Here is a 72,089-nt window from a genome sequence, read left to right as displayed (position 1 = left end):
ATGATTTTACTGGTTCCCAACTTCTACCTCACATAAGCAAGGTTTCTAATAGTCTCACACATCCCAACATTTCTCATTGTTGTTTTATGGGTCAAGTTCCTGCAGATATTTTACACCTTCATAAATTGGTGTCCCTTGATCTGTCTTATTTACATTCCGAACCTCATGTTTTCTACAATATTCTTCAAAATTTAACAGTTTTGAAAGAACTTTCGCTTGAATATACTGAAATATTTTCAGTGTTACCTACTAATATTAACATATCTTCTTCTTTAGTATCACTAAATCTTCGCTCCACTGGATTGCATGGAAACCTACCTCATAGCATATTCAATCTTCAATCTTTGGAAGAAGTTGACTTGTCATATAACAGTTTCACAAGGCATATCCCTTCAGAGATCACACTTCTTCCAAAACTGGTTTCACTTGATCTCTCTTGGAATGGGATTGATAATTTGCATATTCAACCTCGTATTTTCATTATTCTCTTTAAGAATTTCACTTTTTTGAGCGACCTTCAGCTTGATGAAGTTAATATAGGTTTTGTCTTACCCACTTATCTTAATATCTCTTCTTCTCTAAGATCACTCAGTCTTCGCTTCACCAACCTACAAGGAAAACTACCTGATAACATCTTAAGTCTTAAATATATGGAAGAACTTGACTTGTCATGAAACAATAATCTCTGTGGTCCACTTCCCAAGGTTAACACAAGCACTAACAACCCTCTCACTTGGTTAGATATGTCAAACACAAGCTTATCGGGAGAGATACCCACTTCAATTGGTCATCTCACATCTTTAACCCACTTATATATGTATCTTATAAGCTTATCGGGAGAGATACCCACTTCAATTGGCCATCTCAAATCCTTAGTTTCCTTACAGCTCTCGGGTTGTGGTTTAAATGGGTCCCTTCCCTGTGGTTTGAATGGGTCCCTTCCCAAATCCATAGGTAACCTTAAATACCTTGAATATCTAGGTTTATCATATAACATGCTTTCTGGAACATTGCCTTCTTCATTGTCTACTCTTCTTTCTTTAACAATATTAACCCTTTCTAACTGTCGAAACATGAAATGAATCTGACCTGATCCGTGACGATGTTTCCACGGATGTCGAGATGAACGAACCACGTCTGATCTTCTTCTCCGGTTGCTTGAGATCTGCAATGGCCTTTTGGGGGTGTGGAGGTGACTGCTAAGAAATCTCAAGAATCTCTTGTTTACAGACACAAAAATATGGTGGTGGCTCTTATTGAGCATGACCCTTAATAAGGAGGTGGAGACCTCCTTATATAGAGAGCCTCATGGCCACCATCATGGTACCCTAATGGGCCTAGCCCAGTTAGGTTTACCTCCACAAAACCCCCTCAGCCCAATAACATTGTATTAGTCCATATAATAAAATAAGCCAAACATAATAAATTTAGGGTCGTAAAACCAGGTTTAGTACTTACGAGCTAGAAATAGCTCGTAAGTCGCTTCGCGCGCAGGCTTTATTATTCTCGCAGGCTCATAGCTCGTAAGTCGCCTCGCGCGCAGGCTTTATTATTCTCATAGCTCGTAAGTCGCCTCGCGCGCAGGCTTTATTATTCTCATAGCTCGTAAGTCGCCTCGCGCGCAAGCTTTATTATTTTTATTGCTCGTAAGCTGCCTCGTGCGCAAGTTATGTTACATTATTATCGAGACGCGCACTCTATCTTTTATCAGGCCCCGCGCCACTATTGTTATGATGCGTGCTATATCTTATTCATGCTAGTGCACCATCATTATCATAAGGACCACAACATGTCACCATCATGAAGAAAACCTCCCAAGACTCAAAGACAATAAAGACAAGGCCGAAGAAAAGGGAAAAAACCGCCTCATGTCCTAACACACCTCATAAAGTCCAGCGCTCCACCTAAACGCTTGCGCGCCTAGGAGCAACACTGGACTTGGGGGGCTTGTAGAGGTATGGTACTAAACCCGGTTTTACGACCCTAAATTTATTATGTTTGGCTTATTTTATTATATGGACTAATACAATGTTATTGGGCTGAGGGGGTTTTGTGGAGGTAATCCTAACTGGGCTAGGCCCATTAGGGTACCATGATGGTGGCCATGAGGCTCTCTATATAAGGAGGTCTCGCAGGCTCGCGAGGCGACTTACGAGCTATGAGAATAATAAAGCCTGCGCGCGATGCGACTTACGAGCTATGAGCCTGCGGGATTCGGCCAAATGATTTTCCTGCGCGAGGCGACTTACGGCCAAATTATTATATGAAAGGTCTAGATAAGTGAGGTTGGTAAGCCGTTGAAGTGTTTGTTGGATCGGGCCATTATCAAGCACATCAATCTGGCCAGTTAATTGATTGTTAGTGTCGAAACATGAAATGAATCTGACCTGATCCGTGACGATGTTTCCACGGATGTCGAGATGAACGAACCACGTCTGATCTTCTTCTCCGGTTGCTTGAGATCTGCAATGGCCTTTTGGGGGTGTGGAGGTGACTGCTAAGAAATCTCAAGGATCTCTTGTTTACAGACACAAAAATATGGTGGTGGCTCTTATTGAGCATGACCCTTAATAAGAAGGTGGAGACCTCCTTATATAGAGAGCCTCATGGCCACCATCATGGTACCCTAATGGGCCTAGCCCAGTTAGGGTTACCTCCACAAAACCCCCTCAGCCCAATAACATTGTATTAGTCCATATAATAAAATAAGCCAAACATAATAAATTTAGGGTCGTAAAACCGAGTTTAGTACCATACCTCTACACACAACAACCTAACGGGCCGAATCCCGCAGGCTCTTGGAAATATTTTAGAAATTGAATCGTTAGACTTGTCATGGAACCAACTCATAGGAGAGATCCCACAAAGCCTTGCTGCCTTAACGTCTCTTGAGTTCTTAAATCTGTCCCAAAACCATCTCATGGGCCACATTCCACAAGGAAAACAATTCAATACATTTGAAGGAAAATCATTTGGAGGGAACCCAAAACTTTGTGGGCAACAATTGCCTAACAAATGCAGTGAGCGTATGCATGAACCACAACTTGAAGATGATAGAGATGGAGATGAAGAGGATATTGCATTTACATGGAAAGTGGTGATGATGGGATATGGATGTGGAACCTTACTTGGGTTCGTGTTGGGTTCTCTAATGTTATCAACAGGAAGTCCAAAATGGATCAATGCAATTGCTGATGCTGACCATATGATTTTAAAGAGGCCAAATAAGAGAAGATGATAAAATTAGCTCATGAATGGTACGTGTTTCGTATGTTATTCAATTCTCCAAAGTTGTGCAAAAATCCTAACTCTGTTTTCTTTCATTGTTTTTTCTTAATATGATGCAGCTAAAGAAGTTCATGGTGCAGCTGGCCCTTTTGAATCATGCAGTTGTAGAGATCCTTCTGATCAAATTATGCTATAATTTGAGTATTTGTTTTAATTTTGTATTAATGTCTCAAGATTACGCCCTGTTGTCAAATATCTCTTTCCTAATAGTAATTGATAACTTTTTATAGCTGTTATTCATAAATTTAACATGAAATTAACATAGTTTCATGTGTATTTTTGCATTAGATCTGTTGCGGGTGTGACTAATTGCTGATTTGTTATGAAATTAGCAGTATTTCATGTGTATTTATTGTGTTTTTAAAACAAAAGTGGTTCAACGCGATTGCTTATGTTGAATAGCACATGATTCAGACATGTACATTAGAAAATAAATATTTTTCTTTAAAGTTTGCATTTCACCGTTTTCATAAGTTTACTAAATCAAACAAAAATAATTGGGGAAAGTTATACATTTGTAATAACCATTCGGGTCCTTAGTTTTACACTCCCTCTCAATACCAACTTTCATTATTCCTTTAAGGCCTTTCACACCTAGTAACGCTCGCACTTCCTTGAGCTTAATTCTTGGATTCGACTTCATCACATTACCTGCAGGTTTCTTTTTCCTGGTAGGCTAGTTTTGAGATTGCCACTGTTTAGAACTGCATCACTCGGTTTCAGATGGGAAACAACTTTTGCCTTTTCAACTTCATGACCAACTATCACGGTACTCACAGCAATTCTTCCATCTACACCTGATGCACGCTCCCCTCAAACTTAACTCATTCATTAGTTCATTTATTTGAAGCTCCTGAACTTTGCATGAACTTCATACAAACTCTAACGTCAACTTTGTTGGTGTTTTGATCTTCATTCTTTTCCATTATATCATGACAGCACGTAACATGAGACGGGACTATCTCCTCGTGCACTTCATCTAACATTGTTTCTTTCTCGTCTTGTTCGGTTACTGTCACGGTTACGTCTTGATCAACCATACTTTCTTCTTCAACCACAATTTTCTCAACATCTATATTCAAAATAACAGGAGATGATTCCAAGGTTACCTTCAACTGATTCGACTTTGGCACTACTTCCAGACTTGTCCACCAACAGGAGCCTGCTTCAAACCATTCGTCTAACGGGTTTAGTTTGAATTCGATGACGGCTATGAATTTTTCCTGCCATATTAACCTCCATATGGGCCAGAGCGTATACTCAATACACTTGATAATTTTACCGATATCACTCCATACTGGAGTTCACAAATTTCTATTACTTTTTAAAAAGTTATTTTATTTATAAAAATAAATTTTATGAAAGTGTTTTATTTATTCTCAAAACAGTAGTGCCGCGCGTGCCAACCACTACTTTCAAATCTACAATGATCAAATCATCAAACAACAATAACTTATGTTGTGGGTTTTTGACTTTTGAGTAATGTTATTTTACTCAAAAACTTATCTTTTTAAACAATTAAAAAAAAGTCATTTGAATACATGATTAAACATTTTTAAGTCTCAATGTTCATAGTTTAGGGATTATTTAAATTTTTCTTATTTATCTGAATCTTCATTTCTAATTCTCCATCTTTATCTCCAAAATATAAAGATTCTGTATTTAAAGATTCACTTTCAAACATTTTGGCCTGTATCCCAATTCTCAAACTTGAAAGAAAGAGAGAGAAATAATAAACTAAAAATATAAAGATGAATATGATGTATGAGATGTGAAAAGTTAAAACAAAATTAGAGATAAATTTAGAAAAATATGACATTCTATTAATAAGGTTGGAGATTTCAAGGGAAATTCTCAAATATACCCTATCTTTTAAATCATATTTTAGAACAATATTTTCTTTTAGGCCTAATGACAACAAAATTTGGTTTTATTATTTAACTAATAAAAATATGTTAATAGCAAAAAAATATAGTGTCTACAAGATTGTTTAATAATCCATTAAAATGTGTTAAATAATCCATTTTCTTTTAATTTATAGACCTTATGTATTTGGTTTGCGCCGAATCGTGCAAGTAAAGTTTGTTTGAAAGCATTATGCATAAGTGATAAAATTAACATGACAAGTCGGTGTCACAAAAGTAAAACTCAAGGGTGATCGGGTCACGTGGCAGGTTGATACCTAAAGCACAAGATTATGAGTTAATGGTTACATAAAACTAAACAATTTTTTTCACAAGTTATAATGTTAAGTCTGAATCACATAAATGTGTCCTTCATAAAAGGGCAGTGACTGGAATTATGTGGCACGACTTCATCAAGGAAAGCTACATAGGTGTGTCCATTGTCACCAACAAATTAATCCAGTTTGTCATTAACACTGCCGTGTGGTCTATTGTGATATAATTGTGGCCTTGGATGTGCCAAAATAAGATTTTTATGGCATTAATATGTGCGCCGTGTCTCCCACTCAACTCATGAAATGTGTTGTGTTTTCCAAATCTTTTGATCAAACAAACATAATTTAAGTGATGGTAAGTCATAAAATCAAGAGATTGATGCATATACACAGTTTCATGAATAAAGTCAAGATGAAAATGTTCTTCACATAAAACTCTGTGAGTAGGTAAAGAGCGCGTGTACTACAAGTTAAGAATGATGGTCGGTTTGATAAACGTGCTAAAACTCTTATCATAATCAATGTCAGGCCATTTAATTTTGTGATTAATGTTGGGTAGAGATCCATTAGTATTTGTTAAATATATATTAGACGAGTATTAGGGTTTAATTATTGTTAGCTAACATGACCGAGTTAAGTTTATGTAGGGCTTATTTCTGGTTTCGTATGTAATTACACTATTAAGTTAAGCCTAAGAAGATGTTTGATACTATGTTGATAACAAATGTGTGATCCAGCCATGTAGTTTTTGGACCATTGTTAATTTTCTTTTAGCTCCTGGCCCATGATGCTACGTTGATAACAAATGTACGATTAAATATCGAATTTTATTATCCATAGATTAAGAAATAAGAGCATATGTGATTGAGCTCAACTTTCCAACAAAGTCTAATTCTTGAACACGTATGACAATGATAAAATTGAATTGTATGGATCCAATAATTCAATTAATAGGTTGCTAAGTTGTTTGTGGTGGACGAGACAAGAAGTCACAATGTACCTATGTTAAAGTAATTGAAACGATAGAGGAATGCAACATGTGGTTATTGTACTTCTCTAAATTATATTAATACGATTTTATTAAACAGGTTAATCATATTAATACGAAGTTTTATAGCAATAAACTACTTATTAATGTAAAATAAAAAAACAAAAATTGCTAATGTTTTAAGATATTAAGTATGTAAACTTGATTTTTATATAGTTAAACCGATAAGTTTGTTTGACTGTCAAAGGGTAATTCAACAATTTTAAACACAAGATTCTCTTTAATTAACCAAAATACGTGCTTAGCTCCCCCCCCCCCCACCATACACACACACACACACAAACAACAGTGCGTAGATGTTACATAGACGTTTTTGTTAACCCACACGCGTCTCTAGCATTCTTTTATTACAAAAACGAACTTTTTTCCAAGATAAACATTTAAAAGAAGATATTATGTTTAAACTATTTGTGTTGTAATCAAATACGGAGTAAATATCTTTTAATGTGATAAACTTATAAATAATTAAAGTAACCATGCTTACTAATGTCTAATAGATTTGATTTAGAATTTATCTCACAAACTTAGTGAAATAATGTCCAAGACTTGTAGTGGGTTTACTTGATTGTAGTCTAAGCAAGTTTCACATTTTCGGCTGCATACATATTTATAGTTTCTTGATTTCTTACGTTCTCACCATGTGGATTCAAGTTTAAACATTAATTTTTTAATTGTGTTCAACATACAATGTATTTAATAAATTGGCATGATTAAACGTATTAAACCATCAACTATGAGTTTAAGCCTCGTCATGAGTAAACATGTGTATCTAATTTTAGATATATTAATCATTTATTTGATAATCTTTGACTCTTTGAGCATATGATTAACTACATTTTTATTAATAAAGGTATTAAAAGTTCCTATTTTTATGTAATTTTATCTTTTAATTTGTTGTATGTGGAATAATTAGGGATGTAATTTTTATTTACCGTAACCACTGAATTTGAACTTTACAGTTCTACCACTACACTTATTTAGTGAAGTTATATAGCCTTTGTTTACGAAACAAAATCTGAGTTTTAGAGACTTAGAAATTATATCGTTAATAAATATAACAAATATTATTCATAGTTTTTAGATATATATAGTTATTATTAATACATAATTGTTAAACATGTGGTTGTGCCGTTGTGGTATTTTAAGTCGGTATTTACGATGACTTTAAGATCATTTTCAGATAATAAGAATATCAACATACATTTTTTACTCACAGACTGTAATCATGTTCATGCATCAAAGACTAATGGGAATGGTTCATGCACTGGGTTGATATGGCTTGTTTGGCCTCATGTGAACAATACACCCCTACCCCTCACATCACCATGACGGGGTTCAATTGAGCATGCTTGCTACCCAATCATGTCTTTTTTAATTTCTTTTTCATTTCTTTTTGTTTTTAAATCATATAATAAATGGAATGGTGAAAAATGAAGTATAACATGAGTTGAGTGATAAGGTTGAATTATAGAGAAAAGTCTGAGGTGTTGCAGATGTGTCAAATGATCCATAATGATGGAGACTTGGAAAGTGACTCATAACACATAGCCTAATTACTTTTGTATAATCCACGAATGTACGAATTAAAAAATAACGATTAACGGGTACCAAACAGAAATAAGACCGATTATACAATTTATTTGCAATTGAATTTTAGACTTAAAGTACCAAATCCTCCGTGACGGGCCACTTCCATCACTTACTAAAATAATATCTCTGGATTTTTGTGTTGAACCATTCATGTGTAGATTAGTTGACATATAAGATAGAATAATGGTATGTGTGCAAACTGCAAAGAGTCAACTACACACCACACAACATTACAAACCTTTTTTAGGTGAATTACAGTTTCATCCCTAGAGTATTATCAAGCTATAAGATGTAATATTCGTCATTTTCGATCTTTTTTGTATTTGTATTTGTATCAAAACCCGACCTGATTTGTAAACCAAATCTTTCACTAATATAAAATGTTGGATTTTTATGTTTCATAATCATCTCTTACCTTTTGGATTTGTTACTAGATTGTATTATTTAAACCTTTTTTTTAAAAAAAACACATGCAAGTATTGATATAAAACAAGGAAAACAAGTTTGACTCCTTCCCTATATAAACAACCCCATCCTCTTCATTTTTCTTTGCTCATTCATCTTCTTTCTCTCCCAAATAAAGTTCATATCTCTAACCTCTAAGGTTCTTAATAATCAAGCAATAACCTTCTTTAATTCTTGTTTGTTACTTATTAATTCATATCTTGTGGCACAACATATATATAATATGCACCCCTTGTTTCCTTCGGCTTTCATCTTCTTCAGGAGGTGATATGCTACAAGGCAATGCTACATGGAGAACTCTTTGTAGTTCTTGTTTATACTATTTTCCTTTAATGCTTTCCTAGTCTTGTTTATATTGTAAGTAGTTTAGCTTTTAATTCATGTTTAAAGAGTTTCATGGTATTGGTTATGAAGTCACTAGTCTCGGTTTTATCCCGAATCAAGACCGAACCAAGATCAAACTCTTGTTTACTAGTCTTGTTTATACTATTTCCCTTTAATGCTTTTGTTTATATTGTAAGTAGTTTAGTTTTAATTCATGTTTAAAGAGTTCCGTGGTGTTGGGTATGAAGTCACTAGTCTCGGTTTCATCCCGAGATTAGACCCGAATCAAGACCGAACCAAGACCGAACTCTTGTTTACTAGCTTTTGTTTTAAATAGTTTTGTTTACTAGTTTTGTTTAAAATAGTTAAATAAACATGTTTATGAAAGATTTGAACCTTGTAACTTCTAAAACCATTTTGATAGTTCTATGGTATTTGGGTATGTGGCAACCATCCTCGGTATCATTCCGAGTCAAGGACCAAACCAAAACCGAACTAAACCGAGTTCACTTGCCTAAGACACACAAGTGTGTTTTTGGCCATCGAAACTCATCTTTTCTTCAAGAATGTATTTTAAACTAATTTTAAGTATTTTATCAACTTACTTGGTGTGTCGATTTCCAACTTGATCTTATAACAAGCTTGGACCGGTGATACCAAATACACACTTAACGGACGTTAAGGTTTATATACTTGGTTAAGTCTTTCGATTTTATTGAGTTATCTCAAAACATTTTGGAAAGTTAACTTTGAGTTTAGTTAATTATCTAGACCCAAGTTAACAAATCCGAACACTCGATTAAAACCTTGTTTTGGTGTTCATATACCCAAAGGGTCTTGAATTAGTGCATTATAACCCACATAAGTTACTAACATAGGTTGAGTAATAATTATGAATGAAATACCAAGACCCGGTTTCGAGTAAACTTACTTTTTAGAACATGTCTTTAATTTCCCAAGTATTTACATTTTTAAACCATAAACTTCATTTATTTACTTTACTTGTCATATTTTATTTTAAACCCTTCCAAGACTACCTACTAACTTAAGACCCGTTTAATCTAGGTCTTGCTCGTTAAACCCGATCTCCGATTATTCACGAATCAATCTTTCAAGTTACTTAGTTAACGTGAGTACATTTCATCTCCCGTTTTCACTTTTATCTTTTGGGGGTAACATGCATACTTATTCAAACAAAAATGATTTATATTATACTCATTTCTCAAACCACAAACTTTAGGGTATATGATGCTATAATACTTACTCTATTGTGTGTTATATGTCTCATATGCTTTACGTGCGCGAGTGTTTATTTTTATGTTGTTGTTGAGCCTCATTAAGTATGATCATACGCTCCCCTGACTACTTAGCCTTGTGCTAGTAGAATAGGGCCTCATTATCCAAGTATGTCGGTTGTTACCGTTCAGAAAGGATCCTCATTTACATATGTTTTATATACCGCGATTGATGCTTTATTTATAGTCTCATATACGTTTGTGGATTTCGCTCATATTATATATACTCAAAACTATGAAATTGCTCACCAACATACGTGTTGACAAATGTTATTTTATGCATGTTACAGGTTTGATTATTACTTGAGTTGGAGTTCGAAGACGTCATTCTATTTTGATACCGCTAGGTTATTAGAAGAATGAACAATATTTATTTCTTATGTTTCGGTGTTATTTGTATGAACAATATGTGTTACTTTGGTGATTGAATGGAATTAATGAGTTGATTAAATATTATCACTTTAATAGTGTCTTGTGTTCTTGGGCAATCCGTTTCACCCCGACATGTTCCGCCTTTGGTCGGGGTGTTACATAAGAGTTCTTTTTTTCTCTTCTCAAGCGTAGTAACTTTATAGTGACTCAAAGGATCATACAATCTAATAAATGTCGAACTCATGATAAAGATCTATGGGGGTCATCTTTTTCTGGTGGTCAGATTTTTCACAACTAGACGTTATACTTTGTAGGCCGAGTCGGGTTGTGGGTTTGGTCGAATAACATAACAAAATACAATATCAACACGTTAAAAATACAATGTCAGTTTTTGTGAATCCTTACAATACCTCGATGAATTTATATATCTCTCACGTGCTTTGATCACAAATACTCAATTGTGAAGTATTTTCAAAGTTTGCTATTAGGAATTTTGGGGATTGAGAATTATAGCGAAAAGCGACTAGCAAGTTGTTGAAAGTTCAGTAATTGATAAAAGTCATGATTATAGTTCAAGAACTCTTTTGCTTGATTTATTTCTAAGTTAAACAAGCTTTATTCGTGATATTGTTGTGATATTATCTTGATATTAGGATTTAGGTAAGAATCGACAGCTTAGAAGTACTAGAGGTCAGCTATGGTAATTATCTTAAGCATTACAACTCCTCATCATCCCCTTGTAATAGTTTCTGACTGTAACTTAAAACTTTATTTAAAATTTGGATATTAACAAGCAATTGTGATTGTATTAAGTTAACTGTTGAAGCCAAAGGATTTGGAGAAGATAACCAAAGGCAAATATTCAAATAAGTTGGACATTTTGTTTGTATAGCAAGCTATATCTACTATTATAATAAACAAAAATATATTTATGCTACTTGGCACCTAATTGCACTATATTTGTGACACTTGTAAGTTTTATCATTCATTAAAACCTTTATTTTCTTTATTCAAATAAAAGGATAATCAATTTTGGTAAATGGTTTGTAACACCCTTTCTTTAAATATGACCTCTTTATTATGAATTAAGTATTTAGTAATTAATAATAATAACTAAAAATAATGGTATAGCATTGTAAGGTAATGTTATTGTAATTTTTGAGACCCCAAGAATGAAAGTATCTCCATAGGGAATGACTCATATTAGTGGATATTATTCTTCCATGAATTATCATCATCGTTATTATTTAAAAAAATAAAGGACTTAGCTTAAAGAATCAGTGCTCGGATTTTATCATTTCAGTATTACTGTAATCTTTATAATTAATCATATTATACATACAAGTGTCCAGTTCAAAATTAATTAGAAGTAGAAAACTGTGAGAATCGCATAAACACTTATACATCATGCATTAAAAATATAATCATATGTAGTGAAGGAGAGTGTGTGTACATATATATATATATATATATATATATATATATATATATATATATGGTGGGGTTAGAATAAGAAGTGAGTTATTTGTAAGAAGTGTGAGAAGTAATATCAGGCGTTCGATGTGATCATCTGATGGTGGATATTGTTAGTGTGTTTTTAGTTCGGTGTGTTTTATTTTGTTAGTTCGGTGTGTTTTATTTTTTTAAGGGTAAAAACCACTTCTTGCACTTCTTAAAATAGTTTTACTTCTTATTTTAACATTGCTCTCTCTCTCTCTATATATATATATATATGTATATGTATATGTGTATCAATATTTGTGTCATTTTGCAAGTTATCATTTTCAATCATTAAAACTTTTTTTCCTTAAAACAAATAACCAAAGCTGGTAAATGGGTATCCTATAACCAACTCTTTGTTATTAAAAAATTGCATTAATTTCCATATAATTTATAACACACATGTTGACTTTCGTGTCTTCCTAAATCATATCTGACGCAATTGAATTTCTCCCTAAATGATATCAGACACAAAAAATTACAGTTTGAAATCTAACAGAGAGAATCAGAAATCAATTATATAATCCCAAACTATTTCATCTATCAAATCTCAATTATGTCGCTTTATTTGTAAACACTTTCATGATTTCTCCAAAACTCTATAATAAACCTCTAAGGTTTACTATTTGTGTACCTGTTTGATTTTGGTTGAATTTATGATAATCTAGGTTAACGGCTAAATTTTTTTACAATACTATTGAATTTGTTAAAAAGTTGATTAGACTTTACAAACTTATTAAATTTAATGTAAATGTTATGCTTATGATTAATTTTGAGAACCGATAATGATGCATTTACTGTGTAATAATTTGTCATTTATATATCATAAACAAAACGGTGTTATAAATCTATAAGTTATTTCTTATTTGTGTAACTAACTTATCTTCAAAGTTAACATACATTATTTCTTGTGAATAGTATATAACTTTTTTGTTAAGATTATATTGGGTTGTCCATTTGTCATAATCATCTGATCATCTTTTTGGTAGTTTCTCATATTTTGTTTGTAAATCAAGCATATATGAGTTAATGTTACTAGCATAAGCAGATACACCTCTACAAATTTTTCAATAAGACCAAATTTCTTTTGGGTTGTGATGTGTCCTTAAAACTTTATATGGAAAACATGTTAATACATTTGTTTTTCTATGCTATTTTTGAATCAAAATATTTGATTAATGATATTCTTTTCTTATATAATTTAGTTGTTACCAGCTAGGCACGAACAGTCATATATAAACAATTTTTTTAAATTTATGATAAACTCATCATAATTCTTTTTTTCTTCTATAATTTGTAATTTATTCAACTTTATAAAAGGAGACCCTTTTATAAATATTTATATTCATTTATTAAAATCAAAATATTATCTATTCAACCCGTGTATCACACGGGATACTAACCTAGTGTTCTAACATATAAACAAGAAAGTTGTTTTTACATTAGAAAACAATCAAACTGAAAAAAGAAAAAGAAGTTTCAAAATCAAGCATTAGAAGACTTGAGCCCATGCCCTCTTAATTGAAACCCAAGCCTTACCACCAACACAATCTTTGATTCGTTAACAAAGCATCGCTTAAATTTTTACTTATATCTACTAAATTTTCAAAATTCTATGGGATCTCGTGACCTGATGTCTATTGTGTGGGTTCACCCTAAATCTATTCCAACATTAATCTAAAAATGTTTAAAACGTTTACTTTTAAAGTGTTATTAAATTTCTATTTGTCGTAGTTTTCAATTTATTTAAATTTTCTAATAATTTTGTTATATCTTTGAGAGAACTCTTATTTGGGTCTATGTGGTTTGTTAATTTTAACTGTTTTGGTCCAATTAACAAACCTTTAACAATTTGAGTCATTAAAGTATTAACGAAGTCGTACTTCTCCATTAAACCTCATACATATGAGGGGTATTTTCATCAATTCATGATTCTTTTAAATCCCTTTTTATCTATCCCCCTTCCTTTTAAACTTGATATAAACTATAATAATTGTTAATTAGTATTAATGTTATATATTGTTAACAAATAATGTCGAGTCGAACCCAAGTCTTGAGTTTGAAAAACTATTCATGAGTCGAGCTCGAGTTCTAGAAATAAAGATATAAAATGACGTTAGTTGAATTGCCAGTATGGATTGTTATGTTGTAATTTGAATTCTGAAAGATCAAAGCATTATTAAGGAATTAATAAATAGAATAATTTGAAATTAGCCTGAATTTGAAAAAAAAAACAAAAACTCAAGACTCGTATAGAGCAACGTGAAAAAGAAATATTCTTGCCCACATTGTTATAAAAATATTCTGCTGGCCCTCAACTCTCACCTTCTCACCAACTTCCCAATCTCCACCCGCCAAAACACTCCACATTTACTCGTTTTTTTATAATTATCATTATTATTAATATTAATATTAATATTATTATTACGAAACATGTCCACATTTTCCACGACCCCACCCATGACATGACCCCGTCGTTAACTTTTACTCTACTCTTGGTCAATCACCACACTCTCACAAATCCATAGATTCATATCATCATATACTTCGTAATAATAATAATATTAATAATAATAACCACCGGAGCCTTTCATAATTATCGTGGTGTTATTCAGTTGTTTTGTATAAGTCAAAAAATATAAATTTCAGTTTTGGTAGTAACTAAAACGCGTTTTCGGCTTTTATTTTATTTCTGTAAGTTAATTCGGTCCATATTAGTTCACGAACAACTGTAATATCATTTGATTCCATTTTTTTAATATTCCTTTATCTTAAACTTCGATTCTGCTATTCCGAGTTTTGTTTTTTTTTGGTTTATGAGATTGAATATTTCGTTCGTTTGCTCTACAGAGGTTCTTAGTTAATATCGAGTCAACTCAACTCGTTGATTGATTGGAGTAACAACAATATTGTGGCTGGTTTAAAATTAAGGTTGTTTGTGTACACATGATGGGGGTTGTTAGATTAGACCGGCCTCAGCTGCTGGTTTTGACGTTGATCATATGTTTGTTGTATTCGGATTCGAGTTTCGGCTTCTTTCTCAATGACGAAGGTAACTTAAAGATGATTTTGATTAGTTGAAACAAACTATAGTTTTTCAAATTAGTTTAGTTAGAAGATATGAATTTTAATTATTAGATTTTATATGTAATTATCGTTATTGATTATTGTATCTGTATATATAGTTTATCAATAATACACGATAATATTATTGCAGGATTTAATTTGTTAAGATTTAGAGATAGAGTGGAGAATGATCCATTTGGTGTTTTGTCGAATTGGAAGGATGATATCGGAGTACCTAATCCATGTTCGTGGTTCGGTGTAGAATGCTCCAACGGCCACGTTGTATCTTTGTAAGTATTTCGTTTAAGATTCAACTCGTTCCAACTTTTTCGTGGTGAATGAATGTTAATTATTTTTTGAACTTTATGTTTATATTCATAGGAACTTGAGAAATATGCGCCTTGGCGGTACACTTGCTTCAGAACTTGGGAATCTTGCTCACATTAAGTCTATGTATGAACAATGAAAATTATTCTTTCAATTGCGATATATTGTTTCGTGTATCAACTAATCGAGTTTATAAAAATTTGATGTATGCAGAATTCTACGGAACAATTCGTTCTACGGTATGATTCCTAAGAAGATCAGAAAGTTGAACAAGTTGAAGTTGTTGGATTTGGGGTACAATAAATTTGGTGGTGCAGTTACATCTGACCTTGAAAATAGTCAATCCCCAAAGATTATGTAAGTTTTAACTTTAACAAAGTCTACCTTATTATTCATTATTTCAACAAGTTACAATCATTTAAGGCATATCTTAATATCAATTTCATCTAACATATGTAGATTACTAGACAACAACCCGCGTCTTGATGACAAATCTCCTGAAGCGCAACAACTTACCTTGTTACCCGAAGCAAATATCAAGTCCCACCGAAAACTGCTACAAAATATTCCTGTATTGGCACCAGGATCACTGATTCCGTCATCATCACCAACACCATCACCGTCGCCAACACCAACACCATCGCCATCACCAACACCAACACCGTCACCATCACCTTCTCCTACAGAACGACCCTTAGCCATTCCAACTCCACTCCCGGCTCCTACTCCGCCCACAACTACTTGGCCGCCACCTTCCCCTAGTCCACCATCATCCACTAGCGATAATCGAAACTCAAATAATCATCTTGGTTTAATTTTACCAGTTGCCATTGGTAGTTCTGCCTTGATTGGTCTTGCAGCATTAATATTATGGCGCTGCAATAAAGTGGCAACTGTAAGACCTTGGGCCACAGGACTAAGTGGACAATTACAAAAAGCATTTGTCACTGGTAAACATTTCTTAACAACCTTTAAAATACAAGTATAGTTTCAGAATTCAGACTAAACTTATTGAAACATTAACATAATTGCAGGGGTTCCAAAGCTAAAAAGATCTGAACTCGAGGCAGCTTGTGAAGACTTCAGCAATGTAATCGGTTCAACACCATTCGGGACTGTATATAAAGGGACATTATCAAGCGGTGTTGAAATAGCTGTTGCATCCGTGGCTGCACCTTCAGCTAAAGATTGGTCTAAGCATCTTGAGAGCCTTTTCAGAAAGAAGGTATGCTTTATTTTATATTTTTGGAACAAATTTTAGTTTCTTGTTTGCTAAATTGTTTTAGTATTGATATGATCTCAGATTGACATGTTATCGAAAGTGAACCACAAGAACTTTGTCAACCTTCTTGGATTTTGCGAGGAAGATGAGCCTTTTACGAGAATGATAGCGTTTGAATACGCGCCTAATGGAACACTCTTTGAACATTTACATAGTGAGTGTCTTCTTTCTTTTAATCAATATGAATTAATAATCAAATATAATAAACACACGTACCCAGTATAATCTCACTCATAGCAGAATGCTGACTCCAAAAACTATTTTTTATAGTAAAGTAATCCAAAGCTTCAAATAGTATTATATCAAATATGAGTATCTTCTTTTTTATGAAACTTATGCAACAGGTTTTAAATTTTGCAGTACAAGAATCAGAGCATTTGGACTGGGGAATGAGGATGAGAATTGCAATGGGAATGGCATACTGTCTTGACCACATGCACCAACTAACTCCACCCATATCCCACCAAAACCTAAACTCGTCATCCGTTAACTTAACCGAAGACTACGCAGCCAAAATATCCGATCTTGGCCTATGCAACGACTCCTCGACCACACCCACCGAACAAACACCTGAAAACAACGTTTACAGTTTCGCTATCATCTTATTCGAGATGATAACCGGTCGAATCCCTTATGCAGGAAGTGATGCAGTTGATGACTGGGTGCTAGACTTCTTAAAGAGCGAAAAGCCCTTGATCGAAATGGTAGACCCCACTTTGGATTCATTCGACGCGGATCAACTTGAAGCAGTTGACAATGTGATAAGATCTTGTGTATGTTCTGACCCGAGCAGACGGCCCAAAATGAGAGATGTTACCTCTAGACTAAAAGAGATAACAAGAATAGCACAAGATGAAGCTATACCGAAAATATCACCTCTTTGGTGGGCAGAGCTTGAAATATTATCAACCGAAGCAACATAATCGGCGTGTGTAAGTGTTTACTCGTCGTCTTTTCTGTCTTATAAACTAATTCGAGTGGGAGAACATATATATACTACATACATACATACATACATATATATAATTTATATATGGTAGATGTACATAGATAGAAAAAGAAGATGAGAGTTGTTTGATTATGGTGGTAAGCGGATGTGTGCTGAGTTTAGGAGTGAAGAAGAATCCTGCAACTCCTAATAACTTCATTCTTTCTGTACTATCACTTCCCTTTTTGTATCATTGTCTTCAATGATTGTTTCTTATGACTCTGCCTTCATTATTCTGCATGTTTCACTACTTTTGTATATTTCTTTTGGCCTATCATATTGCAATGCTACAAATTGTAGTTTTGTGTTTTAAGTTTTGACACAGAGCGGAAGCATGAATAATAAAACTGAATATTTTCTGTGAGAAAATTTATATCTTATTGAATATTAGCCAAATTTTGAAAGAAAAAATGAAAATGAATGCCTAGAAATTAAATTTACTAAATAAACGCGTAAATTAATAAACATTTAAGGTTACATGTTTTTACGGTGAAAAAATAATAGTTTTTAAATTTTGGGAAAGCCGGCTGAATTAAACTTGAGGCTCCAGATGATGAAATTCGGGTCCCACGTTATCCAGTTGAGTCAGATGTTTTTGTCCATTATTTACAGGTCCCGTAACTTAATATGCAGCTCAAGTTATGCCTTTTTTAAGTTGGGTTATTTTCTAGCTTATTTACCTATGTCCACTTGGTCCAAGTATTCGTTTATTAGCTATTGGATAAGTTGCATGTCGATTTTTGTGTTTTAGACCTAAAGTTACCAATAACCTATGTCTAGTTGGTCCAAATGTTAGTTGATTAGCTATTAGATAAGCTTCGTATCGGTTTTGTGTTTTACATCTAAATTTATCAATGTCTAGTTAATTATTAGTCCGATAGCCCTTGGATAAACTCCGTATCAGTTTTGTGTGTTTTACAGATAAGTTTACCTATGTTCAGTCGATCCAAATATTAGTCCGTTAGCTCTTGGATAAGCTTCGTGTTGATTTTTGTTTTTCTATAGCTCAATGAATAGTATTACAAAAGATTTTTAGCCTAAAAAAATAAAAATCTTTCTCATGAAGGTGACCTTAAACTAGTAGGTAGAATCTAGGTGCGGCGGCTTAAATTTTTCTTCTTGTTTTTAAACGTGTGGAGACGGCAGCCAGCCAGCCTGTGGATTGGTTTGGTGGTCCAATTTTGGTTGCCACGTAAAATCCAGATGAAAGCATCAAAAGTTGGAAAATTTGGGTAAAGAAAAAGTCTAGTGTTCATGTATGTTACGTGTGTGTGATGTCCACAAGAAAAAAAAATTATTGTTATTTTATTAGTTGTCCTTAGTCCTTACTAATTTATCATTGAAAAAGTCTTGAGGCGTTATTTTTTTTTATTTTTTTATTATTAAACACTAAAGTATTATGTATGTAATGAGGATGTAGACATAATTTATGGAGTTTGTTAATTAATTTCAAAAGGAAATGAACTGAAAAATATGTATAGTCAACCAACTAACCATATTAATTAAGTTTAACAAGTTATACTTGGTGACCTGGTGATAGAGAAATCTAAACGTGCAAGTCTTAAAGCCATTGTGTTCACAAACTTGATAACATACACAAGTCTCATCAAATCATACCTTGCAATACAATAAATTCTTAACTAATATATATTTTCTAATAAAGTCTTCATCTTGAGCGTAGAGATAACCTTTGAACATTGAATAACACTTCACAATATATGTAAGAGAAAAACTTAAACTTTTGGTCTAGAATAATAATCTGTCTTTGAATATATGTACACAATAAAACTCGAACTTCCAACCTCTAGCTTTAGCCATTTTTTAATCATCTTTATTAGAATGATTGTGATATGTTTGGATAACAATTACGGGTTTTAACTTTTAAGCGGCGTTTGTTTGTGGATTAGTGAATCAAAGTGTGCTCTCTTGTTTGGTTAAAACCAAATAAGTCACTAGGGATCTGTTTTTTTATATTAAACTTTTAGATGTATGGTGAATGTCTCATCGATCACAAAATAATAAAAAAAGGACTTGCCAATATTTTTCGCACGACAAAGGTTATAAAGTTTAACTAATGGGTCCTAAATCACCTAAAACATGAGTGAGGAATCTAATGGGAGTGCTTTTAAATCGTTATATATTGATGGTAACAATTTGTCATAGACGTATGAAGTTTCTATTATTGGCACATCTAGTTGTTGAAGTTTTGAAGAACGAGAAAAATCAATGAAAAAATATTAGTTTTTTAAAAATTAATTTTAGCATATCCATGATATAGGAAGAGCTAGAAATGTAGAGCTTTCAGTTTTGGATTTTTAGAGTTTTGTAATCATACCTAGCAATCTTGACTACTAGAGGTGTACAAATCGGTTTTGACTTTTGAGCTCAAAGAGGATCGGATCAGTTTTAACCGGTTCCAAAGGAGTTCTCTCTCAAACAGATATAAAGAGTGTTTTGGATAAATTGAGATCGAACCAGTTTCTCCCAAGCTGATTTCTAGGTCAATCAGTTTCCATTAAGAACGGGTTTTTGGATCTCAAACCGGTTTCAATATTGCACTTCTAATCTTGAGTCTTGAGTCTCTTGACCCAACTGGCCAATTGCTATTTTTGAATTTTTATTTTTAATAATTTAATCTTTAGAAAACAGTCTCATATGGGCTGGGCTGTTTTGTTTCGGGCTAATAACTAATGTTGGCTTTTCAGACCCATTTAAAAAATGGATAAAATTAACCCGGGTCTTATCAGTTTTGAATACCGATTGTAGGTGTCATTCATTAGATGACAAAAGATTTAATTTTAATGCTTATTTGAATATGGTAATTAATTTCATTGGTTTCTCAAAATATTGCTACGTCTAGGTCGAATATGGAGATTAATCCAAGAATTTGTAGATCGAATTAATTTCCAAACGAGAAGATATTATTAATGAGTAATCATACAACTATGCACACCTAGTCTCTAGGGGGTGATTAATCACCAATTACTCGCTAATCGTTGGGCTGCCAATGCGATTTAAATTAATTAGCCCTAAAATAGTAATCAGTCAAAGGCGTTCAAATTTCCGTCAAATTGGTCAAAGTCCTTGAAGTATTTGAAAAATTATACTAATAAATCCAATCCGATTAATAAGTTTGAAACATTATATACAATATTTTGAAAAATCTTTTGTGTGTGTTTGTGTATAAAAGTTTGAAAAAATACATATAAAGTATCAATCTGATTAATCCAGATTAATTGTTTGTTGATATCTTACCGCTGACAAGCACATAGCAAGTTTTACAACCGCTTGTATTACTACTTAAAAGGTTTTGAGCTAAGTCATTCTTTTTTCTACTCGGTTTTAACTAAAGCTCCAAATTTATAAATCTTTGTTTTGAGTTAATGATGTGCATATCCATAAAGTTTCAAAGATTTTTGAATCAAATCCAATTAAAATAATGTAGAAAATATGCAATAATTATTTAAATCAAATCAGATTAAAAAATACAGAAATATGAATCAACTATCTAAACCAAATACAATAAATAAAAAAGAATATAGAAAATATGCATTTGTGTAGGTTTGAGCCCATGATGTATTGATGTCCCACTAACATACATATTAGTGAGCGGCCAGTTGATCAAAGGAAATAACTTTGTTAATCTATGGTAGGTGGTTTTCTTACTTGTGTTATGATTGTTATCCTCGGAAATATACGGCGTCAATCAACTTTTAGATACAAAAAAGTACATATAAATATTGTGTTTTTCACCGATATACACGTGACACCGTTAGGTCCGTTACATACATAGTCAGCCCTTGCCGATGGTTGATCAAGTTAACTAAACAACCTTTTTCAGTAACCGAACTAACCAAAACGGCAAAACATATATAGCATCATTCAGTTATGAAAAATCTAAAAACCAAAACATCGGTATAATGAAATTTAACCCATAATTGAACCCACCCGTACTCGCAAATACTAAAAACATAATCTAGGGGAATAGATGAAATGTGTTAGTAGATTAAACCAAGACAAATTTAAAGTAATGCCTTTCACGTAGTCTTGATTCTTTAAGAAAAGAAAACATTATAATTTTGATTCAAATTCAATTTAAAAATTTTACATAAGTCGCAACCACGTTCATATATGATATAACTAAATCTCCTCAGTATATTATACTTTTCATCAATCGTTAATCTTGGAAACTATATATATTGCAACATTCCTCAATCATCTTCACCCCACAAACAAATTCCATTTAATCAAACAACAATCAACAAAAATGGCAAGCAAACATTTCACCATCATCATCACCATCCTCTTCCTATCGGCATTTGCCACCGCCCACGAGGCACACGCCAAGCAAGACAAAACCACCACGGTGGTGGTGGAAGGAAAGGTGTACTGCCAGAGTTGTAAATACTTCGGGTCATGGTCTCTAACCGATGCTGAGCCAATCCCGGCTGCCAAAATTAGTGTTATTTGCAAAAACCACAAGAAACGTGTGAGCTACTATAATGCGTTTGAGACCGATAAAGATGGTTACTTTTATGCAGAACTTAAAGATTTCAAGATGACCCATTATTTATTGGACCATCCTCTACATTCTTGCCATGTGAAACTAGTGTCATCTCCTCTTGAATCATGCAATCTTTTGTCAAATGTTAACAATGGCATTAATGGCTCTCCTTTAAGGTATGAGAACAAGGTGGTGCATGGAAAGAATTATGAAGCCATTGTGTATGGATCCGGACCGCTGGCTTTTCGCCCTACTAATTGTGGTCCAGAAACCACTCACTAAACTTGATATTGTTGTTAACTGTTTGATTCTTGACTTAAAAAGTATTTTTGTATCCAGGTTGATCTTGTTATAATATATTTAATGAATTAATGCAGTTCTTGATGAAATGAAAGAGAACTTTTATCATGAAATGGAAGCTATTTAGTGATGTTGAATAATTGGAATTAGATCATTAGCTTTAAAACTAGTGGTTTCAAGAGATGGTGTTTGGATGCGTTTCTACTGCTTGAAATGGTACCAAAATATCATTAGATGTAACTGAACTGATATACTAAACCCAACCTTAAAGCGTTGGCTTGGTTTTATGTTTTTTCAAAAGCCGAAATTTTCGTTTCGGGTTCGGTTTTGCATGTGACCATCCATGAAAAAACTGACCCAAACTTGTAAGTTGTAACAGAACACAAGTCACACAACTAAAAATTTATAGGCCCAAATGTGTAATATGCATCTAATCATTAATTAAACAAAAAATAGGCCCAAATTCATTATTTCAGGAATTTTCAGCCCAAAATATTCAAGCCCAAATGACAAAACCAAAAAAACTAAAACCGAACCAAACTCATCGTGAAAACCAAAAACCGAACCAAAAACGTCAGCAACACACCTTTGCCATCAACTATGTGACATCGAAGCGAACTTCGTTTATACCAAAATGCGAGGGAGACAACATGTAAGTCTTTGGTAGTGTATTTAACATGACAAACATCTCTATATTCATACCAAAATGTAAAACTAGTAGAAACAAAACAATAAGAAACACAATACATTTGCATTCCAGATATTGCTACATTACTCAAACACGAAGGTGGTAAAAAAGGAAAATTATAGTAGTTGTTTAACTTTGCGTTCAAGAACCGGAGGATCAATATCAATGCCCATATTAGCAGCAGTTCCTGCTATGATTCTCATTGCCGATTCAATAGTTGTGCAGTTCAAATCTGGCAACTTTTCTGCTGCAATTACACGTAGCTGCTCGATTGTAATTTTTCCCACCTTTTCCCTTTGCGGGTCCTTGGAACCTTTATCCGCCCCTGAAAAAAACAATATAGTATGCAACATATAAATAACAAAATACTTGCTCGTGAAGAGCAGTGAAAGATGAACAGGTCTTGTAACGTATCAAAATGGGTCACATTTAGAGTGCGTGTCAAAATGTTTTACAATAATAATCCAAATCTTTGAATATAGTATTATAATTGAGTGGCTTCAAACTTATTAATTCGTTTAAGAGTTTAAAAAAGCTCATAAGTTATTTCTATCTCAACAGTGTTGTAAAAATCGGTAATAGTGGCTAGTGGCCGATTAGTCGACAATTATTTATAGATGAGTAACCGAGTCAATCTAAGCTAATCAAACACAATAATCGGTACTCAGTCAAAGCCGGCCCATGTCGGTCCAATTTGTCCAAATTTCGGTCAAAATCAGTCAAAATTGGTAAACAAAAAATGTTTGAAAAAATATATATTAACATTTTGAAGTATTTTGTAAAAATACATATCAAATTCCAATCCGATTTATCCTTATTAATCGCTAGTCGGTGCCCAAATATTCATCAAAACCAGCAAAATCAAGACAACCTATAGAAGCTATCTGATCTTTGTTAGAATCATACTAAGATGCCAAATCAAACCCTAATTTGAAATCATAATACCTGCAGCTTTAAGAAGCAGAACTGAAGCAGGAGGCGTCTTCAACACAAATGTAAAGCTTTTATCCTGTAAATTCAATCAACCACACAACGATTGTAAACAAATAAAACTAAAAAACAAAACCCTAATTACAAAGCAGAGATGAAGGAGATTAAAACTGACATCATAGACAGTGATTTCCACGGGAATAATATAACCAGCTTTATCAGCAGTCCTAGCATTGTAATCCTTACAAAAAGCCATAATGTTAACTCCCTTGGAACCCAACGCCGGGCCAACTGGCGGCGCCGGTGTAGCCTTCCCGGCTTCCAGCGCCAACTTAATCATTCCAGTCACTGTGCAAACACACACATTAAGTCAAAATTCATACTCTTATTGGACAACAGAAACTTCTTGCTCGTTTTTGTTCGTTAGTGAAAATGAGCTTGTTCATGAACGGTTCACGAACACAAATGAAACGACACATATGGACACAAACAACGTTTTATTTCATTTGGCTAACCGAGAAATGGTCCATTTGGTCCAACTACCAAGTGTGTGCTGGTATTTTATCTATCATATATTATTTAATCAATTTAAGCCTATACGATAAGATTTGAAAAGTCAATAAAAATATTAAAACCCTTTAACGAACATACATAAACAAACAAACATTAACATATATAAACTCACATAGTCACATATTAGCGAACGTTCACGAACACAAATGAACAAACATAGCATATACTAGCATGTGTCCGTGCTAGTTCATTTAGTTAATCGAACGAGATTCCTTGTTGATATTCGTACATTTAATAAACAAACTTCCAGGCGTGGCTTAGCCAGAATCTTTTTCCTACGGGTTCAGAAAATTTCGAGGGAAGGAAGACCGATTGTTTATCACTTAGATTTGGGTTTTCTACGGGCTTGATGTTGAAATTTCTACGGGTGCGATGTCAAGATACACTAATATGTAACACTAAAACAAAAATTTGTACGGCCGAACCCGTACCCCTAAAGGTGCCTACGCCCATGCCGAACAGTTCACATTCATTTACAGCCCTGAATACCCGCATTACGTCAAAACTGGTGTAACAAACTCTGGTGTAAAGAAGATGTTAACTGTTAATTAATAAATTACCTTTTTTAGCTTTGCCGCCTGGTTTAGGTGGGGCCATGGCTCGGATAGTGAGAGGTCTGAGAATTGCGGGACATGATTGCTTCTTGTGATTGGAACGGAATTGAAGAGAAAGCTTTGAATTGGAGGATAATTGGATTGACGATAGGAACGAAGATGAGAGATTTAGTGACTGGTTTTGCTTATTGGAAGAAGAAGAAATTGGGTGAAATATGGATAGAGAACACGAAGAAGCCATTTTTTTCTTCTGAATTTGGGAGAAGAAGAAGAAGAAGAAGATTAGACGCACCTTATCTAACTGGATGTTGTTGGTACGGACCGAAGATTAGTATTGGCCCAACTTCATACAAGCCCCTTACTTTCGGGTTTTCTGACCCGGGCCTGTCACTTTTATCCATAACTCGAAACCTGAGCCGAGAAACTGTTCATTCGAATCTGAAAGTACTCGTATCCATGTAACCTGAACCCGAATTTACGTTACCTGAATTCGATTAGTGTTACTGGCTACTCGTTTCTGGTTTTGGGTCAAGTCAAAAAAACTGTTTTGTGCTTTCTACCCTAATAGTGTGTGTTTGTTTGTGTAGTGCTACATTACAAATTCATTTGACTATTCGATTGGCATTCCATCTATTTCAAGTTCTCTGGTTATTGTATTTCTAAGTTCTGATTGCTTATTTATTCTACACTTCTAAAGTTTCTCTCCAACAACAATTCTATTAGTTTTTGTTCGATCAATTTCAAGTTCTTTCGATTCTATAGGTTTTGTTTGATCCGTTTTTGTAATGGGATTAGATGCACCTTATTCGGCTGGAGGATGGTATGGGCTGGACTGGACTGGATCAGTCTGGCCCAAGTTTATGCAAGCCCGTATGGAGCCTGAGTTTAAGGTTATGTTTTTGGGTCATGTGGTCCAACTCGCAGGCTTCATGGTTCATCATCATCATCATCATCGTACTCAGGTATATCCCACCAATAGCAATGCTATGGTAGGGTCTGAGGAGGGTAAGATGTAGACAGCCTTACGTCTATCCCATAGGGATAGAGAGGCTGCTTCCGGTGAGACCCCCGGCTCGATAGTAGTTTTGCATCAAGCCTTGGACATAAGGCACATAACACTCAATCATCGGGACACCGGCTGATTGGAAAATGCATTTTTTGTTTTCTTTTCAAGAAAAACCTACAAATTTTCTTCAAACATATGTAACATGTTTTAAAGTGAGATGTGTCACTATTGTCTTTTATTCTTGTATTTATGATTTATGATAATTGATATGATACAATACATGTTAACTATTATTTATAAATATCATAGAGCTCATATATAGTTTGCTACAATAATACTTTTATGTAACATGCTACAAAAATCATGGAGCTCATACATGGATATTCTATTTTTAACTCTTTTTTTATTACTTTTAAACTTTTTTTTATAAAAGGTTATTTGTTTATGAACACTTGATGGTTAAATAAAGATGAATAAACAGTTAGATAAGATATACAATACACACAATGACACAAATATTGATTTATAGTGATTCAGGATAAATCCTATGTTCAATTTTTAAAAGTCCATCAAAAATTGTTACTTCACTCTTCTTTCTAGACCGGTTGATAACACTGTGTACAGGCTTCTCTCGTAGATGATATATATCATCACTAGATACAGGTGTGTGATGATAACACTCCACACAATAACACAATTGGATTAGAGGCAATTGAATGAACATTTCTACAAATCCAAAACAATGTCAATCTTGCATAGCATAAGGCTGTGTGTAATGGGGCGTGAGATTGGGCGAAGAGGGGCGAGAACACCCCCCCCCCCCCCGGGCGATATGTGGGCGAAAAGGGGCGGGGTTCTTTTATCGCCGAAAAAATTAAACAATATATATATATATATATATAAACATACACCTTCTTCTCCATTTCATATCCATTTCATACACAATTCATACCCAAATTCTTCAAAAAATTTAGCAAAATGAATCCTACAAACAACCCGAACCAACCGACACTCGTGGAACTCGCCGCTACCATGAGAGAAATCGTCAAAAAACAAAAAGTGTGTCGAGGAACTCAACGAGGCCATGAGAGAAACCGACAAACAACACGAAAAGATTGCCCAAATGTTGGAATTGCGGGAAATGAGTGAAGAATACAAATCCCTCAAAGCGGCCGAGTTACACAAGGAGGCCGCATTATTGCAACGACAACGAATGGAAAAAATGCTGCGAATATTATGGATATTAGTATTTTATTTAGTTATGTTTTTTTAATATTTTTAGTTATGTTTTTTTTTTAATTTTAATGCATTATTAGTTGTGTTTTTAATTTTTTTGTATTTCTTTTTAATTTAATGCATTTTTATTTAATTATTTAAATAAATTGGTTTTTATTTGTTTAGTTTATTATAAAAAGAAAATAAAAAAAAAGAAACTGTAGGCCCAACTTGTAGCCCCTACACCATTACACCCCAAAAACAAATTTTCACTCCATGCTGACTGGGTGCCACGTGTCACAATTCGTCCCCAATTGTAGCCCCTCCACTACACATAGCCTAACAAACCACAAGCATTTTAAATTTCCATTGGATGCAGGAGAAAATGTGAACCTGCTTTCATAACGGTGCACTAGACACCAAAAAACGAAGGCAACGCTTTAAGTCATCAAAGAAAAGAAAATCAGGAACCGTTCATATATTGAGAGTTTTTTTTGACAAAAAAAAGTGCTCGTACAACTCTAATTTGAAAAAAGCTATGTACGTATATCCGTGTAGAAAACTAACATATTAATCACTTCACATTTTCCTTCATTATCGTATTTGAAGAGGTAGGTCCCCGCAAAGCCCAGTTGGACCCGCAAGACACACCTTGAAGAGGTACGTCTGAGCAAAGACTAACTGGTCCCGCAGGACCCACCATGCTCAGAGAGATGAAGACCTTATACGCAGTAAGCCAGCTGTTCCCGCAGGAAAGCCTCCCTTGGTACAGTACCCTGCCTGTTCCCGCAGCTATGGGTACAAGCCAAGAAGGAAGGCTACCCGCACTAACGGAAAGGCTACACGCATAAGGCACTAACTCATACTTCAGCAATGTCACCTGAAGGAATGAGCAAGGCGGGAATATTCCCTCCCAAAAGAGCCAGTCCGTACGCTTCTGGAAGATCTTTTGTACTATACCTGCCAAGGTATGGACAAAATAGACAAGATCTGACCAAAGCAGCGCATGAACCAATCACAGGGTGACAGCTCACCGACAATAGTACGAGGAGGAGCACGCTCTAGTACAAAATGTCACTATCAGCCGCTGCCTACCCACCAACTCCCATCGTGGCACGTACATAGCCCGTAGTTGGTGGAAAAGGAATATTATACAGCTGGCTGTACCTGCTTGGAAACCTACCTTCGGCTATAAATACTCCAACACCTTGGAACGGTAGGATCATCTTATCTTATCTTCTCTCTAGCTATTTCTCTCAATATACACTTATATTCAGAGCAATCTAGTCTGATTCTCACGCCGGAGGGTGGTCACAAGGAGGAACCCCCCCCCCCCCTTCTCAGTGACGAGCTCACGGTGTCTGTTTTGCAGGTCAAGAAGAATAATCATCTTTGCCGGACCTAATCCTCGTGGGAAACATCTACTTAACCCTAAGATTATCCTTAATCTGCCGGGGTCATCTAGTGTTTCTTCATTGGCGCCATCCGTGCATAAAAGCTAGAACTAATTCTTTTTCTCAGTTTTTTCAAAACCTCTGGAAAGATGGTTAAGGTTACTCCGATGCCAAGGCCAGCGAGTGACCAAGAAACTCCGGTAACCACAACCCCAGCTACTGGGGGGAACACCGGCGAGCACACAATTTTTACGAACACTACCCCGGTTACCCAAGCCGGGGCAAGTGCAGTAAACAATCCTCCCCTGGGATTTATTGATACCCAGTTGGAGAAACAACAGACGAGGCCCCCCCGCCAAACACTTGATCAAGTTAAAGCGTGGTCAGAAGCACGTCAGAAAGAATTCCAAGCTGAGTTGGATGAACGTTTACGTTCACTCCAACAGGCTAATGACGAATTCGGAAGCACTCGACAACAGCTCAACATGAGCAATGATTGCGAGTACTTAGACGATGATTGGGAGGAGTCCGACAGCGACGCAAACCCTCGTCATAGGGCGAAAGGGAAGCGTAAAGAAACGGACTTCCAGCCGAGAAGAAATTTTGGAGAAACCTTTAAACCAAGGAATGCGGGGGGAAACCCACGTGACTTCTCCAAAACTTTCAGGCCAACTGTTGCAAATGCGGGAACGTCCAAGTTTGCAAGGGACATTGCGGAAGCAATCGCCCCGAAGAGTGCCAAACAGATGTCCAACATCGGCACTTATGATGGCATATCCGACCCAGACAATCACTTGAACAGATTCATAGCGGGGGCAACCGTCAGCAACTGGACGGAACCCACGTGGTGTTATATGTTCCAGATGACGCTGGTCGGAGCGGCCAGGGCGTGGTTTGATCGTCTACCGGTCCACCACATCTACGATTGGGCGGACTTCCAGCACAAGTTCAGCCAACACTTCAGTCAACAGAGAAAATATACTGAAGAGCAGTGGATGATCCTCAACTGCGTTAGAGAGGAGGATGAATCTTTGCTAGACTTCATCACTCGCTTCAACTCAAAGAAGCTGAGTCTGGGCACCATAAGTGAAGATCTTGTTCGCGCCGCTTTCATCCAGGGCGCCGAATACCCAGAGCTTATCCGCACACTGACGGGTAAAGACGGCATGCCATCCACATGGGATGCCATCATGACGGCAGCCAAGCGCTTTGCCGAAACGGAGAAGCAACTGGGTAGGAATCTTCCCCAGAGTACAAACCTCTACACGCAGAGGACCAGAGAAAATAACGTCCGTACCGCCGGCAAAATAAAAAGAGGAAGCTTAGTATTTGGCAGTCAAGGGTAAACTTTGACACCTCATCCAGCTCTCGCCCTCTATTAGGCGGAAAGGATAACACGCACCCATCAAACCGGAACCCTAGATGGACGCCACTCACCAAAAGCGTCACAGAGATATTTGCCACCGAGAAACTCCCATGGCCAAAAGCTCCAATGATCCGACAGCGCCATAACGCTGATCAGAGAAAATCCTGTGACGTCCACGGGACAAAGGGCCACACCACTGAGGAGTGTACATCTTTGAAGGATATTGTCGAAACATTCGTCAAAGATGGAAAACTTACACACCTTGTGGCATCAATCAAGAATGGAGGGAGGAATGATAATCGGTACAAGGGCAACGGACGAAAGCCCGTCGACATCAGCATCCACATGGTTCATGGCAACGTCAAAGGAAGAAAACGATGAATGACAGAACCATGTGCGTGGAAAGAAGCTGAAGTGCGCTTCCCGCGAGTGCCAAGAGGGCCCAACAAAGAAGGCCCTATAGTCATCAAAAGCCAGCTGGGGCACTACATCACTTCCCGCACTCTTGCTGATAACGGCGCTTCGTCAACGGTCATGTACAGGCAGTTCTTCGACAAGCTAGACGACGAAGACAAAGAACGCCTGGAAACGGTCTACGCCTCGATGGAAGGGTTCGATGGCAGCACAAACACCCCCCTGGGTATCCTATCTTTCCCTGTTACTCTCACAGACGGGAAACACTCCCGCACAGAAGACGTGGACTTCGTCGTAATGAGGAAGCCACACCACACATACGACATTCTCTTCGGGAGAGATGGGATGGCAAGATTCAATGCCGTGGTGTCTTCAGTCCACGGCATGATGGGGTGGCCAACAGCTGAGGGTGTAGCGATGATCACCGGTATTCCCCAGGTATGCATCGCATCTGTCTTATCTAAACCCAAACCAAAGATGGCTAAACCAACCATTACCGAACCAGAAGAATGGGCCTTCAATGGCAAATACCCTGACCAGGCTGTTACCATTGGTCCAACAATCACCGATCCCACACGCACCTTACTCAAACGCTTACTGCAGAAAAACGCTGACATCTTCGCGTGGACACCAGCTGACATGACTGGTGTACCTCGAAGTTAGGCAGAGCATAAGCTCAAGTGTGACCCCCCTTTTACGCCGGTCATACAAAAGTCGAGTAATGGGAGCGGAACAGGCTAACGCGTGTAAAACCCAAGTCAAAGAACTCCTTGACGCAGGCATCGTACGCGTTAGTAAATATCAAACATGGGTTGCAAATCCCGTCATGGTACCGAAATCTAACAAACAATGGCGCATGTGCATAGATTTCAAAGACCTAAACAAAGCATGCCCCAAAGATTGTTACCCGTTACCCGAAATTGACCTTAAGGTAGATTCGTTAGCACCGTTTCGCCTTAAATGCTTCCTTGATGCGTATAAGGGATACCATCAAATCCACATGGCCGTTGACGATCAGGACAAAACCGCATTTCGGACGCCCGATGGCACGTTTTGTTATCAAACGATGCCATTCGGACTTAAGAATGCCGGGTCCACATACCAACGCCTGATGGACAAAGAGTTTCATGCCCAAATTGGGAGGAACTTGGAAGTTTACATGGATGACCTAGTCATCAAAAGCCTTGAGCCAGAAGCGATGTTGAAAGACATCGAGGAAACTTTCAACACGCTCAGAAAGATAAACATGAAGCTCAACCCGAGCAAGTGTTCTTTTGGAATGGAAGAATGGAAGTTCTTAGGAGTCATCGTTACCAAAGATGGCTTCAGAGCGAACCCTGAAAAGGTCGAAGCCATTATCAAAATGAAATCACCTACTACCATCAAACAAGCTCAGACACTGAATGGACGACTAGTCGCACTTAACCGCTTTTTGGCGAATCATGTGGATAGGTCGTTCCCATTCGTGTCAACATTGAGAAATTGTTTAAAGAAAATGCACTTCCGCTGGACACCAGAAGCGGAAGCAGCTTTTCAAGCGATCCGGTCACGCTTGATCGAACTCCCAACGCTCACACCACCAGAAGAGGGGGAGGAGTTAATCATATACCTCTCCGCCACAGATAGAGCAACCGGGGCAGTCCTTCTAGTAGAACGAAAAGGCATCCAGATGCCCATCTACTATGTTAGCCGCGTCTTAACAGACGTAGAAACCCGGTACTCTACTTTGGAAAAATTAGTCTTAGCGCTCGTACAGGCTTCACGCAGGCTAAGACGGTATTTCCAAGGTCACCCAATCACCATTCTCACCAACTTCAAACTTGCAAACGTTCTAGGCAAACCCGAGTTGTCAGGACGCCTAGCCAAATGGGCAATAGAATTGGGAGAATATGCGATAAAGTACAAGCCAAGACCAGCCATAAAAGGCCAGGTCTTGGCCGACTTTATTGCAGAAGTCCCCGCTTCGCGAGAGAAAGAGTGCCAGGAAGAGGCTCAACCCTCTCCAGCACAGGACATTGATGATGTCTGGCGACTCTACACTGATGGAGCAGCCAACAACGAGGGTTCAGGCGCAGGGTAGAAACTAACCAACCTAGCAGGCCAAGAGTACACTTACGCTATTCGGCTGGATTTTCCAAGTACGAATAACGAAGCGGAATACGAAGCATTCCTGGCCGGGTTGAGAATTGCGCGGAAGATGGGGGTGAAAAACCTGGAAGCCCACGTGGATTCCATGTTAGTAGCCAACCAGATAAACGGGACGTACACGACCGTTAACGACACAATGGCCTTGTACCTCGCACAAGCAAAAACCCTTATGCGCGATTTCAACGATTGCAAAGTCATGCACATCAAGCGAAGCGAAAACAAATCTGCGGACGCGTTAAGCAAGCTTGCATCGTTAGCCTTCACCCACTTGGGAAAGGACATCCGCGTTGAACTCTTTGGAGCACCGTCAGTCCCGCACAAGGAAATTTGTGTCATCCAAACCGGTACGGAAACGTGGATGACACCAATCATAAATTACCTTGCGGCGAGTATACTACCAGAGTCAAAAGCACAGGCAAGAAAGATACGCTGTAAAGCACTGAACTATCAACTCGTTGATGACATACTTTACAGGCGTAATTTTCTTGGCCCACTCCTAAGATGCGTGGACGACCAAGATGCTGATTACCTCCTAAGGGAAGTACACGAAGGCATCTGTGGAGTACACGCAGGCCCACGCGCTGTTGTAGCTAAGCTAAACAACGCGGGATACTTTTGGCCGGGGATGCATACGGATGCGCTGGCATACATCAGAAAATGTAGGTCCTGTCAGCTCTACGCACCCAACACGCATCGCCCGAAAAATGAACTCGTTCCAGTCACTTCTTCATGGCCATTTCAGAAGTGGGCCATCGATGTGACGGGCCCATTTCCCACAGCAGCAGGGAACGTTCAGTTCCTAGTGGTAGCTATCGATTACTTTACCAAGTGGATAGAAGCAAAACCCTTGGCCCAAACAACCGCAAAACATATCAAAAAATTTATTTGGGAATTTATTATTTGTCGTTTTGGACTTCCACAGAATTTGGTGAGTGATAACGGCACCAACTTTGCTGACAAGAAGCTACAAAAGTGGCTGGAAGAACTTCAAATCACCCACACCTTTACCTCAGTGGCACACCCGCAGGGTAATGGTGAGGTGGAAAGAGCAAATAAGAGCATCGTCGACGGCATAAAGAAAAGACTCTTGGAACATAGATCTGGCTGGGTGGACGAAGTTCCACACGTCCTTTGGGCAAACAGAACGCTAAAAAAGGCAAGTACGGGAGAAACCCCGTTCAGCCTCACCTACGGCACTGAAGCCATGGTCCCGGTCGAAATTGGTTTATCCTCACCAAGGGTCTTGACTCAACCAGAAGACAATTATGCGGAAAGACGGTTAGACCTTATGCTAACCGAAGAACGCAGAGACTTAGCCGCAGCGCGTGAAGAGAACTACAAGCTACAAATGCAAAAGTACTACAACACGCGGGTAAAACTCTGCAACTTCAATGTCGGAGACTACATACTGCGTAACAACGAGGCTTCGAACCAAGAACGCCCAGGAAAGCTGGCCCCGGTCTGGGAAGGGCCATATATTATCAAAGAAGTTTTGGGAAAGGGCGCATACCGGCTCGAAAGGCTCGATGGCACCCCCATCCCAAGAACATGGAATGGAGCTCAATTACGCAAATGTTACATGTAGATCAATTCCAAACTTGTAAAGAAAAGGCCTAGAGCCACTTCTAATGGAAATGATTCTCCATTATCACATTGTGTTGATAGCCTTACATTTATACTTATGAACTTTCCAGACTGATATGCCGGTATTCACCGCATAAATAAGTGTGGAAAGAAGTAAGTCGTTGCGTGTGGAAGGCGGCAAAACCCGCATAAACATAAAAACGGTAAAAATTTCTAAGGAAAAGATGAGGAAAACCTTCACGCAGGTCAGATATAGGTAAAGTTTGGCCATCCTACTAAGTGAAAATGACGGTCTTACCCGCACAATCATGATAGAGGAAGCAAAACTTGAACTTATTATCTACCACGTTGACAGGTTAACTTATCCTAAACACTTAGAAAATTGATAAGTTAAACTAAAATATGTATGAGCACAACATATAAGGTTTACAAGGCAAGGCATTAACAAAACATTTATATTCCATAAAAATTCAAACATTACAAGAATGGCTGGGTATCTACCCGCCTACAAATATATAAATCTATCTTAATGGTGGGAAGGGATCTCAAGGTTCAAACTTCAGGACCACTCCCTCCAAACCCACTTGAACCCGCACCATCAGTTGGCTGTGGCGGTTCAAGGAGCGCCTTGAGAATAGTTAGCCCATCATCAGCAGCAGCAATCTCGTTCACCTTCTCCACCACCGGATGCGGGAAGGCAGCATACTGGTTCACTGCTTGGTCGTAAGCAGCTTCAGTGTCCACGTCATATAGAGGAAAGTTGGAAGGCGGGATGCCGTTCTCAACAAACCCCAGACCAAGCAGGAAACCAGCCTTTTCCCCATCCTCATGAGAAGCGTTGAGAGCTGCGCTCATGGCATCGTCATAAGATGTGTTCGTGAAGATCCGATGCACAACCTACAAAAAATAAAAATATATGTATCAAAAACTTCTAAGTATAAAGAAAAGCGTAAAGAAATTACGGAACTACGCATACCTGTGACAATGCTTCTCGTAGAAGCCATTCCTTGGTGACCAGAGCTTCCTGGAGGGCAGCTTGAGCTTGATCACGGGCGCGTTCGGCTTCATTTTTTTTAAGGTTGGCAAGCAACACATCCTTAGCAGTAGCCTCTTCAACGCCCTTCAGCTTACGCTCAGTGCGGTCAAGCATACCCTTCTGGTCCAGGAGCTCTTGGAGTTTCTTGGCATATTCTAAGGCCAAAGCATCATGAGCCTGCTGAAGCCTCTCTAGTTTAGCTTTAAGCTCCTCATTCTCGGCGCGCAGAGACTCAGCAATGGCTTCAGCTTTGGTGGCCCTCTCAGTCGCGTTCCGCGCAGTTTCCTTGGCCAACCTAAGCTGTTTGTTAACAGCTTGGGTAGCCTTGGAACGGGCCTCATGCCTGGCCTGGACCTCAACCTCAAGGTCCTTGAAGGCCTTCTCCTTCTCCGCAGCAATCGTGGCAAGCCTTTTGTTCTCCTCCCGCAATGCACGCGCCTGAGCCACTTCCAGGCTACGCGCCGTCTTTAACTTGTCGTTTTCATGACAAAGCAACTCGACGCGCGGCTGCATTCGAGCAAGGAGAATTCGAAGCTCATTGGTTAGCCTACCCTCCTGGTAGCTAGCCATTGCTTCCCCCAACGCACCGCTTGGGGCGGCGTGGCGCGCCCATTCAACGCAGTCCACAGCCGTTCGAAGGGTTGTTCCCCGGCGGATGTTCCACCGTGGAAAATACACCTCATTGGAATCTGAAACTGCAAAAACAAAAAACAGTTAGGAAAAAATGATAAAAAAAAAAGAAAAAAAAAAGACAATAGGCCAAAATAACCCCACGCACCTGTAGGGTCGACAACAGGCCAGTAGCCGCCAAACCCGTCACCCGAACCTAAGGGATATCCATCCAAGAGGTCAGGGAGATGGGAAGGAGGCAAAGATTGGCTAGAAGCCCCAACCCTGAACATACATGATGAACCGGCCATGGACGAGGTAGTCGCCGGTGCCGGAGGAGGCATGGTTGAAGCCGCCGCTGTAGAGACCACTGGAGGTGAACTCACAACCGTAGCCGCCGCTGCGGAAGAGCCCGCAGAAAAAATCACCGCCGGCTCAGTAAAGGATGCGGTGAAGATGGCACTGACAGCCGGCGGAGATGACGTCACAATTGGAACAGTTGCCTCAACGGGATGAGCAACTGAACCAACACTGCAAACAGGCGCAGCTGCCTGGGTCATCGCCTCGGGTAGGTTGACCAAACCTACCGTCGTGGGTCCAGAACTGCTCCTTCCCGCACCACTTTGGAATGCAGTTGCATCCACGCCTGCATGAAGAAACAATATTAAAAACAATGGCGGAAAGAAATGCGGGAAAGATAAATAAAAAATATACTTACGGGTTTTCTTAATCTTGAAGGTTCTGACGGGCGGGGATGAACCCGATGGAACTGACCTCTTCACGCCAATCACCGTCATAGAACTTGGTTGCTCGGAGGTGACAGCTGTCTCAACCTCCGAGACAATTGTCTCACCACTACCAGGGTTCCCCGCCGCCTCCTCGCTTTCAGTCTCGGAGTCAGACTGATTTCCTAGGTCGGCGGCGGAGGTAACCTTCGCCTTGCCCTTCACGGCGGCAGCTTTCTTCTTCCTCACGAAGAAAGGCCCATCTGCGGATTCCTCATCAGAAGATGACAAAATTAGAGGAACTCCAGCAGAAGTCTGAGCATGCAGAGGGCGAGGATTAAAGAATCATTTACCTGGCCGCGCGGCGCTCAAAATCTCGTGGCCCAGCGGATAGACCTCCACGAATCTGTCCGTCGTTTGCTCCAAAATGGGCAACTCGTTCTCGTCGAGATCACGAGTACCCAGTCGAGCGGGACCACCAGTCTCCCGCGGTTGCAGAAGCGATTGCAAGTTGTTCCCCTCTGAAAATAAAAAGAAACAGTTAGAAGAAAAACCCTAAATCAGCAAACAAGACGGAGCATACCGTAGGGAGTAGAATTCAAACCGTATTCAAGGATGATAGGTACTTGCGGCGTCCCAGAACCGGCATCCTTCCATACCCGGCTCATCCCGAGCATCACCATCCCAGACTCCGCAAAGCGGTAAACCGGAGTCTGGATCTGGGAGATCTTGGTAAACCATTCCGTCTCCTGATAGTTGGAGGCGTGAAGGTTGGGGAGTGCTCTCCCGTTCTTGAATGTCATAGCAATGGGGACGACACGGGTAGAGATGTAGAAGAACTCCCGTTTCCAATACCGAAGACTGCGCTCGGTAGCGCAGGTCTTCAAACCCTTGATCCGAGTAACCAAGGTATACCAGCCTTGGATGCACCTCCAGGAGTAGAAGGTCATCAGGCGGTCGACACGGGGCTCGATGCCCAGAATGTGGCACACCCATTCAAAATGGCGGACCTTAGCGATCGCCATTGGGTGTACCTCCGTCAAGTGTACACCGTGTTTCTCCAAAACACGGTATACAAACTTCGTTAATGGGAATCTGAGATTCCCATACATGAAGAATGAGGCATAAACCCTTATCTTGCCCTTGGGGGCATCATACACCGTCTGGTGAGGCTCCGGAAACTCAGGCTCGTAAGGATCGAGCATGAACTTCTTGACGATATAGTTGTATAGATCGACAGAAAGAGCACACTGGCACTCGCCAGCAGTACTCTTGTCGTCCTTGTCAGACGCGGACATCGGGTTCTCAGGGTATACGTCGGACTCTTCAGCAGTAACCTCAGGATCATGAATGGAAGACATGTTTTGGGTTTGAAGAACGATTTCAGAAGAATGCTCGACAGAAAAGTTAGAGTATTCGCCGGAAATCGCTTAGAAGAAGAAGAAGGAGGTGAAGGTGTGAGTTGAGATGCACCCTCTTCCCCCTTTATATACTCATCGCAATAAATGCGATGAATTTAATGTGGAGGAGAGAGAGAAGCGCAGGTGCAATGAAATGACGACACGTGGAAAGCACAAGCTGGCAACAGCCGTCGACAGGACGCGTGCCGTAAAATTCGCGCCCACGCGCCCGAAAACTCGCGCCCACGCGCCTGAAAAAGCGTCTGGAATGACCATATACTGTCACGTCGCCATAACTTCTTGCATGTCCTGAAACTGTCAGAAGAAACCGTCAGGAGACGCCAACGTCACTTCAACCGTTTGGACTGTTCTTATCCTTTCACCAACTCTTCAAATGTCAAAAAGATTCAAAAAGATTCAAGAATAAGAGGGAATATACCCCCCTTACCTTGGGAAGCAAAAAACCATAAGACAAGTGCGAGTACAGTGTCAAGGCGAAACCCTTCACATACTTAGCACTTGCAGGGAATTGGAGCCAAGAAGGATCTTATGGGCCATGCTTGCGGAAAGGGAAATAACACCTCCGCATGCGCGGGAACGTTGAGAACTAGATTGTTTGAAACTTCAAGGTGGAATTGGTAGTTTAACATAACTGATCACTATGTCCAAAACTACCAAAACCTCGTGAAGTCTATACAAGTGAAATGCAACGCTCCCGACTTGCGAAGAGGTTAAACACCTACCCGCATCATAACCAAAGATCAGGCAGAAAAGTCGGGAATCTCTGCAAGTGACATTAGGAATACCGCGGGAAGAATCCCCACGGAAAACCTTAAAAAACAAAAACCTCTTTAAAACCCCTTGTTTAAAGTCCAAAAGTTCACCTCACTCTAACAATTCATGAGAAGAACAATGGACTGGGGGGACTTGAAGAGGTAGGTCCCCGCAAAGCCCAGTTGGACCCGCAAGACACACCTTGAAGAGGTACGTCTGCGCAAAGACTAACTGGTCCCGCAGGACCCACCATGCTCAGAGAGATGAAGACCTTATACGCAGTAAGCCAGCTGTTCCCGCAGGAAAGCCTCCCTTGGTACAATACCCTGCCTGTTCCCGCAGCTATGGGTACAAGCCAAGAAGGAAGGCTACCCGCACTAACGGAAAGGCTACACGCATAAGGCACTAACTCATACTTCAGCAATGTCACCTGAAGGAATGAGCAAGGCGGGAATATTCCCGCCCAAAAGAGCCAGTCCGTACGCTTCTGGAAGATCTTTTGTACTATACCTGCCAAGGTATGGACAAAATAGACAAGATCTGACCAAAGCAGCCCATGAACCAATCACAGGGTGACAACTCACCGACAATAGTACGAGGAGGAGCACGCTCTAGTACAAAATGTCACTATCAGCCGCTGCCTACCCACCAACTCCCATCGTGGCACGTACATAGCCCGTAGTTGGTGGAAAAGGAATATTATACAGCTGGCTGTACCTGCTTGGAAACCTACCTTCGGCTATAAATACTCCAACACCTTGGAACGGTAGGATCATCTTATCTTATCTTCTCTCTAGCTATTTATCTCAATATACACTTATATTCAGAGCAATCTAGTCTGATTCTCACGCCGGAGGGTGGTCACAAGGAGGAACCCCCCCCCCCCCTTCTCAGTGACGAGCTCACGGTGTCTGTTTTGCAGGTCAAGAAGAATAATCATCTTTGCCGGACCTAACCCTCGTGGGAAACATCTACTTAACCCTAAGATTATCCTTAATCTGCCGGGGTCATCTAGTGTTTCTTCAGTATTTAAGGTTATGCACTTTCTTTTTCTTAATAGTTAATACGTGATGGTGTTAACAACTAGAGTTTGTATGTATATTTGCCTATTAATTGTGGTGTCAAACAGTGAAAGCGACTCCCTGTCTAACCGTTCTATATTAAGTTAAAAATGAATACAACTCAAACAAATGATGTCATAATAAATAACCCCCATTTAGATATGATGCTTAAGTATATCATACGTATCATATGGCTTTGATTCACTTATGCTTCTTAAGTTGAGTGAGAACTTTTAGTTAGTCTTAAAATTAATGAAAATGCCAAACAAATGTTACAAATTTGAAGAAAAATTGCAACTAATGCTGTTTTGTCATTTTTTGTAATATGGCATTTCTTTTAATTGAATTTGCTATCAATATGTATAAATATATAATAGTTTTGAAATGCTAGCAACTAGCAAGCATAATTAAAAAATTTCCCGTAGTTCTAAATAGATTATTCATATGCAAAGCCTCACCGTTGTGTTCCTAGTTTAGTAAATGAAAGAAAATAAGGAATACGTAAAAGAAGAGAAAAAAAATGGGAGGAAAAAAAATACATGATATAGTTTGAAAGAACATAAAATACTTTAAAGATTGTATATGTTATGGAGCGGAAAAAAAAGATAAAAAAGAGATACAACTTTAACTACCTTCGGTTCATATTTTTTATGTTTAAGTGGAACAGTAAAATTGACAAATAATAAAATTTTATCTTCATATTTGACCTTTTTTTTCTATTATTAAACCCGTCTACGTTGAAGAGATAGTTTAGACAAAAGATTTAAAAGGAAAAAAAAATCCTTCTCTCTCTCTCTCTCCATTTTCTTTTATTAAAAAACTCAACATAATTTATTTTCGAGTTTTTTTTTTCAATTTCTTAAAAGGTTATATAACTTTCTTAGGAAATAAAAGTTATGGTGGTTCCCCCATCAAAAGTTGGATATATATTGAATCTTACTTGAATTGTCCCATATATGTAAGGAGAAGTATGATTTTAAACCCTAGCTTAAATCCCAGGGGGTCAGTCGTTGATGAGCATATTGAGCAATCCATATAGTTAAAAACCCTCACAACCCGATCACAACGACACAATTACTAGGGCACACTATACCCACTGAGCTAATAGCCCTTATGCGAGCCCCACAACGTAACTGTCTGAGTGTTACTCCCTCCGTCCCATTTTAAGTGTCATAATTTGATTTTTCAAGTCTTTCTTGTTTAACTTTGACCGACAATATTTTTGTTTATGTTATATAATACTTGATGTAAAATATATAAATGGATTAGGTTTTAAATGTATTTTACATTGATATAATTTTCATCAAATATTATATAACACAAACAAAAATTTTGTCAGTCAAAGTTAAACAAGAAAGACTTGAAAATTCAAATTATGACACTTAAAATGGGACGGAGGGAGTATTACTTATCATTCATCTCCCTCTAATGTCTCTAATGTATCGATCAACACAAGATTCAATCTCTTCATGCTTTATCCCTAAACCATCTTAGAAAGAAAATACTTATTTTCTTAATTCCTTTCATCTTGTTACTTTATACTCCTCAGTTGTAGCTAATTTGCACCATACAAACTACAAACTCATTATGCATACATTTTCATCATTGGACATCACCTACATCACACACACGCACACCCTGGTATTAAGTATTGATATCATATAAAGATTAACATTTTGTAATGAATACCAATATTGTATTCTATACCCATTTTTCATAAATTCAATAACAATATTTTCAGTACTGACATGCAACTGATCTAATCCTAGTGTCTCTAGTAGGGGTGCATATGAGTCAAGCTGCTCGCGAGCTACTCGAGATCGGCTCGTTAAAAAGCTCGATCAAGCCGAGCTTTATCGAGCATGAGCCTAAAAGTAAGTTCGTTTAATAAACAAGTCCGAGCCCGAGCTTTACTTAGCGAGCTCGAGCTGGCTTGCGAGCCAAAACAAGCTTGCCATTTATTAAAATTTTTTAAAATATATATTTTAATAATTATTAATTAATAAATGTAATGTTATGAAAAAGTAAATAAAAATAACTAAATAATATATATTCTTTATACACAAAATTATGATAGAAAAAAAGTATATAAAATAATTATAATTATATAAAAAAATAATTGATCATATAGTAAACAAGCCAAGCCCAAGCCCAAGCCTCAAAATTCATTCACGAGCTCGAGCCTAGTTGAACTTGGGCTTGACTCGGCTCGTTTGTACCCGTAGCCTCTAGTGACGGAGACGGTTCCCACAAATTTAGTAAAGTAGTTAAGAAGTAGCATAGTAAATGCTAAATAGGAGAATATATAAATCACTTAAAATATTTTATTTCAAAATATCAATTAATTACTAGAGTATATTATAGAGTTTGTTTGGCCTAGGGCAAACTAGAAATCTCCGCAAACAAACACGCAAAAAGCACCGTTTGTCCCTTTATCCCTCCAATTCATATTCTCTTCTCTTTCTTTGGTATATGCTCCGAGTATCCTTTCTTATCCCTCCCAATTCCCCTGTAACTACCCCCCCCCCCCCCATTTCACTCGCACCTTCTCAAACTCACACTCTATGGCGCGAGTAACCGCCTCCCTCCACCATAACGGCCTCTACTTCACATTCCCCGCGCGTTACTCCCACGCTCTCTTCTTCAACTCCCTAACAAACTCCCTCCGTCACTCTAACAAACTCCCGTTCACTTATCTCTCTTCACCGTCGTCAAGTCGCCGGAGAACGCATGTCACAACTGTGCCGGTAGAGTACGTTCCTCCGGCGCCAGATTTTGATTTAAATAAAGAGCTCACGCGCCTCCGAACTCTACGCGACAAACTATCCGGTACCAAAACTCTGCGAGGTAAAATTCACGTCGTTGAGTCTGATTCTAAAGTGAAGCGGTTTTTTAAAAGCGGTTGTTATAAGAACGGATTAGCTAGGGTTATAGAGTCGGTTGAGTTGGATGAGTACGAGTTGTTTCTGCTTAAGTGCATTGTGGCTGCTGGTCAGGAGCATGTGTTAATGTCGGAGTATGAATCGTATGATACGGAATCGGATGTGAACGGTGAATTTGTGTCCGCTAGAAGTTCGTTGAAGTCCGCGTTGTATAGTTTGGTTGAAATGATTGAGAAATTGGATGGGAGTGATGATCGGGAGGCTCGTGTGGAGAAGATTGATGCAGTGGCGTTGAATTCGTTGTTGAAAACGCTTCGAGATGTCGAGGAGTTCTATGATTGTATTGGAGGGATTATTGGGTTAGTTCTGCCCTTTTCAGTTTAAATTTGATGTTAATTAGCACTTATAACCTGATTATGATACTAAGTTAACTCAGATTAATAGAAGTTGGAAGATATTTGTGAATTTGGACTCCTGATTATCGGAAATCGACATTCATAGTTGTTGTTAATGTTTTGAGCATGTATACTCCGTAATTCTTTGAATTTGGATGCTTAATTGTTGTTCATTCTTTTTTTGAGCATGTACTCTGTATGTTCGATGATTATGTGAATATGTACCACCTTTATTAAATGCTAATTGCTTTTGACTGGAGTTCGTATCAATACTGTCTGATATGCAAGTATACAAGTTTATATGATTATAAGATATGTATTGATGATCATATATTTAAATCATTGAATTTATGGCAGATACCAGCTAACAGTTTTAGAGCTTCTTTCTCAGTCGCCGAATGGAGAGAAGAATGCTAATTTTCATAACATAGATAACTCTAACTCAATGGGGCTGCAATTTGTAGAAATTCATCCTCCAAATGTTCTTGATCTTTCTCAAGACACAGAATATACGGCCCAGGCTGCTTTATGGGGAATTGAGGTAAGATGAGATTGTGTGTTGTCGATTATTTCATAAGATACCAGGAAATAGTATCAGGATATTTAGGTTTTTTAAACTGAATTTAGGGTTTGCCACGCTTAGGAGAGATTTATCCTCTTGGAGGCTCCGCTGACAGGCTTGGATTAGTGGATTCAGTTACAGGTGAATGTCTCCCTGCAGCAATGCTTCCTTATTGTGGCCGCACCTTGTTGGAAGGTCTTATAAGAGATCTTCAGGTATATATTTTGCAGAAATTTGAGGACTTGAATTTACATTTACATTTACATTTTTAATGATACTAATTTTCCTAGTAACAACTTTTGAATAATTGCAAGGCTAGGGAGTTCTTATATTTCAAATTATATGGAGAGCAATGCATAACTCCTGTTGCGATAATGACAAGTTCGGCCAAAAACAACCATGAACATATCACGTTGCTGTGTGAAAGATCAAACTGGTTTGGACGAGGTCGATCAAGTTTCCGACTTTTTGAACAGGTCTTATATGCAGAATGTTGATGGTGTTTTTAGGCTTAGTTGTAATACAAGACAATACTTACTTTGTTATTAATTGTGCTTGCCAGCCACTCGTCCCTGCTGTTAGTGCTGAAGATGGCGAGTGGTTAGCAAAGGGACAGTTCTTGCCTGTCTGCAAGCCTGGTGGTCATGGTGTGATATGGAAACTTGCTTACGAAAAAGGCGTTTTTCAATGGTTTCGCGATCATAGAAGAGAAGGTGCAATTGTTCGACAAGTCAGGTTTGTATAAGTTTGTTATTTAAGATGTCGGTCTGTACTTTTTATCTTGTTAACAGTTGTAATCTTGCAGTAATGTTGTAGCTGCTACAGATGTGACCCTTTTGGCCATGGCAGGGATTGGTTTGCATGAAGGGAAGGTAACATTTTTGTGACCATTAAAGAATCTAATACTGCTGTTTCTTTGAGTAGAATAATTGAAATAGCAAGTTCTAACTGATAGTATTTCAGAAACTTGGTTTTGCATCATGCAAACGGAACTCTGGTGCTACAGAAGGCATAAATGTTTTAGTTGAAAAAGGCAAGCCTGATGGAACATGGACATATGGCGTGTCATGCGTCGAGTATACCGAGTTTGACAAATTTGGAATTGCTGATGGATCTTCTTCTAATAGGTACTATTTGAACTCGTTTATTGAATTTCAAGGAAGCCAAGTAGATTAATGATAGCTAATTCTAACTTAGGCAGCTAGTCAGCTACACTGAATATTTTTTTGTAGCTTTTACAAACTGAATCAATGATTTTTTTCACCAATTAATAGCTACTACTTGTCTAGTATTTAAGTTATGTTATCTAGCTTGAAATCAGTGAGTACTTGACTAGCTACAATGGCAATTTTTCAGTATACTTAATCTTGTTATTATTCCCTTTTTTATTTTTGTCTAGAAGTTTTGTAACCAGAAGATTCTTGTTATATTCTCCAATCAACCATGTTCGTTTGTTAAGTTTGCAGACAGAGTTCCCAGCAAATACAAATATCCTTTATGTAGACTTGAAGTCTGCAGAGCATATTGCATCAAGTAAGGATGAGAAGAGCTTACCTGGCATGGTGCTAAATGTGAAAAAAACAATCAACTTTGTGGACCGCTTTGGCCTTCAACATCGGCATGTTATCTGTCTACATAATCGACTCCAAGGATCTTTCAGTTTCATGTTGCATTTAATATATGTTATTATGCTTGTTTGATCATCATCTTTCCCTTTGAATCTGTGATCTATGAGTCATCTAATAACATATACAAGAGGTGAACCTAAAATGAACTTTTTGGAAGCAAACACTAAAATTCATGTTTCATTTCCAGTTTAGATTACGAGAAGCTAGAAACTGTATTTAGCTATGCTTTTACATTTATTGTTTTAGGTTTTAATTACGCTGAAACCTCACAAAAACCAAGACTTTCAATTAGTGTTTTAGTTCGACATTGTTTCTAAGTGGTTAATTGTTGGACATTTTATCCCTGCTTGTTGTTGAACCTGTTTTAACGTTCATACTGTTGCATTACATGAGTGCTTGCATCTTATGCGTATTCTTTATCTGTATTTTCAAACAAAATTGCATATTTTGGCAATCTGACTTGTAATGGGGATAAGAAAACCAAATGAATCTTTTAGAAAATGACTAGCATTTAATGAGCATTGCCACAATTCTAGGGTCTTAACCAAATTTTATTTAATTTTGTTATACATAGCACATAATAATAGTTTCTGTAGTTTTTAAATTTGCTTAAAATAGTAAGATTTAGATCTAGCTTGTCTTTTCTGTTGACAGTGTTTCAGGTGGGAGGTTAGAATGTACAATGCAAAACATTGCTGATAACCTTGTCAATAGTTTCTCCTATCGATGTTCTGAAGGCGTAGAAGGTATAATGCAATTTCTTTTCGATTTAATGTGTTGTATCATCATAAAATCCAACAAATCTTGTAAGTTTCTTGTATTAAAGGGCTATCCATGTAATGTAATTGCAGAAATGCTAGATACATTCATTGTCTATAATCATCGAAGGAAAGTTACATCATCTGCCAAGAAGAAAAGAAAGCCTGCTGACATGTCCCTGCATCAGGTGCATTTCTCTATTTTCTCTGTTTTCTCCTTTTGTACCTATGACAACATCATGTTTTTTTCACTGATCCGTTCTTTTTTGTTTTCCTTACTTTTTCTTAGATTAAACGTATTTGCTTCTATTTCTTAATTTTCAACTTGAAAGTCTGTCGTGTTTTCAAGTTGGTATGTTATGGTGTTTACTTTTTACTATGTATTTGCAGACTCCAGATGGCGCACTACTTGACACAATAAGAAATGCATATGATATTCTTTCATGTTGTGATATTAAACTCCCTGAGGTACCATATACTCGCTTGTTATTCTGGTATCATGTTTGTTTAATATCTTCATACACGAGAGATATGTGGTTGCTGGAGTGTTGAGAATGTTTGGTACTTTATTTACCAGCAAAATCATTGTTTGCAGATAGAGAGTAATGATAAATATGCTGATTCCGGACCACCATATCTCATCCTTCTTCATCCTTCCCTAGGTCCTCTTTGGGAAGTCACTCGACAAAAAGTAAGCTCGTATCTTATCTTCTGTATCAAAACTGTTGAGTTTACTTTATATTATTTCTCACTTATTCATTTGTTATTTTTACCTTACAAGTTTCATGGAGGTTCAATTTCAAAAGGTTCAGAATTACAACTTGAGGTTTCCGAATTCTTATGGAGAAACGTCCAGGTATAACCCATTTACCAGATGTGTGACACTCAAGACATGCAGTTCATATTCATATTCTTCTCTATATTAAAGTTATTCTTTTGATCTCAGCTTGATGGGAGCTTATTGGTCATGGCTGAAAATGTCATGGGTTCTCAGATCGACAGAAATCATGAGTCCATACTACAATATGGTTACAGGTAGTATATGGTTTACTGGTCCTCAGTCCTCACTATGAGACTTTAGGCTGAATATGAGATTTGTTCATGTAGGTGTGCACGATGCAAGTTTGTGAACGTAAACATAAGAAATAGAGGAATAAATTGGAGTTCAGATAAAAATCTGTATTGGAAGCATGATGTTCTGCGGTTTGAGGCACTAAAAGTCATACTGCATGGAAATGCTGAATTTGAGGCTTTTGATGTTAACCTCGAGGTTAGATTTTCACAAAACTGATTTGTCATTTCACTCTCTAGAGTTTCTTAAATAATCTGATTAATATCTTCATGGTCAAATACTTGTCATTTTTTGTTCTTTATTCAGGGAAATCATGTGTTTGAAGTCCCAGATGGCTACAAAATGATGGTCACATCTGGAAGTTCAGGTTTTCTCACTGCCCATATTATATACTTTTGCGCATCTATGCTTGTGTGTGTTTGTCACCTTTGTTTCTGCAAGAAGCACACACACATGTAAATATATCCGTGCCTCTTACTTACGCCGCCCTCCAAACTTTTGACTCAGGTTTATCTATACAATTAAATCCTATTAAAAAGGAGTGCATGGACAGTGGAAGCTGGTTCTGGAAGTACATTTTAAAGGACCAACATATTAAATTGGAATTGGTGGAACTCTAGACCACAAGCAAGACTTTTCACCTTTTGAGAATCATCGTTCACAGAAGAATCCGACCCATTGTACCTGCTTGGTTAATCCCCCTTAACCCGTTATCCTTGTAATAATAGTATCTTTAATGCAAGCTTAGTATAAATGTATGATGACCAATAGGGTCTCGGTTATATTTCTTGTAATTTATTGTAAATCCCGTGTACAAACTGTTATTATCTATATAAACAAAACCATTTGTTGAGCGGTCTTTATTTCCATGTTTCCATAACCTTGATAAAAACTCACGCATTCAATGAACAGCTGTAAAAACAACTTCTTTCATTTATGTCATTTTCATGAATTTACATTTTCAATTTTAATTTGTATTTTCATTCAACAGGTTTGGAAGACTGTGAGCAGCATCTGTTGAGCAATCTAAGCAGAGCATCAGCCTTTCTTTGAGCTTTCATAGACCCATCAGCAGCCAAGCTTTTAAGAGACGGTATGCCTCTCGGATTCATTAACAATCTTCTAGCAACTTCATCACCACCATCTTTACACAGCCCCAATAATAAAGTCAATGAATTCTCTTTCCCTTTCGGCGACCCAAATCTCAAAAGATCAATAAGAATCGGTACCAAAACTTTACTCTTCCTAATTTCCTTAAGCCCCTCAGAACACCCCAATAATAAAGAAAGCACCGCCAACGCATCATCAGTAATGCCCGCCTTATCATCCATCAACAAGTCAATTAATAACGGTACCGCCCCTGAAACCACAACATTCACTTTATTTGCACTATAAACCGCAAGATTAAATAATGCGGTTGCAGCATCTCGTTTTCCAGCTGTAGTTCCGTCTCTTAACAGCCCAACTAAAGACGGTATTGCTTTTGGTCGACTACCGATAACCACTTTATAATCATCGATTAATGACAAACTAAATATTGCTGCTGCTGCATTTTCTCTCGCCTCCATTGTTTTACCCAAACCCAACACGTCTACTATGCTATCTATTGCACCCGCAGCCATTATTAACACCTTGTTGTTGTCAAATATAGAAAGGTTAAGAAGTGCTGTGACTGCATTCTCTTGGATTCTTGCATCATTTGAAGAAAGTAAAGTTACCAAAAATGGAATCGCTCCCGCTTCTGATATTATCCTCCGATTATCCATCCCGGTTTTTGCAAGTAATCTCAACTCGTAAGCTGCTTGCCTTTGGATATCGATCGAACCCATTGCTAACTTCCCAACCAAAAACTCAGCTGTCTTTTTAACCGTATCCATGGCGGCTTTCGTGGCGGAGATATGATCAACCGCCTTTTCGGGTAGCTTTCTCTTCATACTTGGGCTTCTTTCAAGATGAGATGATGAAGAGCTTGATGATTCGGGATCGGTTAATGGGATGTTGTTTTCTTGACAAAATTGGTGGATCAAGCTTTTAAGTGCATAGTTTGGAATGAGTGCCATGTGGATTAATCTTTGTCCGCTTTTGGGACACGTATGGTGACCCGAGTTAATCCACTGTGCGATTGACACGCGGTCGTATGTGTGTCCCGATGCGACTATCACTGGGTCCCGCATCAAATCGAGTGAAATTGGGCAACGGTATTCGTCTGGAATATTGAGGATTGTTGATTGAGATGATGGGTAGTGGTTTTGTTGAGAATATTTATGCATAAATTCGTCTTGCACGGTTTTGTGATCTTCTATGTTGAAAACCGTTGACTTTGACAATGAAACGAGTGAAATTAGATTGTTGATATTGGAAACCACGATAAGCCCGCCTGTTCCTGCTTGCTTCTCTGCCTCAGCCTCGAGTTTTGAAATCTCTTCTTCATAATCGATTGGGGTTTTTAATCCAATTTGTGCCATGATCACTTTGACTTTTTCAAAGTCAATGACACTTTTACTCTTGCTGCTCTTAGATCTAGTAGACATCATCACTTCAAGAAGCTCCTCTCTTCTTTGAAGCTCTTTAACATCAACCAACGAGTCAACTCGTTTGACTTGTTTGTGAAGCAGCTCCACTTGCTCTCGGGTGTCGGTTGTTATTTTCAACAAGCTGAGAGGTAAAATATCTAAAGCTCTACTCATTTCATTTACAATCACATGAAACTGATTTGAAATGCTTTCTGACCGAACAAGATTCCACAAACTGCTACCTTCTTTACATGCTTGTATTAGTGATTTCACCCTTCGAATAACTGAATAAAGCTCGGTGAGACATAAAATGGAAGAAGGTGGAAGCTGACTGGTTGTTTCTTGAATCTCTTCAAACAATGAAGAAAGAAGCTTGATCCTTCTTATCATTGTAGAGACATTCTTGTATTGTGTGACTGGAATCTTCTCAATGGCTGTTACTTCATCAGAGATTTGGATTAATGATTCTAACAAAGAATCAGTTGGAAGTAAGCCTGAAGAAACCATGATTGGAGGAGGTAAAGTTACATCCATGGTGTTCTAGTTTTTCTCTAATATTCATGATCAATGGCTGGTTTTAGATTACTTCAATACATAAATGTCTTGATAAATGAATTTTTAATGTAATTTGTTTGTTTCTGTTTGTACTATTCATATGGATGGCAAGAAGAATGACGGCAGGAGTCTTCGGTTGCTGCCACTTGGAGAATTTGCATGCTTTCTTGTAAGTCCTATTATAATTTTATTCTATTTATAATTTTATATTCAATATTTAAATCATAAGAGCCATGTCAAAGCTTTAATTAGCTGGTTTGATGTCATTTTCTTTCACCTCCTTATTGTTAGTTAAATATATGCTACCACTTGTATGCTTTTGGACTTGTACCTTGTATACAAACTGTGGTACAAGTATCACTGCAAACAGATCTTGGAAAGCTACATTAGATTAGATAATTTTATTTTATTAGCTGTTAGGATTGCTACAAGGACCTTATGGTATAGAAACCAGCAGAAGAAATTCTATTATTTAAATAATTCACAGAAAAAGTGGGATTTGCATTAAGCCTGCCTGATGTAATTAAACATGGTCTAATTATGAATATTACACCCGGAAATTGTGACCTGTTCTTTAAGATATTTGTTGGTTTGGGTAGCTTTGGTTGCTAGATAGGTTGATTTAAGTATACTTAAATTATACAATGGGTCAAAACTGGTCACTCTTATTGAACTCAGCTCACTCTTATTAAACTTACCAACTTATCACATGTCCAAACTCCAAATGGGCTAACACCTCCCCCCAACCATCATTTGCCGCCAATATGACGAGTTGAAGCCATATTGATTCTTTCCCCCTCAAACAGTGTTTCAACCCGTGTCTTTGAACCAGTCCAAGTTGATACATTTTTGTGAGATTATAATGAATATCCATTTTTGGTAGGAGAAAGACTAGCAATTTCTTTTTATTTTATATGAACTATTTTATTGGAGGAAAAGAAAAGGAAGTAGGCGTATTGACTTGGGAAATTGTCAGTTTGTTCTTGGATTATCTGTTGAAATCAACATCAACAAATCTGTTCTCAATATTCTTGAGATTTATTTATATTGTAATCTAATACTTAATATCTTAATCTGGTATTAGGGGTCACCAACATTTATAATAAAAGACTACAGGTAAGAGCTGGCATGTTGAAAATCTGGCTGATGACTCGGTTTTGGTTAGATGTTTCCAAACAAGAAATGTTGAATAGACAGAGGAAACGCCAAAATAGCCTAATATTTGGCTTTGGTAAAGACCAAGTAGTTAACAGTTAATTGTATTCCATTTTCATTAATTTAATTAGGGGTCGTTCTCATGTAGGTGTGTAACAAGAATATGCCTATTTGAATTATATTTTGTAAGTTTCCAACTGAAAAAGCCTTGACCTCGTCATAGATTTGAATCAGTTTTGGAGAGCTAGAACCCAACAACCACTGCTGAATTGTCTTTTGAATGCATAAAGAAATGCCAGAAAGACGGTTAGATTAAAGTGTCATAGTGGCTAGGTTTTTTTAGTGAGACGTAGAGTGGCCTGTTTATTATTTTTAATCTAGAATTTTTAAGATTTTGTAAATAAGTAATGTTCTAATGGGATTACAAAAGTTATATTGTTATAATGAAAATCTAAATTTTTATTTTTTAATAAAACGATCTTCAGAGGTTAATGCATTTGAATACACTTCTGATAACTATTGACCCGTTCGAGTTGTTCCCTTTTAAAATGTTTTTGACTCGTTAGAGATAAAACATGCATGAGTTGACCTAGTTATGACCAAGGTTGCAAAAGTCGCTAGCCGCTCCCAGGGCGATCGACTAGGGAGTTGCGAGTACTCGGTCTAGGCGGGGTGTACTCGGGCATGGTATTTTATAAAGAAATTCATTTTTCGGAGATTATATATGTCAAATATGAAAAGTTTACTAAGTATTTTACAAAATACAAATGAAAATTACAAAAACAATCAATAACACATACATATAAGTTCAAGAACATGTCTCAGTTGATGAAAGATGTACCTAAATCGTACTTAAATAAGATGTTTGCGAGTTTAGAACTTCGAATCAGATGATAACAATGGTGGTTGCAAGTTTAGAACATAAATTAGGTTGCGTCTGAGTGTGAAAAGGGAAAAAAAGCATTGGTAAGCTCTTGGAGAAATCGAGTTTTTTAATAAAAGTCAAAATTTTGTTAAGACCGAGTTGGACCGCCTAGCCCGAGTAGAGCCGCCTAGGTCCGAGTTGGCCCGACTAGGACCGAGTTGGCCCGCCTAGTGCCGATTCCGACTTTTTTGACCTTGGAGAAGAAAAGTGGTGCAGTGAAGTGCCGAGGAGCGCCTAGGCGGCCGAGTTTTACAACACTGGTTATGACTTATGAGTATATGGCTAAAACTGTTGGCTTCACAATTTATCTTAACTTTCAAAAGGAAAGCCCTGTGTTTTTGTAAATACTAGTACTTATTGGGTTAGGTACATGTGGAAGCTGGTTGTCAGTCTTGGGCCTGCTTGAACTGGCTCTAACCCTTTGTGGATCTTATCTAGAATTGCAACATATAGGAAGCCTGTTACAAGGGGGCCGATACTGGGTCTCAAGACCACCCTTTATCAGTTAAATCTGTATAATTGGTATTTGTATTGAGTGCATAACCAATGTATAAGGAGCATATAGAGAGGTTGGTGAGGCAGTGCGGGAGAGCCGGAGAGGTGGTGACTGGTGAGGAGAGTCCTAAATGGGACTTGGGAAGGTTAGACTTGCTTACATAGAAAAATTGGTGAGCCAGGCTAGGCCCATATCATATGGGCCTAAGCCCAAGTATTAAGTATGATCCAGATACATTATAGAAAATTACACACACTTTATCTAAGCAAAACCCCTCCATTTTTGAAGCATCGTCATGCCATGTTCAAACTGTGACTGCATGAGTTGCCTTAGAATGTCCACATGGCATGCCTCCGTACATCTTCATCCAAGACTACATACTGAGAACGGAACTTATCTAAACTGAACGCATGGTGATAAATCTTGTGAAGGATATAAGCTTATTTTGATCACACACAACAATAAAAGTTGAGGCTCTTGCTAGTTGACGCATGTCGCCATTAGCGAACTGGTTAGGAAACTATTATATAGTAACTGGTTTTTCTTAACTAAAACCCATTCAACAAAAGAAACATTTAATTATCAAAACAATACTTGGTTATCTTTATGGAATTTGTCTTACACGCATATGAAACAATTGCAGTAATTTACTTAAAAAGCTTATGCCATAAAAGTTATAAACAGAATACATTGTACAGATTTATATTTTGGATAATACCGGGCGTGTGAAGGCTGCTCTAGCTGGAGCCTGGTCCCATGTTATTCGACTAGCAGGAGGACGAGTGAGGAAACACATTGATAAGTGATTGAAATGGCATCCTTTTCCTTAGACTAACGGCCAAATAATCCAAATGACTTAATTTGGAGCTAATTTGAAAGATAAGACATTCGTAATTGGAGTAATTGGCAAAGAGCTAGAATTGTTGCTGATCCTGCGGAGCATACCCAAAGGTTCAAGCCAGATTGTAGGGCGAGAAGTTTTTTTCTTTTTTCTTTTTTTTTTCCCTATGAGAAGCTCTACAGCACCCATGATTCCCAGTAGTAAGTCATCGGTATATCACGCTTAACAAATCTTTAAACATAAACTGGACATAACTTTCACTTTGTTTGGAGTTTCACAAGCAATGAACAAAAATGTTTCAACGAGCCAATTCACGTGATAAACCATCAGAGTCAAAAGGAAATGTATGATTAGTTTGTTGGTGCATCCATAAAAACAAAGCATGTCAACCTATGAACTGTAGTGTTTTCGTGATTGCTTGATATCTCTGATAATCTGTTTGTTGTTGGTGTCCATATATGATTAGTTTGTTGGTGCGTCCATAAAAACAAATCCATCTACTTTTACAACACACATAGCCTCAAGTGTATTTTTTAACGGCGGCGATCGGTGTATTTACTGTATATGGTTTATACTATATAAGTTCTATAATTGTTATTTGAGTCAAGGAAAAAAGCCAAAAACAATTAAAGTAGGTAAGTTTGACCAGCTGACCAAGATAAGTTAATTGGTTTGAGTTCCAAGAGATAATAAAGATTAAAGAATGACGCTTGGATTCATCTATCAAAGAATTATTCATGCCTGTTCCCAAAAGATACGAAAAACTAACTAATCTTTTTATTTTTAAACTCTTATACACTAGATAAATAACTGAAACTGATTCAAACTGAGAGTATGTATACATATAAATAAAAAATACACACAATATATATGTATGTAAAAAACAAAGTTTTATTTTTTAAATTATAATACACGGGTTGATACGGTTCTAAACTCCGAAGTTCGATTAGAAAACCGAATTTGGAATTTGAATTTAGTTTGGTTTGAATAATGAAAGCGCCTAGACTAAATGTCATGATTATTTTGGGTGTATATATATATAAAAACAAAAACAGCTTATCAATGATATTAGTTCACCACATTAAGCTTGGCAATTTTATCAAAGTTTATCAAAACTAAAAACTATAATAAAACTTCATTTCTAAATTAAAAAAAAAAAAAGAGATTACACAAACAGTGTGATATTAATCATATTATATTTTAATTATTTCAAATAATTAGAAAACAACAAGAGGGGTTGTACTTCGAGTCTTGTTTGTGACAGAATATTATGTGCGAGTCAGGCAATCAGGGTTACCGGCACTACCTGTAATCGCAGACGTTGGTAGGCTTTTGCCAATGAGTGTATATAACCCCGAGTGGTTGACTTAATTTGTTAGTCGTTAAAAAAAACAAATAAACAAAAGAAAAAACAAGAGGAGTCGTGTACATACGTGCTCAATTGGTGGCTCCCCCAGATTGGAATCGACTCTCCGATGCAAATCCTAAACTTCAGCACCAATATTATAATTTATAATTTAATTTAATAGACCTTTTTTTTATTACATTATTCCTTTAAAAATATGTTTTTTTAGTGGAGTGCAGTTACCTTACTAACGAAGTATGAGGTATGCACTAATGTTCCATGAAACGTAAGCCTAACAAAAGTTAATATTCATTTTTGTTTTGTTTTATTGAAATAGTGGCTGGGTCAGGGACAGCGTTGAAGAAAGGACAAACAGAAACACACATATTCATAAACTTAACCCATGCATGGAGTCAAAATCAGATTTTGCATCTTCCAGTTGTGTTATAGTTTGGTCCATGCAGGCAGGCTGCTACGCCTAGCCGCCACTTTTTCCCCCCCTCCAGGCTCCAGCTTATCAACTAAGAAACATACAAAAATTTTACCATGCAATAATTATAAATTATTCACCAATTTTACATCTATGAAGTTTGTATTTCCAAAAGTATTTTTTTAATTATCTACTTCAATATATAATTCTTTTGTGTATCAATCGTATATTCATTTTCTATCTATCGATCGTAAGTTCATTAATTATTGTATAACAGCTTTTTCACGTATCTACTTTATTTTTTAATACATTCAAAAGAGGATGGCGACACAGCTTGTTGCCCGCTTACCTGCCTCTTTATTGTAATTGGATCATTTTATTTGAAATGAAAATTTGTTCCTTCATTTAAAAAAAATACATTCTATATTTTCTAAAAAGTGGATCGGATTATATTGGATTATATACGAATAGATTTATAATGATTAATTTATGAACAAAATTTGTTTTACTATATATACATCTTGATCATACCTCTTAACTACAAGCCTTTTGATATTTATAAACATAAATAGATACTTAAATTTGCTTTATGAATTTAAGTACTATAGAAAATACCATATGGCATGTTACGTATCAATGTCTATCTACGTCTATGAGTCTGCTTTCTTTCTATCCCATTTCGTCCTATCAGAGATATGCTAGATTGTACACACATACATATATTTATATGCATGTGTCACTACAAGAAAATATGAGCTTCACCAACGAGATTCCGTCGGTAAATTAGCTTTGTTAGTATATTTGCCTCGGGCGATGCTCTTTCCGATGTATTATCGGCGGATATTTCCAATGGATCACTAAGAGCCACTTTTTCTAACGGATTATCGATAGACATTTCTCTGGCCCAGGTTTGTTTATTGACGGATTAGCCCTTGGTCCGTCAATAAGTTCAAAACTTAAAAAAGAAATAAAATTTATAAATCATCTAGCAACAAAAAATAAATAAATTCGTAAATTACATTTAATTCCCAATATATGATTACAAATTATCCATTTTCAACTTACAAGTTACACACTTATGGCCTGTTCGTTTCAAGGATTTGCAAGGAATTCTAAGGAATGGGATTTTAAATCCCATGAATTGATATGTTCGTTTCATTAAATAAAAGAATGAGAATGGAAACTAAATCCCATCAAATCCCATATTTCATGGGATTTTAAAATCCCACCTATTTGAAAGGATTGTTAAGGATTTTCTTATTAACAATAAAAACCCCTTCAAAAAAAATTCAAAAAAATTAATAAAAAATTCATAAATCAAAAACGAAAAATGTAAAAAAACTAAAACGTTTCCGCCTTTGCCCTCGTTCTTAAAAAAAACCAAGAATGAAGAAGATTCCAATTTCAATACATATTAACCAACCAAACACATGATAGAGATTCTCAAGCATTTCATTCCATTCCAATTCCAAATCCTTTAAAAAAAGTCCGTGAAGCGAACGCGCCCTTAATGTATTCGTCACCCTTCATCTATTTCCAGTTATTTTCATATATTTTCGGTCCTTTTCTATTTGCTTCCATATAATTTCTCTACCTCTTCCACGCCCAATATTAGACTCTCAAGTGTCTTTCTATAACATTGTATTTAAAGGTTCCTTCTCGAAGAAAGCTTAATTGGAAATCTCAATTGAAGATAATATTTGTCTTTGCTAAGACAAACACTACTAGAAAACTGGGGTGTTTTCTACGCCACTTTCCGTCGTATACGCGTAGGAAAGAGTGTTTACCTACGTATTTCCGACGGAACCATGCAGTAGGAATTGACCTCGTCGGAAAACCTTTTGTTACGCTTTTCCTACCAATTTTCCTATGTGTTTCCTGCAAAAAAATTCCGTCACAAATTTCCTACGCATTTCCAACAAAATTTTGTTTTAGAATTTTTAGACTTCTTACATAATTCCGACGGATCCTCTTTTTTTGTTTTTTATTTACCTACGCATCTCCAACGAAATCGGTTTTTTTCATTACTTTTTTCCTACGCATTTCTAACAAAACTCTATTCTTTTCCAACATATTTATAATATATTTTTGAAAAAGGTTATAAAAAATCAATTTTTAACCTGCTAAAAATTCACAATATAAATATTTCAAAACATAACTTTATAAATGTAACCAAACACATTAACATAAATTCAAAACGGGTTTACATTACCAAACATGCACTAGTAAGTTATAAATCCAAAATATTGCAAACTACAACTAATTACTACCGACCTTAAACTTTCTCATAAACTCATCAAATTGTTTTTGCCTCCTTTCTTCTTTTTCTTTAAGTTCTTTTTCCATTTGTTCCATTCGTTGCTCTCGTTGTTGTGCTCGTTCTTCCAACTCGTTTCTTGACTTCCTTTCATTTTCTAGTTCTTTTTCCATTTCAGCTATAACTTTTTGAACCTAAAATTGTTAAAATATTAGTATCATAACTAGTAAAGGTAACATGTGAATAAATCAAACCCAAAAACATTGGTTTATCTTGGTTAATTGGAGTGTTCATGTTCCGGTTTGTCATTTTTCAGATCAAACATTTGGTAACATTTTTTTCTTAATAACTGATATCAAACCATTGAAACCTTAATGCCAAACTAAACCGAGCATGTTGTATCCAAGTGCAATACTTTGATTACTGAAGTAAAAATATCATTGTTTTTAAAACCGGACTGGACCGGCCAGTCCTGCGGTTCAACCGGGAATCGACACCTTAGCTCGGCCAGTCCTGCGGTTCAACCGGGAATCGGCACCTTAGCTGGGCCGAGTTGTGAAAAAGAATCGGTACACAAATTAATTATGAGAATATTAATTAAAAATAACCAATGCAACTTCCTTGAATTGAACTAGAGACCTGATTGTTGAAAACAAGTGATCAAGTCATGTGCACTAGCAACATTTTTGGTTCACATGTAACTATTTATATATTATTATAGATATATACTCATATAGTCATATGTAAACTAATGATAAATACATATAATATATATAAACAAGAATAACTTAATGTGAAAAAATGTAATTTACTAATACTGAACTATTAATAAGTTTATAATTTGATTATACTATTTTTGTTTTCTTATTTTCCCTAAACATGATGATTTTTTTATTATATTTTACATGTATATTTCTAAATAATTAATAATGTTATCCGGTTCTTAATCCGAGCCAACCGGTCCGACCAGTGAACCAGTAGCGTGTCCGGTTTGATGTCCGATCCAGTTATGAAAACATAAGTAAATATGATGTATCCATAGTGCAATACTTTGATTAAATAAGTAAATAATACCTCCTCTTGAGACGTTAGGGCACTAATATATGATGCAGATATGGAAGTTGTAGACGGTGTCCCAGTTACCAAGAAATGAGGATCCGCTGATCCTATACCTAATATCCGACCCCTGCTACCTCTTGCCGCTCTCGCCCACACATCATAATCATCCGGATGCTCATTGAGATCTGGTCCGTGCAACTTGATCATTTCAGTCTTGTATGTTACTACATTTTAACAAAACAAAGTGATTGTTGTTGTAAAAGTTGATAGTAGGCTAAACATGATGGACCTGAACCCGAACAGACCAGATTATATATTACACCTATAAAATAAGTATGCAATTTTCATTCAGATTTTCAGTCATAAACTGAACCAACCCGATTATGTGTATACCACATGTACCGAAAATTATAGTGTTGGCAGATTTTATGTTTACCAGATCAAGCAAAATGAAATTCGAAACGGTTTTTTTTATTTGCTCGCCCCTAGTTGATATGTTATACCTAATTATAAAAAAACGAAAAATGTTAAAGATAACTTACAAATGCACGTTCTGACTTTTCGGTACAAAACTCAAATCCCACAGAGCTATTAATGTTGAGCTCTCACGCCCAATACTTTTTTTTGCTTTCTTTGCTGAGGTGGGTATCTAAGAATACTTCAATCCACTTAACCTTTCGACCATGTTGTTTTTCCTAATAAGAAGTAATGTAACAAAAGTTAAAGCACAAACAATTATAATTTTTGACCTAATTTTTTAAAATTAAATTTACAAATATAACTAGCTTACCAAGCGGATGCGATGTTCATCAAACCCTATAGAACCGCCCGTATGCCGAGATATATTGCCATCACTACCCTCTTTTGTGCGATTGTCTCTCCCACTCGCGGACTTCTTTAGCCATTTTTCCGTGTTCCAACCCTATAAAAAGAAAAAAAATATATGATACATATATAGGGTAAAAAATTAAAAATAAACAATAATGTATGAACTCCCTTACCAAACACAGTTTCTTCCATATTCCCCGAGCCACATAATCAGGAGGAAATTTGCAAATAATGTCGAATTTATGTTCTTTGTCCCCAATAATATGCCAAGCTGCCTTGGCTTTTTCTTTAGAATTTAATCTTCAATCACTCATGATGTCCCTAAACCGACCCTTAATCACATTACAAAGTTTTAGTTTTAGACCCAAAATCCAATTCAAATCTCTCACGGGTTATTTGAGTTTGGGTTGGGTTAATTGGGTATCCAAGAAAACAAAAAAAGTAAATAAAAGCTACAATGCGAAAACTAAAGCAACATATTATTCTTTACTCGTCATATAATAACCAAATTATAAATAAACATAACCCGGATGTATAAATTTAGACATGGTGACCACAGTATCACGCCAAAGAACAATTTGTTAGGTATCTTGTGGAAATGAGATGGTTGGGTTGTTGTTAGACGCTCTTACTTCTTAGGGGTCACAATGGGAAAGTCAAGTGGAGGTAACGAGTCCTGGTGGTGGCATAAGGTTGTCCAAGACATGATAAGGAACAAACAAAGAAGCGTTAGGGAGCTTATGAAGTGCACAACCAAGGAGGAGTGAGTTAGATTGATGGAGACTTACAAAAATGCCAAAAGAGAAGCGAAGAGGACAGTGCGAGAAGCAAATGAGAGGGACCATGATATTTTTAAGATTGCCAAGGCTAGAGAGGGTAGAAAGCAATATCTAGAGGCCGTGAATTTTATATAGGATGAGGATGGACAAGTTTTAGTAAAGAAGTATGACAATAAGTTGATATGACAAGCAGAATTCCACAACCTTTGCAACAAATGGGTTTACCAAGAAGCAAATAAAGGGGAACGTGATATCAGTTAGTCTAAGACTAAGTATATTTACTGCGACTGTGGTTGGGTAAACAACGATGAGGATGCCCAAATCACAATTGAAGGCCAAGTAATCTCGCAATCAACCAAGTTCATATACTTAGGATCATTTGATCATAGTGATGTGTATATAGATAGTGACGTAGACCATTATATCAAAGCATGATGGTTTAGATGGAAAGTAGCCACAAGGGTATTGAGTGGCAAAATATTCCCTACAAGATTAAATGGGAAATATTACAGTGTTGCAATTAGACCTACGACGTTATACAGAACAAATTGATGGACATGCGCGTAGGATTGAGGTAATATAGACATGAATGTGTGGGCATACGAGATTTGATAAAATAAGAAACATGGTCTTCTGGGAAAGACTATGTGTGGCTAGCAATTCCAACGAAACTGTAAATATAAAGATTTTTATAATTGTTTAATAACAAAATACGAATTCGTAGGAAATGCATCGGAAATTTCTACGATATTCCGACGGAACCGTAAATGGTTACCTATAAAAAGGTCGCTAATAATAATTATAAAGATTTTTTGTATCTTTTTGTAGGAAATATGTAGGAATTTTTGACAAAATTCTGAAGGAACTATAAATTGGTATTTATAAAAACGTTATTCAATAAGATTCGTAGGAAATGTGTAGGAAAGTCTGACAGAACATCTATTTTGTCGAAAACCGTTGGAAATTTCCTACACATTTCCTACGCATATTTTTCTGTCAATAAACTGTAGCAAATTTGTAGGAAAATTTTGGGGTATTTTTTCCGTAGGAACTTTGTTAGAAATATGTCGGAAACGGTGTTCGTAGGAAATCCGTAGGATGTTTATGTAGGAAAATTGGCACTTTTCTAGTAGTGAAAGATGTTAACTTTATTAAGTAGAAATGTTACCATGACGATATTTAGAGGCAAAAAGCTCAATGGGATCCTTGATCCTCCTCCACAAGACATCATAAGTGTTATAGATTCAAATTTTAAAAGAAACCAAAAGTTATGATTAAAAGTTTGAAGGTTAATTAATTAGTTCAGACTAACACCAGTCACAATGTAACAAACAAACACGTACAATTATCATACATACATATATCATATTTTACATACACATGTATTACGTACATAGACATATCATACATAATATCATAAATCACTGATATACGTGTTCTATAAACCTATCTGAAGTCGCAAGAAGTATAATCCAGAATTCTCATATTTATTAAGTTGTTTACCAATTTGATAAGTTATAAAGATGGGCTGGATTTTAAAAGTCTCCCTTTCCAATGTGATTTATTTATCTTTTAGAAATTATGTAAAATTGCTTGTATTATTTTATTTAAAAATATACTTGTATTAAACTTGACCTACCCGGTTAAGTATCAACCAGACCAGTCGCGCATGGGAAGCATATTGTTTGTAGCTGTACTATTCTAGTTCTAGTTAGAATTAAAAGGTGTCTGGGATAAAATTAAAAGATGCTTGCTCAGTAGGTTAAGGTTATCCAAGACACATGTCACATGACAATGACACGACCCAACACAAACTTAATGCACCAATCTTGTTACCCATGTTTCTTAACTATCCAACAATGCTCTTCATTGACCAACAGTGCGTATATAATTATATATGTATATATATAACAAACACCACCGCCTCTTTCCACCATTTACCATCACCAACCGTCATTCTCAACCTCTCTCTTCTTACTCTCTCTCTTCCACCTTAGGGCTTAGGTTTTATCGCCACCTCTCTCACTTTCTTTAAAGCAAAAATGGACACAAACAATGATTCCCATCTTCCCACCATCTCTGACCCTCTTCCACCACCACTCACCACCACCGATACTCCGTCAGTGAACATTAATAAAAAGTGTAAAGGCAAAGGAGGACCGGATAATAATAAGTTCAAGTATAGAGGTGTTAGGCAACGGAGTTGGGGGAAATGGGTAGCGGAGATTCGGGAGCCGCGCAAACGTAGCCGCAGATGGCTGGGTACGTTTGCCACGGCTGAGGACGCGGCTCGAGCTTACGATCGAGCCGCGTTGGTTCTTTATGGTTCCAGGGCTCAACTGAACCTCCAGAACCCATGCAGTGAGGGAGGTATTAATAATAATAATAATAATAATAATAATAATAATAATAATAATAATAATAAAACTGCACTCACTACATCCACTTCTGATGGAAGTGGTGGATCCTCATCGGCTTCTACAGCGCCGACTTTCCGGCCGATACTTCCTCGGCCGGCTGCTTTTAATCTGACATTCTCAAATTCACAAACGATGCCGGTTTTGGGTAATTATATGCCTTACCAATTTTATAACCCTACCGTACAACATGGTACGGATGCTGGTGGTAATATAGTACAATACTCTTTACAAGTTGTACAACCACATCCGTACTTGCCCTACATGGATAAAGACAGTTGTACTACAAATCCTAGTACTACCTCGTATAATCCGAACACAAACCCTAACCCTAAAAGTAGTATTTGTCAACAAGAACAATTTAAACCGCAGCAAATGCATGAAGAGATTAATTCTTTGGTGGGTTCGGTGGAATCAAACTTTTCACATGTGTCCAACTCGATGGAGAAGATGGTGGTCGGAGATTCGGTGTCTGATCCAACTATGGTGGTTGGCGGTGGTCCTTCTTCGCCTTCTTTTTGGTCTTTGGCGAATGACGATGACGAGTACCCGCCTCCTAGTATATGGGATTATGATGATCCTCAATTTGATTTTTCATTTTTAAAGTGAACGATACTCATTTGTTTGGTAGTGTTATCGTGTGTGTGATACTTATTTGGTTAGCTAGTAGAGTGATTGTTATTCGATTCGAGTTTGAAGAAACTAAAGTTAATTCAAGACGAAGAAGCTATATATATATTGTGTTTCAGTTTGCAAACTGTTGGTTTGATATCATGAGCCAATATTTGTGATGATCAAGAGTTGGGATGTAGCTGTGTAAGTGATCTTGGCCGTGAAGATTTCATATATTCATCTCATTGGTAGAAAATAGTGTGTGGACTATGTTTTTACCAAGTGAATTAAATTATTTATATTTCCAAGTACTTGATTTTGATTAGTTACAGAAGTTAAATAACGATATATATCATGTCTCTTGGTTTAATTTTCTTAATCATTTTTCAAGACTGCTTTTTACCTTTGTTTCAATTCCCACACCTTCTTTTAATCTCTAAATAATAAAATTCAAGCATATGTAACTAGATGGGTGTATGAATTCTGAATTTGATACTAGCTAGTATATTATGTGGAATGATTTGTTTGATTTTTTGATATTTTTCATTTAGGCTTTTAACGTTAACTAGTACGGTCAGTGGCCATATTTGGTCTAGTGGAACCAACCCTTGTGATCCTACATTTAGGCTGAGGGGTGTGGGGGGCGCGAGAGGGGCGCGAGTGGGGGCGCCAGCCAATAATATTGTGACGTGTGGCAGAGAGAGAAACCTGATAAGATGGGTGTTGGTTGTGGTGCTCGCGCCCCGGGACATGGTGTGGAGGGGCGCGAGAGGGGGCGCGAGCGGTTTTTTTTTTATTTTTTTATAAATGTATTAAAAAAACGTATTATTAAAAAAAACTCATAAATTATTTAAAAAAACACACATTAATTAAAAAAACACATTAATATCTAAAAAAAAAATTAAAGTACTAAAAAAAACATTATTCTTATTCTTCGGCTTGGTCTTCTTCGATCAACCTCTTCCGGATACGTTCCTTTTGTTTTTCCATCAGCATTTGGTCGACCGGATTTAGGTTACTGAAGTCTCTTGTAAGGAAGTCCAAATCTCTCATTTTTTTTTCCTTTTTGTCATTAGAGACCACCTCCATGGTTTTGTTGAATTTATTGAGGGATTCAACAAGATCGTTGATGTTTACGGCTTCCCCCTCAGCCGGTTTTTTCCCCCTGGCGTCCCTTCCCAATGGCCGCCGACCTCCTCGGCGGTGAAGACGTTTCCTCCCCCGCAACGTTTAGGTCGAATCCAACCCGGCAATCCGACCCGGCGGAAGTGCTATACGCTCCAGACGAACTAGTTTTAGTCCGTTTCGGCCCTACTTCCGCATCAAGGTCCGGCGCCACCAGCTCAACCCACTTAGAACACCTTCTCAACCTCTCCCACACCTTTACACCGTCCCACGTCTTCACCGTCCCATACCTCCGCAGGCACTCCTGCTTCCACTCTTCGACAGTGAAATTATAAACCACAAAACTTTTGCTCTCTTCCCAATAACAGGGATGTCATTGATGGATGGTTGAAATATTGTCTGAAATATGGGCTCATTGGGCTATGAAAAGACATGTCACTGAGCTTGAAGGGTCATTGACTCATTGCCCTTCGGCAAAAAAGTTAACTAGTATGCCGTTTGTTTCAATTCTAGGTTTTCTTTTGTGTTAAACTTTGTTTTGGCTTGAATATGCGGGGTTTGAACTTTTGATGGAGTCCAGTGTGTTAATTTGCATTCCATGCATGGTTCCATACTTGCATTTGATGATCGATGAATGTGGTTTGTGATGGATCGAGGTGATATGGTTGCATTCCAGCTAGCTACAATTTCAAAATTTGCATACAAAACCAAACCGGTTGTGTTGGATGTGCTCGGTTGTATTGTAGGTCGGACCGGCCAAAATGGTTTGATATGAAGGTTTTAACCATTTATTTGTTTAATTATATGTTTAAATGAGATTATCTCAAACTGATTAATTTTGTAGGGCTAATATTCTATATTACTATTAGGATTGCGTATGTCTTTCTATTTGCTAATAGTCGGTGTATTACGTATCTCAATACGTTTATTTTGTACCCATGTTTCGTAAACTTGAAGAAATTGGGACCCTATAAAACATCAACTCTTTTAGAAAATAAAACAACACTCTAGGAAATAAAGAAACTCTCTCTACCACCAACTTCACTTTCTATCTTTCTTTTGGTTTTCAAACTAAGATATGAGATCTGAGTATTGTTAGTGATATCCCTAGGAAAAAAAATAGAATGAATCTTTATTTATTACAATATTGTGTCTTGAAACTTATTGAAAATTCAAAAAAGGATAATATAAATATTATATGAATTTGTTTCTAATTGTATTATATTGGATTTAAAAAATATATTGAATTTTAAAAGGATTCTTATTTATACAAAATTGACACTTAATTAAAAGTTTTAAAATTTTATATAAACAAGATTTTAACCCCCCGCGTTGCTGGGGCGGTTGATTATCAGAAACTATAACAGATCATTATCATAGGCTCATATACATTATCCTCATAGCATGCCACATGGAAATCTAGAGGACCTATCAACATATTTAAATAATATCGTATAAATGTATATCAAGGTGGTTTAAATAAACCAATTTAGAATATTGAATACGTTTTAAAGAAGCTTAAAAACAGTTTTCTAGCCAAAATCAACTCATAACCATGTACTTGATTGAATCTGCCATATATGAAAATAAGTGATTGAATTTATGGTTTTCTCTTTAAGAAATAAACATCTTACAGAAGTCAACAATTTTAGTTTGACTGAATGGCAAAACAAAATCCAAACATTAACACTAATACGACACACACATAATTGCTCACAAATACGTACCTATTTGTTCTTCGGTCTTCACCAACAAAACTGATATGCAAATATTGTAACTATCAATAATTCCTTTGTAGAAAGTCAAGTCAAGTCAATGAAGGCACCGCTTTGAGTTTGACTCTTTAGATAAACCGTAGCAAGGTTTGACTCGTTGGAGATAAAACATAACCCGTAAATTTTCGATCTCGGTTATCTTTTATTGCTGGCAGGTATACTTGGATAGTTGATATGGTTTATACAACGCAACAAACTTAAAGAAAATACCCTGTTTAGATATTGGTAGTCTATATGTGTGTATCAGTTGCGTTTAATGGCTTATACAGGACGACTATCAACTGCTAGGTAATAATAAGCAAGCTTTTACTAAATTTGGCTCAGAGTAGTTTTATCATCAGAGCAAGACAATTACACCGCAACGGCTGCAATGAAGGTTGCAAGTGGAGAACTAAAGATAAATCTCACATTTGCCATCCTATGATATTGCCTTGCCAAGTTGCGAAGAATCTCAATCTCAACTCAATTAAAATATATTCATAATAGCCTTCGATTCATGTTTTAAAACCATGAATCGCCTAAAATCGAATTATTAAGCCACATGAAAGAAAAACCTAGCTTTGGTTTCATGTTTTTAAACCATAAAACACCTCAAATCCAACTGCAATACACATATAATAGATCAAATCATCAGAATAAAAGTTGCTCATGTTCAACAAAAAAAGCCCAAACTAAACTCCGGTAAGCATATAACACATAAAAAAATCAAAACCCACAAAAGCAGGATCTGTACAAAGCTTCAAAAAGCCCCAAACAATTCATGTTTTTGAAATCTGAATTACTAACAACCGAATCGAATGAAGTTCGGTGGGGTAATTTAAGAATCATACCTAGTATTGGTGCTGGAAGAAGAGAGGCATGATGCTTAACAGAGCTAGAGCTGGCGATGGTAACGAAACGCAACCACCGCCACCCTGAGCACTGAACCACGACACTCTCTCCGTCTAGCGCCACCGAGGGTTCCAAATTGGAACCCGACAATGCCACAACCGAGTTAGTATGAAAGAGACTACCATTAAACAAACATACCGTCGTCGTTAGGTGCCACCGAGGGTTCCGAATCGGATAACGAAGACGCCACAACCGACGATAATCGGAACCCGGCAACACCATCGCCATCTGGCTTCACCAACGATGAAGTAAAGAGATATTAAATTGTTAGTTTTTGATATATATATAATATTGTATTAATTTGTTTATTAGTTTTATGATATTTAAAAAGCCGTATTTTTAAAGAATACTGAATTACGTAAAAGAATCATCCTTTTAGAAAGGTTTTCTAAAATAAATGTATGTGGAAAGTCTTGTGTAATCCTCTTACAACGCGGTCAAATTTAGTTGCTAAGAGATTGATATACCGTCTAATTTATGTCCCTAGCTTGTGTAATGACGGCTCAGACTCTATATTTCTCATGTTTTTGGTGATTGTTGTTTGGTAATAAGATTTGAGATATCAGATATGGTGGAAAGGTGGCTTTTGTGAAAATATCTATCTTGTGATTTCCTTCTAATTTAAGGGATTGGCTCGATAATTGTTCGTTAAGTTCGGCTAAGAAAGAGGTCTTGAGGTTGATTATTTTTGTTGCTCTGTGAGCTGTATGGAAGCTTCGAAATGGCCAAGTTTTTGATGATCTGGCACAAAAATTTGTCGTTGATTGATCGATGATGTTGTGTATTTATCTTATTTATGGTTTTCGAGTAGAAAGAATACATGTAAAGTAACTTCGACATAGTTGTTGTAAAACCCTCTTTTATTCATATAATTGTATTTTGTTCTTACGCGTCTAACGTCTTGCTAGTGTGTGCTTGATAATATTTTGTGTCGTTTAAATAGGAAACGCAAGACATACTTTTTACTAAAAATAACGTCATGTCAGAGTGATACAACGATATTATGTCACAACCACGTGACAATAGATTAAAACGTACTTTCAAAGTTTCAAGGGATTATTTCAAGGGATTAATTCTTTCATAAAAAAAACATAATAAAAATACAGGTCTATTTTAACTTGATACAAATTTTAGACGGCATTGATTTGATACATTTAATTGTGAAAGAAAAGAATATTAGAATCAATTTCAATACATTTTTTTAATCTAGCTTTATCAATTGATCAACTTTTAAAAGTTCAACTTTTATATTAAATTCTCTAGGGTAATTTATATAAAACATCAATTCATTATCTGTTAAGGTACGTATCTCTACTTGAGGCATGGTGATAAGAGACTTGTTTTCTCCAATGAAAACTCAAGTTCGATTCTCACTTGTGTCGTTTTGGGTTAGATATTGGCTATTAATGATTTGAGTTAGGTTTTGTGCAAAGGTTGTCGGTTTAAACCCCAAGTCCACCCGTGTGTTTCGTCCCACCATGTGTTACGTTAGAGAGTTATGCTCTTGTGGTGAAACAACGACTGTTAAGTGACAGTCGGCGGTATGGTTTTCCGGGAGAACGCCAAGCCAAACTCTGAAGCTAGCGTGAACCTGATTAAGACAACACTGTATAGCCAGGGTAGGACAACGAGACTCTCTTTGAATAAAAACAAACAAACAAACAAAATTGTTAAGGTACGTTGAAATTATGCATCACTTCAAATGCTAGTTTTTAACTAATAAAACATTAAAACATGTGAATGCAAATCCTAAGAATAAAACTCTTCTATTGAAAAAAGAGTGGATCTATGTGGTCCCAAATGAATTGGACCTAGCAAAATAAAAATTGGGATAGTATATTTTTCTTTACCTTTTATTCTCTTTATTATTACTTCATAAGCAACGAAGAATATTGAGATATGTAGAGGTCCAGAGAGGGGTTGTTTTGTGGGATAAGACTATGTGTGGTTGTCTCAGATCTTATACAAGGCTCAGCTGACGTCTAGGACATGATCTTTATAAGGTCCCGGAACATTTTGAAAGAAATTAGATATATAAATTTATTTTACCTTAATTAGTGAATTGTACTTTAAATGGTTGAAAGAAAACCAACACGGGCCAAAAGTATTAATATGAACTAGTCCTTTAAATATTAAATATCTAATAAAGTTTGTACTTACTAATGAAGTATTACAATTATTGTTGATCTTTTAAAAGTTTTATATAATGGCCATTTTTTAATACTAGTATTTGATACTCGAAATCTCGAATACATCCCTGACTAGAAGGAAAGAACGAACCTTCTCATAGTGGGATGTTATCTTTATCTTTCTTAGTGAATTGGGCTAATCTTAATGGACCGAGTTGGGTTAAGTCAGGCCCTGCTAGACTAGGCCTTATACAAGTACACTCTCTAGTAAAGAGTAAAGACACAAGGTAGGCCCAGTATGGGAATAAAAATTGGAGTGGTTATGAAATATGCGTAAATTGAGATTGGATCCTGATATACATATATGCTTCTATGATTAGGCTGATTCCTCGACGTTAGGTTTTGGTTCAAGGGGTGATTAGACCATCCTCTATGGTGGGGGGCTTCGAAGCCCCTCCACCGTGCCACGTCAGCGTCACGTAAGCACTGAGGGCATCGAAGCCCCACCCCAAAGATATCCCGCTATGGTAGGGCGCCCATTATATACATATATACATATGTATGTATGTGTATGTGAGAGATAGAGAGAGAGGGCTCCACCATCAAAGCCCCTTCCGCGCCCAGCGTTGCAACCACCTTGAGCATCGACGCCCCACCACCAAGGGCGCCCCTTAGTGGTATTCCGAGCCCAAAGGCGCCCGCCACATCACCTGACCACGCCCCATAGCGGGTGGTCTTATATCTCTACTGCAACCCCATGCATTGGAAATGTAAATATGTGGATTTTATGTTTAAGGCTAAGGGTAATGGGGCTTGGTTGAGCCCCAAGTGAGCCAAGCAAAATCTGACATGTAGGCGTTGATGTGACACATGATCAAGCCTCTCAACCAAGCCCCGAAGGGTGTAGTGGTCCAGGTGAGCTTGATTGATTTTTTTTTTTTTGTTATATACACAAATATAAATAAAATACTTCATTAAAACATAAATAAAAATGAAAATAAAAAGGAAAATAAAAAGAAAAATAAAAAAGAAAATAAAAAACTACATATAAATAGCACTTTTATTTTTGTGTTGCCAATTCCTTCCGAATGCGTTCTTTTTCTTCCTCCATTAGCGTTTGGTCGTATGGCGGTAGGTGGCTAAAGTCAAACTCTTGAAACGGTTTCTTTTGTGTCGAGCTTCACCAATCGAGTGTATGCCAATTGACAATTCCTTAATTTCTTTTTTATAGTCGCCATCAACAACCGTTTTTTTCCCACGATCCCTACCCGGAGGGCGGCTACAACCTTGGTCTTTCAAATGACCTTCGGACAAGTTTAGGTCGAAGTCAATATGATTCTCCGACCCGCTCGAAGAGACGTATGTGCCGGACGCACTAGTTTTTGTACGTTTTGCCCCTTCACCAAAGTCCTCCGCACATAGTTCAATCCATTTCGAGCACTTTCTTAACACCTCCCACAAGTAGCCATCGTCAAACGTCTTCTCCACCCCATACCTCCGCAACACCTCTTGTTTCCATTCATCACAAGTGAATTGGTAAACCGCGAGATCATCAGACCCACTCGGCCGCATTCGGTTAGCATTGCGGTTATGTATGTTGATAAACAATCCTACATATCTACGAGTATCGGTCCACCGACCCGATATCATATTATCGGTACGAGCCCTACTCCCCACTTGTTCATAAAAACATTCCCGAACCTTGGCCCAAAAAACTCGAGCTTTTTGAAAGTCGGCTACAAAATAAATAACAAAAAATGTAATAAAACTTCTCTTCTTTAAAGAAATATCAAACAATAAAATTCACGAAATAATTTACCCGCGTTCCGATCTTGGGATATTTCAATCCAAGCTTTCGCCAACGCAAGCTTCTCTTCTTTAGACCACGGAGTAGTCTTCTGCTTCTCCGGTGCCGAGGGACCATCCGCTTCGCCGGTCTTCTTCCCCTTCTTTTTGTGGGATCGTTTTGCCGGCTCCGGTTGTGTTTCCGGGACCAAAAAATCAGGTTGTGACATCCCAATGAACTCTTGAAACGAATCGTCGTCCATGTAGTTACATTCCTTGGGAAATTGAGTGTCGTTGATGTTGCCCCAACCCGACATGGTTTGTAACTTGATAAATTCTTAAATTATTAGAGAGAAATGAAATGAAAATGGTGTGTTATTGTTATAAAATGGGGTAGTTATTTATAATGTGTTATTTAGTAAAAAAAACAATTTAAACTAGCCAACGAACTAGTTTTTTGAACCCCAAAAGCCCAACGGCTATTTTGTGTCCCGTGACCACACTCACGCCGCCCAACCGCGCCCCGGCTCACCGGACCGGTGTAGCGGTGTTCGCGAGCCACATCACCGGCCACCTGGACCGCGCCCCCCCACCCCCCACTACCCATAGTCTAATCCTTTATACATATTTATACATAATTCAAGTTTTTATTTATTTATGTATAATGTGTTATCTGGATAGATTATCTACTAATACTTATAAAAGAAATTAATTTTTGATACATGGCATTCTAAGATTAATTCTAATTATCAAATTCCCTTCAAAATCATTTCTCTTATATTAAAAGAAAATAAAAAAAAATATTTTTCAATATATAGCATTGATTATAAAGTCAATATAACGTATTAATTGAATTATTAATTCCATAAA

The 72,089-nt window shown here is 37.1% G+C and overlaps 7 protein-coding genes and 1 long non-coding RNA gene across 8 annotated transcripts; 5 read left to right on the top strand and 3 right to left on the bottom strand.

The window, feature by feature from the left end:
* The first annotated feature begins 2,920 nt into the window (after nt 1-2,920).
* LOC143591790 (receptor-like protein 9DC3) lies at nt 2,921-3,238 on the top strand. The gene has a single exon (XM_077071889.1). The coding sequence runs from the start codon at nt 2,921-2,923 to the stop codon at nt 3,236-3,238; it is 318 nt and encodes a 105-aa protein (XP_076928004.1).
* An 11,674-nt stretch (nt 3,239-14,912) lies between these two features.
* Nucleotides 14,913-17,945, top strand: LOC143592491 (inactive receptor-like serine/threonine-protein kinase At2g40270). The gene is made up of 8 exons (XM_077072394.1): nt 14,913-15,113; nt 15,279-15,417; nt 15,509-15,580; nt 15,668-15,811; nt 15,914-16,404; nt 16,489-16,679; nt 16,758-16,890; nt 17,097-17,945. Exons 1-8 carry the CDS (start codon nt 15,008-15,010, stop codon nt 17,657-17,659), a joined length of 1,839 nt encoding a protein of 612 aa, XP_076928509.1. The 5' UTR covers nt 14,913-15,007; the 3' UTR covers nt 17,660-17,945.
* A 4,046-nt stretch (nt 17,946-21,991) lies between these two features.
* LOC143591780 (non-classical arabinogalactan protein 30-like) lies at nt 21,992-22,510 on the top strand. Its single transcript, XM_077071882.1, has one exon. It carries the CDS (start codon nt 21,992-21,994, stop codon nt 22,508-22,510), a length of 519 nt encoding a protein of 172 aa, XP_076927997.1.
* A 707-nt stretch (nt 22,511-23,217) lies between these two features.
* LOC143590707 (large ribosomal subunit protein uL11c-like) lies at nt 23,218-25,571 on the bottom strand. The gene is made up of 4 exons (XM_077071110.1): nt 25,280-25,571; nt 24,322-24,494; nt 24,162-24,225; nt 23,218-23,541 (listed from the first exon to the last, which is right to left on the bottom strand). The coding sequence occupies exons 1-4, from the start codon at nt 25,512-25,514 to the stop codon at nt 23,333-23,335; spliced, it is 681 nt and encodes a 226-aa protein (XP_076927225.1). The 5' UTR covers nt 25,515-25,571; the 3' UTR covers nt 23,218-23,332.
* A 16,858-nt stretch (nt 25,572-42,429) lies between these two features.
* On the top strand, nt 42,430-48,158 carry LOC143592483 (UTP--glucose-1-phosphate uridylyltransferase 3, chloroplastic-like). The gene is made up of 17 exons (XM_077072388.1): nt 42,430-43,246; nt 43,640-43,823; nt 43,910-44,059; nt 44,159-44,320; nt 44,407-44,579; nt 44,650-44,716; nt 44,808-44,971; nt 45,304-45,462; nt 46,127-46,218; nt 46,324-46,418; nt 46,621-46,698; nt 46,826-46,921; nt 47,012-47,086; nt 47,177-47,265; nt 47,338-47,500; nt 47,609-47,669; nt 47,810-48,158. The coding sequence occupies exons 1-17, from the start codon at nt 42,570-42,572 to the stop codon at nt 47,920-47,922; spliced, it is 2,598 nt and encodes an 865-aa protein (XP_076928503.1). The 5' UTR covers nt 42,430-42,569; the 3' UTR covers nt 47,923-48,158.
* Nucleotides 48,159-48,231: 73 nt separating this feature from the next.
* Nucleotides 48,232-50,640, bottom strand: LOC143590696 (U-box domain-containing protein 1-like). Its single transcript, XM_077071101.1, has one exon. It carries the CDS (start codon nt 50,347-50,349, stop codon nt 48,283-48,285), a length of 2,067 nt encoding a protein of 688 aa, XP_076927216.1. The 5' UTR covers nt 50,350-50,640; the 3' UTR covers nt 48,232-48,282.
* An 11,747-nt stretch (nt 50,641-62,387) lies between these two features.
* On the top strand, nt 62,388-63,857 carry LOC143590687 (uncharacterized). Its single transcript, XM_077071094.1, has one exon. It carries the CDS (start codon nt 62,528-62,530, stop codon nt 63,509-63,511), a length of 984 nt encoding a protein of 327 aa, XP_076927209.1. The 5' UTR covers nt 62,388-62,527; the 3' UTR covers nt 63,512-63,857.
* Nucleotides 63,858-66,233: 2,376 nt separating this feature from the next.
* LOC143590681 (uncharacterized) lies at nt 66,234-67,510 on the bottom strand. Its single transcript, XR_013145516.1, has 2 exons — nt 67,245-67,510; nt 66,234-67,015 (listed from the first exon to the last, which is right to left on the bottom strand). It is a non-coding gene; the product is annotated as an uncharacterized LOC143590681 (long non-coding RNA).
* Nucleotides 67,511-72,089: the final 4,579 nt, after the last annotated feature.

Source organism: Bidens hawaiensis, unplaced genomic scaffold (assembly GCF_021521415.1).
Source record: "Bidens hawaiensis isolate Kalapana, Puna unplaced genomic scaffold, B.hawaiensis_p1.1 tig00001685_1, whole genome shotgun sequence".
Lineage (NCBI taxonomy): Eukaryota > Viridiplantae > Streptophyta > Magnoliopsida > Asterales > Asteraceae > Bidens > Bidens hawaiensis.
This window is presented reverse-complemented; position numbering and strand designations above follow the sequence as displayed.

Coding starts and splice junctions, on each gene's coding strand:
- LOC143590687 (XM_077071094.1), top strand. CDS start 62,528: ATGGACACAAACAATGATTCCCATCTTCCCACCATCTCTGACCCTCTT.
- LOC143590707 (XM_077071110.1), bottom strand. CDS start 25,514: ATGGCTTCTTCGTGTTCTCTATCCATATTTCACCCAATTTCTTCTTCT. Junction 24,226..24,321: donor TGGAAATCACTGTCTATGAT/GTCAGTTTTAAT, acceptor TTGAATTTACAG/GATAAAAGCTTTACATTTGT. Junction 23,542..24,161: donor TCTGCTTCTTAAAGCTGCAG/GTATTATGATTT, acceptor TGTTTTTTTCAG/GGGCGGATAAAGGTTCCAAG.
- LOC143591790 (XM_077071889.1), top strand. CDS start 2,921: ATGGGCCACATTCCACAAGGAAAACAATTCAATACATTTGAAGGAAAA.
- LOC143592483 (XM_077072388.1), top strand. CDS start 42,570: ATGGCGCGAGTAACCGCCTCCCTCCACCATAACGGCCTCTACTTCACA. Junction 43,247..43,639: donor TGTATTGGAGGGATTATTGG/GTTAGTTCTGCC, acceptor AATTTATGGCAG/ATACCAGCTAACAGTTTTAG. Junction 47,501..47,608: donor CTTTTGATGTTAACCTCGAG/GTTAGATTTTCA, acceptor TTCTTTATTCAG/GGAAATCATGTGTTTGAAGT.
- LOC143592491 (XM_077072394.1), top strand. CDS start 15,008: ATGATGGGGGTTGTTAGATTAGACCGGCCTCAGCTGCTGGTTTTGACG. Junction 15,114..15,278: donor CTTCTTTCTCAATGACGAAG/GTAACTTAAAGA, acceptor ATATTATTGCAG/GATTTAATTTGTTAAGATTT. Junction 15,812..15,913: donor AGTCAATCCCCAAAGATTAT/GTAAGTTTTAAC, acceptor TAACATATGTAG/ATTACTAGACAACAACCCGC.
- LOC143591780 (XM_077071882.1), top strand. CDS start 21,992: ATGGCAAGCAAACATTTCACCATCATCATCACCATCCTCTTCCTATCG.
- LOC143590696 (XM_077071101.1), bottom strand. CDS start 50,349: ATGGATGTAACTTTACCTCCTCCAATCATGGTTTCTTCAGGCTTACTT.